General features: G+C 55.1%; 4 protein-coding genes across 4 annotated transcripts in view; 2 read left to right on the forward strand and 2 right to left on the reverse strand.

The window, feature by feature from the left end:
• Positions 1–789, reverse strand: part of LOC119090050 (uncharacterized) — a 4,062-nt gene extending 3,273 nt beyond the window's left edge. Inside the window, exons 1-2 of the mRNA XM_037212845.1 lie at positions 738–789; positions 117–147 (exon numbers count right to left, since the gene is read on the reverse strand). Of these exons, the coding sequence (XP_037068740.1) occupies positions 117–147; positions 738–789 (83 nt within the window). The remainder of the gene's footprint in view (positions 1–116; positions 148–737) is intronic.
• Positions 790–16,565: 15,776 nt separating this feature from the next.
• On the forward strand, positions 16,566–48,659 carry LOC119090052 (SRSF protein kinase 3). Its single transcript, XM_037212846.1, has 14 exons — positions 16,566–16,838; positions 26,360–26,474; positions 38,195–38,331; positions 40,755–40,863; positions 41,400–41,487; positions 42,210–42,404; positions 43,219–43,381; positions 43,658–44,182; positions 44,643–44,746; positions 45,373–45,436; positions 46,083–46,177; positions 46,487–46,864; positions 47,362–47,632; positions 48,004–48,659. The coding sequence occupies exons 1-14, from the start codon at positions 16,805–16,807 to the stop codon at positions 48,183–48,185; spliced, it is 2,460 nt and encodes an 819-aa protein (XP_037068741.1). The 5' UTR covers positions 16,566–16,804; the 3' UTR covers positions 48,186–48,659.
• A 3,408-nt stretch (positions 48,660–52,067) lies between these two features.
• On the forward strand, positions 52,068–56,884 carry LOC119090413 (dimethyladenosine transferase 2, mitochondrial-like). The gene is made up of 7 exons (XM_037213211.1): positions 52,068–52,194; positions 52,846–53,000; positions 53,332–53,479; positions 53,874–54,013; positions 55,178–55,316; positions 55,506–55,651; positions 56,795–56,884. Exons 1-6 carry the CDS (start codon positions 52,164–52,166, stop codon positions 55,649–55,651), a joined length of 759 nt encoding a protein of 252 aa, XP_037069106.1. The 5' UTR covers positions 52,068–52,163; the 3' UTR covers positions 56,795–56,884.
• Positions 56,885–64,317: 7,433 nt separating this feature from the next.
• LOC119090522 (splicing factor 3A subunit 3-like) overlaps positions 64,318–70,213 on the reverse strand; it is a 7,233-nt gene continuing 1,337 nt past the window's right edge. The window contains 5 exon segments of the mRNA XM_037213338.1: positions 64,318–64,934; positions 65,661–65,773; positions 66,265–66,462; positions 67,187–67,658; positions 67,660–67,916. Of these exon segments, the coding sequence (XP_037069233.1) occupies positions 64,410–64,934; positions 65,661–65,773; positions 66,265–66,462; positions 67,187–67,658; positions 67,660–67,854 (1,503 nt within the window). The 5' untranslated portion in view covers positions 67,855–67,916 and the 3' untranslated portion in view covers positions 64,318–64,409.

Below are 70,213 nucleotides of genomic sequence, written 5' to 3' on the forward strand. Positions count from 1 at the left end.
GCTTGCCGCGCCTGGGGCCGTCCTCCGCGGGCCGTTTGGTCGGCCGGCCCGCGCCGGGCTCGGGGCTGCCGGCCGCCGGCTGCCGCTCCGCGAGCGCCGGCTGCCGCTCCGCGCGCGCCAGCCGCTCCGTCGCCTCCTGCTTCAGCTCTGCGGACGCGAGGGGAGGGAGCGTCGGGGCTAGCGGGCCGGAGACGGGCGCGGCAGTACGGTCTGCCACACAATCACCGTCAAACACGGACAGCGGCGACGTGATACTCTTTCACCACGCACACCCAATAGAGGGACGGTAAGACAGGATAGTGGGAGGGGGAGAGGATGGAACGGAGAAGGGGCTTGCGGCGGAGAACGGAAAACTTAAGAACGAGAGGCAGGGTGCTGGTAAGGGAACGGAACGGAGCGGAACTCTGGGTACACAACGATGGAATGGTGTCAGAAATGGGAGGCCAAGCTCAAATGCAGGCCACAATGCCCGGAAAGGCAGGCACAACAAGAGATGCTGCCGGAAGTAATGGCAAACGGGAAAGCAGCCGGGAGCTCCAACAGCAAAAGCCAGGAAACTGACGTTATATGCTGTTGTGGTAGGCTCCAGACATAACACTTCCCACTGTCTACTTAATTTGCTGCGGAAACAAAACTTCTGCGGCCTGCTGGCATGTGGCTGCATCCACCCATTACTAATCGAGGTACCTCGCATGCTCGCATCGCACGATATCAGCAGGTAACATTGCAGAACTTGCCTTCATAGCGTCGAAGCGTTTTTACAAATATACTATCTTCTTCATCATCCATGTCACTGAGGTGCACAGATCCATCGCTGTCAACGTGGTCACCTTCATGACCGCCGCCGCGCTCCGCCTCTTCATTGTCCCCGGCGTCACGTTCACAACCGCGTGCCTGCGGTGCAGCACTCGGCGCCTGCTCAGCTACCACGACCTCTTCGTCTTCATCATCACTTATTTCGATGACACAGGTGGAATCCATGTTCTGTAGAACACGGAGTAAGACGTCAGGCCCGCCGTCTGAAGAAAATCATGTTATCACTCGCTGGGCCAGCAATAACTTCATGTGACATGAAAGACATCATGTTTGTGTGCGGACACAAGACAATGAAAAATTATAAACATTGAACACTGCATGGTGCAAACACATCTTGAAAGACGAATGTCATCTTTGCAGGCCATTACATCAACCCTATCCATAAAATGAGAACGGGTAGCTAGCACAACACACAACACCATTAATGCACCAAGATAGTCTGAAGCATACAACAAGCAATCTAAATTCTACTGAATTTCTGGTTCAAAAGTTCTTGCCACTAGTTACATGCGTATATCCACACACACACGCGCACGCGCACACACACACACACACACACACACGCACGCACGCACGCACGCACGCACACACACACACACACACACACACACACACACACACACACACACACACACACACACACACACACACACACACACACACACACACACCACACACACACACACACCACACACACACACACACCACACACACACACAACACACACCCACCCATACCCATACCCATACCCATACCCATACCCATACCCATACCCAACCCACCCCACACCCACACCCACACCCACACCCACACCCCACACCCATACCCATACCCACACCCACACATACACACGCTCGCGCGCGCACGCTGAATTACATGTTTTGATAGCTTTGGGTAAGTTTTAAATTTCAAAACGTTTTGAGATTTACTTTTGACATAGCCAAAGATGGATCAGACAGAACATATTCGTCTTGAAAGGTAGCTCACCAAGAGACATGGGTTCATCTTCTCATATATTCGTGGTTTGGCGTTCGGATACATCGTCCATTCTCTCCATTCTCAAAAGCAGTACGTGGCGCTTCATTTCATGCCGGCAGTTGATTCCTTAAAAATCAGAGCATAAAACATCAGCACACAAACAACGACGTATTTCTCATGAGGATAACGGCCAGTACCGTTTTGGCCCAGCAAAAACAGACCATCCTATAGCTGCGCAGAAGACATCATTAACATCACACACGGTGACCTACGCCATCAATATGACGAATCACAATGCTGCGTGCCGATGACCCAATCCCCATTTGGGTTCATCAGTGTCATATTTCTTGCCTGAATGATTTAATGGTGATGTTGCTCCAAAGAGATAATTTTCGAAGTTTGGTTCATTTGTCTGTTTAGTACTAGTGTGTGGTCATGAATGATTAATGTATCCAGAATGTTGCAGTTTCTTGCAACGTGTCCAGATGCTAAACTTTGCGTTTTGTGCGAGCATTTGACACGTGGGACGAGTATAACTGTGGTCGCGTTGCATGTGCTCTCTTGACGCCCCTTCCGTGACGGAGATCGTCAGGCGTTGGGACGATGTTGTTGTTACACCAATTCAGGGCACGGAACACAGCCTGCTACCTTCATTAGGACAAGACAATGCGTATGCTACATTGGCACGCTTCAATGTCTCTGTCTCGGTTGTCGTTTTTCATAAAGAGGTTTCTAGTTTTGCAACTTTTCAGATGTGGCTGCACTCTTAGCATATTTCCATCTACCACTGATAAGTTTTTGGGTGCTTAAGTTTTCAATAACTTCTAATCTCATATAGTTACTCATATAGTTACTCCCAACTCATATAGTTACAGTAGGTGTTGTGGATGGACTGGATTTCAGGTTTTTGATGATTCAAGTAATTACCAAGCATTATTTTTCTCAGTCCACTTAAACATTTATCTACCCATGTTCACTAGCATTTGTTTGAAACGATTGAGTTTGACGTCAGAAACCACACAACTCATGCTCATGCTCAACATGAGCATGAGCATGAGTTGTGTGGTTTCTGTGGTTGTTGGAGTTGTGTGAGTTGTGTGGGCATGTTTCTGTGGTTGTTGGAGTTGTTGGAGTTGTGTGGGCATGTGTATGTGTTGAGCTCAACAACACATACACATGCCCTACTTTCAAGTGCTTTGAAAACACTCTTTTTTAACAAGTCAATGAGCATGAGAGGGAGAGCATATACATTGAAGGCAATGACTAATGGTGCCACAGGCTAAGAAATATAGCACCCATTAAATGGCAATTCTGCAGCTTCAGTGGCCAAGTGGGGTCAGTAACAATTTTGGGGAGGTCTTTGTCTTTGCAACTGCTAATCAAGGCATGTGACATAAGTGAGAAATTGGAAACAAAATAGGTCACCCCGAGGGCAAAGCCCTATTTCCTGGCATTAACTCTGCTCACCTCATGTGAAATACAAAGGTGACCTGGAGCAAGCACAAAGTTTGGCAGCTGTCCAACCCTGAAAGTATAAAAGTGGCCTTTCTACACTGCAGGTGCCACCTAAAGTGGCACCTGTGGTGTTTAGAGCTCACAGGTTTCAGGGACACTCAGAGGCAGACCAATCACAATGACACTAGCAAATAATGGTTGAAAAACATCTATGGACATGTAACTGTCATAACACTTGAAATACAAAAAACTGCCCGTCTTTTTCAGATAAAACCTGAAGGTAATACAAACCTTATATTTTTACTAACAGTGCATGACAGCATAAACCCAAATAAATCTGAAAAGGTAGAGATAGGGATGGTAAATGTCATCTGCCAGGTTATATGTCCAGCATTTGCAGGCAAGCACCCAAGTTCTGTTATACAAGTGGGTCAGGGCCTTGAGGGCCTTAGCATGGAAAGACCTCACTCCATTCATACTGCTAGCCATTGCCAGTGCATACAATCTGTGTGTTTCTTAAAATTTTGCCCTGGGAGGTTAAGGCATAAACAAGTCATAATAAAAGAAAACTGCTACTTCAAAAGTGGAGCACTTCATGCAGTTTTTGCCCTATGTTTTGAATGTCCATATCCCTATTTACAATGATGTGGATATTCCTTGTTTATGCCACAAGCATGAGGAACAAACCACAAAGGAGCACTATAGATAATAAGTACCTTCTTAGGAATGCTTGAAAGCAATTGAGAAATCCTATGAATATGGCCAATTTGAATATAATATTGTGCACATTATGCCCAAAATGTGAAATTTAATGTGAACATAAAACAACAACATGAGATACATGCATCAGTTTGTAAATCAGTTGGAGGGGGTCAGCCCATAAGGTTGACCTAGCCTGCACCTGAAACACAGCCTCTTCCCTGACTTTAGCCACACACATTTGCATTCCTGATGTCAAAAATATTTGCAGAAGGGCTTCCCACTTCAAGCCTTGTGATCTTGAAGCTTTGTGAGAAGCCTAAAATTAACTTAAATTCACAGAAAACATCTCAGTAACATGGCCAATATGACCACTGGAAGGGTAATCCAAAGCACAAAAATGTCATTTCAAGCTGAATGGCATGGCCTGACACACAGACTAGAGCAGAGTGCACCTCATACATGTTCTGTGGAAACACTACAGAAAATGCATTATTTACTTCTAGTACATACCTTCAGACATCAGCACAACACCTTGTATTGGGTGTTGGGATGTGAATCTCAATAACCGGAAAGTTCATGATGCTAGTGTAACGATTTTGAGCTGTGATGTTCACAGTAACAGCTAAATGTGTATCTCATATCTTGAAACCAACATTATAGGTAAAAGCTGCTGTTGTTCCATCCATTTGTTTGTTGTTGTCCTACTCTCAGTAATACCAGGTTAAAAACCTGCCAATATTTGCATGATGGCCTAGCATATAAGGATTTGGAATGACAACCATATAGGATATGTACAGGTCCCCATCCAGCATTCTCAGTACGCAGTGCGCATACATACTCTTTCATCGAACGTATCACCAAGCGGCGCCACAGGCACTGCGGAAGACCACTTTAGCTTCAAAGCAAGGTCATGCACTTCAAAGCAACCCCGCTCGACGCAGTCAAAGCTGACAATTATTTTGAAAAACGTGACGCCAAGGCCCAGCGAAATCAAATCAACACAAGTGCGGAAAAATGCCAACTTTCTGCCAAGTATGGTCGACCTAGCCAGGTTTATTTAAAAGACCAGCCAAGGTTTTCTCCAACTGACGTCATGTTTAAGGTTTCCGGACAAACAGACGAATTGAAAAGACGAAAGAACAGAGCCGAACAATAAGTTGAGAGGGATAAGAATCGACAGAGAAAATGTTGATTTGGAAAAAAGACAGAGAACAAAAAGTCGACAGGGATAAACGTCGACGTAGTTTAAAGACAAAACATAAAATTCGACAAATGTAAGGAAGGAAAGGATATACGCCGAAAGACAGTACATCGTCGGGGATAATCTACTCTGATATGTAAAACAGCGGGAGTTAAAACGATTTCAAGCGGATGGGTAGTCGGGATTGTCGCCTTTTATAAGAACAGGATAAAACTGGTCACAAGGAGAAACGGATGGGACTGGAAGGGACTAGATGGCACGGAACAGGAGTGGGGAGGACCGTACGGGACCAGATCACACCGGAAGGTACTGGGCGAGACCAGACGAGATGGGACCGGATCGGATGGAACTGCACGAGACCACATGGGACGAGATGGACGGGACCTCGCCGAACCGGACGTCGGCAGACGGGACCACGGGTGGCTGCACACGATCGGGCAACAACGAGCGTCACCGGACGTGGTCGAAAGGGACCCGACGGGACAGGACGAAACCAGACAAAACCGGACGGAACCGCACGAGATCAGACGGAACTAAATGAGCATGGCGCTATTGGAAGGGGCAGGATGGGTTGAAACAATTTTTAAGCCAGCCTTTGTCGAAAGCTGCTACCTAAGGGCCTCCATGTCTGTTGTCTGTTGTCTGTTGTGCGACTGCGTCGGCCGTAGACCTGTGCGTGCGTTATTGAACCCTAGAAAAGCTCACATTGTGTGGAACGGTGCCGGACACAACATGTGATGACCATTATCATTTATGACCGCCTTAAGCTTCTAATTATTCGACCAAGGGCATAGTCTCGCAAAATGAGTAGGAGGAAGGGGTGGGCGGAGCAGGAGAAAATGATGCAACTAACCTTCAAAACGCCAATAAATGAATTTCCCCCGGATACAGACCACCTCCTTTCGAAAACTGGGTAGGGGGGGGGGGGCTATAGCCCTCCCATCCCAACTGAATAGGAAACTGCACCCTTGTGTTCGGCATTATCAGTTGAGATTTCCTATGCCGAGTTATCGACCTTCAGTATTCTATATATTCAATATCGACCTGTCATGGTAGTGACTTGCAAACTTCCTGTCGGAATTTGTTGCTTTGAACTTTTCGTCTTCTGGTTTTGGTTATCTATCCCGCTTAACTTTGACCCCTATCGACCTTTGCTTCTTAGATTTTCATCATTTCAGCTCTTACCAAGTTGAGTATTTCGTATCAGGCTTAAATCCCTGTCGACTTTTTGTCCATCGACTTTTTCGATCGACTTTTTCCACTCGACTTTTACCCGGACACCCATACGTAAACTATGCTACATAAGTACGTCATATGTGCAACGTCCAGGTAGAGCAAGCCTTGCTTGAACAGCGAGAAGATTTGTGCTTGACCTGCTCGACCGTGAATACCGTAGATATCTTTGCAAAGTTAAAAATCAGTTGAAATCAGAGGGCAGGACGGACCGTGCCAAGCATTGCGGCACGTAGAGCTTTTACCACTAAATTATTCCGCTAACCTGGAATTGTGCGATCGGATAGTGGTGGTCAAAGCTCACACAACAAGCATTTCTAAGCGTGAGCCCTGCTACTAGAATCCGTCCATTCAAAAGGCTCGGATTACATTGTTAAAAATCCATCGTGTGGGTTCATGTATTTCGAAGCAAAAAAGGTAGGCAGGAATGAAACAGTTGTGCTCTGTGGACTGTCGGGCACCGGCAGGCAAACCGCTGGGTCGGGCGGGCTTTTCCAGCAAAAATGCAACGACATCCCGATTCCACCTCCATATCCAAGTAATTCGGAAAATGCTTAATTTGCTATTGCAAAGGAGTACCTGATGCACATAAGCCGAGACCGCATTTAGATATCGACGACCCGACTGGCATTGATAGAAATTAATAGATCCTGACGGGGAAGAAAGCAAGTAACCTTATTACGACGCATGGGTCGATGCACCTAGGGTTACAGGGGTAGGAGCTGGGGTTCCTTCGGTGCCACAGTAGCCCAACTTCAAAAGAATATTGATCACTCATCCTGCGACGACGCATGCAAAGAATCTGCTTCAAAATTAGTATTGGCACCCTCACTGCCTGAGACGCTCCTCTTGCTCTGTACACAACTATGTAGAGAGGGCCACGTACCGTCATGCAGAAGCGACAAATCCGCCCATTTCGAGGCGATTTTAAGGATTGGTATCTCCGACGAAGACGGAAGACGGAAGAACCAAGACGGAAGAGCCAAGTATACGATATCGGAATAACCAAGCAGATGATATCTCTTGTAACGGTTGCCAAGGGATAGGCGCAGAGGCGTCACTTTATATACTTTCCGGGGGCCTGGGTCCCCTTCTCCCTCTTCTCCAAGGCTGACTTAACCCCGCCCAGTGCATATGAGCACAACGACAAAACTGGGTCAAAAGATTGCAAAAAAAAAATCGTGACTTTTCGTACACTAGGTACCTAGCCAGATCGCAATAAGGGACACTTTCAATTTGTACCTCATGGTATCACGTGCGTGCCTTCTGTTTTGTCATGTCAACTCCTTCATACATTAGGCCGGTTTGTAAATGTTTGTCATATTTTTCTCATGATCGCACATGGATTGGAATATAGCGCGATTTGCTGCAATATGCGGGTGTTTTTGGAAGTACAGGGTGGCCCGGAAAAAGTTAACACATGTTTCCCTCAACAAGGGCAAGTGTAGTTGTAGCAGTGCGCGAAGTAGCACCAGGGCCGCCCAGATGGGTATCAGAGCGGTAGCGATATGATGCTCTGAGGTGGCGTAGACGCGGTAAGATACCGCCCAGATGGGTATCAGAGCGGTAGCGATATGACGTTCTGAGGTGGTGTAGACACGATAAGATACCACCCAAATGGGTATCATAGCGGCAGCGATATGATACTCTGAGGTGGTGCAGACACGGTAAGATACCGCCCAGATGGGTATCAGAGCGGTAACGATAAGACGCTCTGAGGTGGTATAGACACGGTAAGATACCGCCCAGATGGGTATCAGAGCGGTAGCGATATGGCGCTCTGAGGTGTTGTAGACACGATAAGACACCGCCCAGATGGGTATCATCTGTAGCGATATGACGCTCTGAGGTGGTGTAGACGCGGTAAGATACGGCCCAGATGGGTATTAGAGCGGTAGCGATATGGCGCTCTGAGGTGTTGTAAACACGGTAGGATTCCGCCCAGATGGGTATCAGAGCGGTAACGATAAGACGCTCTGAGGTGGTATAGACACGGTAAGATACCGCCCAGATGGGTATCAGAGCGGTAGCGATATGGCGCTCTGAGGTGTTGTAGACACGATAAGATACCGCCCAGATGGGTATCATCTGTAGCGATATGACGCTCTGAGGTGTTGTAAACACGGTAGGATACCGCCCAGATGGGTATCAGAGCGGTAGCGATATGGCGCTCTGAGGTGTTGTAAACACGGTAGGATACCGCCCAGATGGGTATCAGAGCGGTAGCGATATGGCGCTCTGAGGTGTTGTAAACACGGTAGGATACCGCCCAGATGGGTATCAGAGCGGTAGCGGCATGGTGCTCTGAGGTGTTGTAAACACGGTAAGATACTCGTTCTCTTCCCCAAAGAGGCGTTTTCTGTGCAGTTATGGTTTGACGAATGTGAAAGCTGTGGTTGGAATTTTTTTTCTTGTCACAGTTTGCCATTGAATGGTCATTCGAACACCACCGCAGTCTTGATAGTGCGAAAAATACACACGCCACTATTTAGGTAAACATGGATTGCTTTTCCGAGGCCACCTGGCATGAGCGTCAGTTTCAAAAATACACCGCCCGTTTTACCTCACAACTTCACTACTTCTTTGTAAACTGAGTTTACCATTAAACCGAGATGGGGATGGGCAGATCTACACGCCGCTCTTCCAATTTGTGAGATCAAGACAGTTTTTTAGCGGTCAAGGGGCGTGCAAAATTGTAACGCAGTATCATAAAGCTACGATTAATTTTCATTCAGAGATTTCGTCCGAACCTTTTGATTGGATGTATTTCTGGGGTCAGCACCCACGCCAGTCAATGCTTGTTTAATGACCCCTGACACGATCGTAAAATCCTGCGTCAATTGCAGACATCTGCGGCGAAAGCTTAACATGCCGCAAAGTTTGACCCGGTACATCGGTCTGAGGTGGTGTATACTCTGACGTTCCCTGACCACTGAGGGCGTACCAAAGGTAGTGCGCCCGCTGCCACCGTCTGTGGGCTAGCCCGGTCGAAAACAAATAGCGAACACCTAAAGGGACTCGAACCCACATCGCTACAATCTGTGAATCGGAAGGCAGGCACCCCAACCAGCTGAGCTATCAAGGCGAACTAATGCGCGTTGCGGGACGGACGATTTAAAGTACAGTTTGATGGTGTATCTGCCGCCTGGTTACACTACAAAAGGGTGTCTGTTGCGTAGTTGTACCACAAAGGGTGTCGAGGAATGGAATCAACGCGTTTTGTGCTTGGAGTTCCAAAGTAAATGAAATTTTGGGGCGGCGTTGATCGACTTTTGAGAAGCAATCTCACCACGAGCATAGCTTTGAAACATCGGATTGCTCAATATAATCAGCGTTTTTTATAACGTCACTTAACCACTGCCTCCTGGAATACCTACTGAAGGTCGATCATTTTCGATATGAGAATTTATAATTATTAGCCCTGAAACATAAAATTCGAGGCCTTTTCGCTGATGTCAGCCTCGAACACCTGTCGAAGCGTTGGCAACACTATTTTTACGATGGCTTTTCTGGGCACCTATGCGGTCACCAGTCTTTACCCACTCTATCCTTCCTGTTATCAACTTGTCTGTTGATAATGGCGTGTCAGTTTGAGTTTACTTTGATATATATATATATATATATATATATATATATATATATATATATATATATATATGCATAATATCAGTGTACTCTTAAAATTGGGTAGGCTCTCCCGCTACGTGTCAGGTCAGGTCATTATATATAAAACCGTTTTTTGGGGTCTCGAACCACCTTCCATAAACGATGAACTATGCCTTTGTGCGCTGGTCACATGGTCTTGGATGGTTAAGATGCTTTTCTGTAAATTACACTACATTATGGGCTTTTGAGGAGAATGCAGCTTCACGTCGCCTTGAAAGGGCTACTTGTTGCTCCTCATGAAAACAACTATGGACTAGACGAAACATTATAATATTCTTTTTACACGGGGAAAAATTACAGCGGCCAAAACCCGGATTTTTGTTTGGGGTAGATTAGGCCAATCTTACCTGCTGAGCCCCCAAACCGAATTCATATAGTGATGCTACTGGATAGGTGTTTGGTGTCAAGAAACGAATTGTACGAAATTTGAGATACGCTTAATCAACACCTACGGAACGCACGCTAACGGAGAGCGTATGCACCATTAAACATGGCAGACAGACGAACTACAATGATGCCTAACGCAGCAAACATGCTTAAAAAAGATCACTTTCTATCACTTTCCTATTTATTTAGCGAAGCGTTGGATTTTGTTGAAAATGCATCAAATGGATAATTGTAGTACGATTACGCCGAATCTTACGTCTATTTTGCAATATTATGTGACCTTCTAGGTCAAATTAGTGGTAACGTGATAGTAAACACCACAGCACTCAAAGGTTAACGGCCAATTTCAGATTCTTACGCACCAGAATGTTCACCAGCGGATGAACCGGCGCCCGTCACGAAATTCTCTGAAATTGCAACAGTGTGAAATTCAGGTCCGAAGCACCACATGATCAAAATGTTGTAGCCGATTTAAGATCCTTAGAAATTATAACCCTAACCAGTGCATGATCTATCGTCCATCTAAAAGTCCTGGCACCTCAAGGTCACCCTTCAAGGTCAAATGACGAGGAACTCCATATCACAGAAAAAGGTGCTGGCTGATTGCAGATACGTAACCATCAGAATCAACTTCAGTGCATAAAATAGCGTCTGCCAGTGAGTCCTAATCTCTCAAGATCATCCCTCAAGATAGAATGAACTATTGACCTTAAGGTATAATTAACGCTCAAATGATTGGGAACCCATATAACCCAAAGCTTGCCGGCTGGTTTCAGATTTCTAAGCACCAAAACATCCACCAGCGCAAGCAATATGCAACAGCGTCCGTCAAAAACTCAATAATACATTCGAAGCAATTTCAAGCAATTCCAAGCAGCCATTCCAAGCGAAGAATTCGGGTTGTGATACATATGTGGTTTAAAGGCAAACACCATTTAGTCCTTCTTAGGACTGAAGGACACCTGACCGCGGTCGCAGAGCTAACTGGCCGAAACATTGTGCACATACACACTAGACTGGGACGATTGTCCGAATAAATGACTCCATTCGTGACTGCATTGACCTGATCAACACTATCTTCTCCGGGGGTGACCTTTTAAGAACCGATGAGAGAAAAGTAAATTAGTTATGAGCATAGGCGCACAAATTTTTGGGAGCAGATGCACCGCTGCCCGGCGTTGCAGTCTCCGTCTCGCCGCGCGGTGTCGGATGCTGCAGGTAACACGGGATGTCGGACGACCTCCTCACGAGAATGACGAATTATGTGTCAAGAAATATCTCTACCAAAGGATTTAATATATATTCGCACCGGTCGCATGTCAGACTCGGCATACTTTGCACCCGTGCAATCTTAAGGTTGATTCTCTGGACGCCTTGGCTGTTACAGCAACACCAATAACAGCCACTTCGCCATTACCTCAAGGGTTTGTCGTGCTATAAGTGAGCATCCGTTCCGAGCATCAGTCTGAAAATAGCACAGGTGAAGTCTGCGGCCCGAGCTATCTCAAGCACGTGCAAAACCCATCGTTAATGAGTTGCTGCTTGGACTTTTTGACGATTTGATTTGCATCGAAATTGTGTTAATTTTCATTCTCCTCTCACCACTTTTGCTATCTGGAGACTGATCAGCTAGATATGCTACAAAATGACGTTGATGGCTGCTCGAATGTCATGGCATATGTCTAGTAAAAATCCCAGAATAATCGAAGCGCAAGTACTTATCCACTGCGCATTTAGTACGTATGCGAATACGGGCGGCTAGCCTGTGACCTGGGGTCGTGATCGTAACGGTTTGCCAATTTTTTTAAAGGATTCAATCCCGATATTTTGATTGGATGAATTTCTGGGATCAGCTCTTACCTGAGACTGTGCTTGTTGCGTAAGTCCTGACTCCACCACCCAATCGTGAAATTCCCAATTAATGACATACTTAAACGGCGAACGCCCGACCAACGCTAGCCACTTTTCGTTGCTTAGCGTTGTCATGTGATGCGAGACGTAACGGAACGGAAAAGCTCATTAAGAAACCAAATTCACGCGCACCTTAGTGTGAAAATATCTGGTGTCGAACCTCATATAGTCACAACGGCAGACTGATGTTCCACAGTACTCCCTTGCTGGGAGCGGAAAAGTTTTCATCTGCCAAGAACGGCGCTCTCTCCCGTCTCGTACGTAGGCTGAGTGTGGATCGCGTTGTGGAATCTCATCGATTCCAATGTTTCGCTACTTAACGGTTCTGTTTCGTCTCGAATCGCAATGAAATAGAAACGGCCGCCGTGTTATGGTCCCGGGGCTACCGGCACTAGCCCATGCGGTTTGTGATGTGTATTGTGCGTGATTGCCGGTTTGAAGGAACAAGCAAGAAGGGAGAACGAACGGATGAGCGAGAATGAAAACGAGTTTAAGCAATGAACCAAGTCACATAAAAGGCGAAGAGTGACCGTCCTGGCTCCCTGCGAAAGTTGGGCCAGTGACCATTTTTGGTGCATGAGGTATGCAGCCGTCCTAAAAGCTGACAATTCCGGGGTAAACGTAGTGAAGCCTAACTGAACACTCTTTTAAACGTGATCTTCTCCCTATTTCCAACATTTTGTTTCTATGAGGAACACTTCAAGTTCTTCCAGCTTGGCCGTCTCGATGGCTTGGCCGTCGCGATGGTGAGTTCGAGTCGTTTTAGGCTCTCGCTATCTGCCCTTGACAGGCATAGGCTGTGGCCGGTGGCGGCCGCCGCGATAAAGGTCATATGACGTCAGAGAGCTGGGCGAACTGTACCGAACATTATGGCACGTCAAGCTTCCGCCACCAAATTCTTCCGTTGACATGAAATTACGCGATCGGGTGATACGGCGAGGGCTAACACAACAAACATTGCTTAGCGTGTGCTCTGATCCCAGAGATCCCTCCATTCAAAAGATTCGGATTAAATCTAAAAACTCGTACCAAAGCGTCGGTCACGCTATTCTAAGACGGTCACACTGTTCACCAGTCTTAAATCCTCTGTCCTTTCAACTATAGATATGTCTGTTGAAAGGCTGTTTCACTTTGCACTTCACACACTTCAATTGCACTTTTGAATAAGAGAAGTATCAATTTGCGTCAAATGACGTCCATAGCCTCTCGCACAGTGTCAGACCACGCCATTCAGAATAAAACCAACGGTTTACGTCCCGGGCCACAACCAATGAACGATAAATGAGACCCGTTTCGTCGATCGCATCAGGCCGTTTGACTTACACGTTTTATTGCAAAACAATGACCAAATGTAGTTACAAAATGCAATGTGTTGTATCACACGGAACAAAATGATTCCTAGATGAGCACAAGCATAAGCAATATTTCCTAAAAGAGGCTGAATTCCGTGAAAAATGTCCGGCTTTGGGGCAGGTTGTGCCAGCCTTGTCGGCTGAGCTACCCCAAACAATTTTAGAAAGTGACAACTTTGCCCGTATGCGATTAAATCCCACTAATAACATTTTTGTGCTCAAGGAGATGCCAAGGAGTTGCAAAATGTGCACGGCTGGTTTTGACTATAGCAAGTGGTACCAATGCAGAAATGAATCCCAATTCCCAGAAACATTTCAGAAGTGGTTACATCGATGAAAGGTCGATATAATTTGGCCAGTTCGGTAACCACTGAAGCAAGAAAAACCTGTGCGCCTTCGGTGCGTCAAAATGATCAACGAAAAACGAGTTGAGCTTTTGCTTGAAGAGGATGAGAGGGTCGGATAGATCCCATGGTTATTCGGTTGTGGCGAATTGGCGTAACGGCTACCTGATATGTAAACGCACACCAGGTTATTATTAAAACAACGCATGCTTAAGAGTAAATGAAACATCGCACACCTTCGGCTCGTCAAGAATGGTAGCAGGTTTCCAACAGCCACCGGACCTGCGCACCGGTTTTTCACAAAAGCACCACTTTCCTTGAAAAAGCAAGTTAAATGGACATCTCTCAAAATGAAGTAATCTAAAGCCGAGTTGTTCTAACAGCGTAAGTGCATGGCGTCTTTGTGCTGAACTGGGCTCCAATGACCCGGGGCCCGATGATCCTGGATCTAACCCCCGCTCCTCCACACACTTTCTGAGAACGATCTCGAGCCTTGACCGCCATGCAACGAAACATGGTCGGTACGGGGCGAGATTTAAAGGAATTGTTAAACCCTCGAAGATATTGAAGCAAATATCAAACACGATGAAATAAGCATACTAATAACTATAGGTGCACCCTTAAGTGGAAAAGACTGCACAGTTTTTGTCTAATAAATATGCTCCTCAATACGCCAGCGTTTGATTACGTCATCGTACCTGGCACAACATTGGTTGGGAGCCAATCGACAGCCGTTATATATGAAAATCGTGTTCACGAACGCTAGATATGATCGACTCCACACTTTTGTCCTGCTTTGCCTCGATCGCTGCATGGCCATTGGAATGACGCGAATTAAATGACATTATGGTGTCATGGATGCCTGGATGACTTTGAAATAGTCTCCCGGAAATAGTCTGCACATCTTCGTGGACGCGTAGCCGAGAAACAAGTAGGGCTCATGACTTAAGAGGGACAGAGCTGCGAACTGCAACGAATGATCTCTAAGATGGCTTTTTCGGTTCAAAACCCTCTACAAATGAGCAACACTCCCTTTGACGTGCCGGAATGCTCGGCACCGTCCGGCATACCCACTGATATCACCCAACGTTTGCGCGACCACTGCCACAAACATGCCATTCGAGAGCCAATGTAAACACCCAAAGCGACTTGAACCCACCCGCCATGGATGGATGAACTGGAACCATGCGTTTTATGCAACTCAGCCGCCGGGACGAACCACTGACATATAAGTAGGGTGCATGTAACTGTGTGCGGTGATATTATCAACATGAATTCACCTCAATACTCATTCGATTATATTGTGTAAGGGCTAGTCTCAAACATATTATTTTGGCCCGCATGTATGCCGATTGATTGCTTTAGTAGATGATCCAAGGTCAAACGACCGCACTCGGTCGAGCAGTGTCACTTTGTAAAAACGGGTGGGGGGGGGGGGGGGGGGGGGGGGGGGGGGGGAGGGGGGAGTGGGCTGAGCAAGTAAAGTTGAACTAGTCTGCGGTGAAATCCTGATCTCTCCCGGACTTGGGCCACATTGATTTGAGTCCATACTAAAATATAGCATTCCCTTTTTCTTGTTTTTCTCATGTTTGCATTCGAGGGGAGGGGCAGAAGAACATTGAGGAGGCTCAATTCAGCACTTGGAGAGGGCTAGACCCCCGCCCGAAAATGCAAAGTGACACCCCTGGCCCAGTGCATATCTGTGTGGGCTAAGCTTTTGGATCTGTATATTCCTTATTCTTATAAAAAGTACGACAACGTCCGCAGTTTTCTTTTCAGCCGTTTTCTGTCCAACGCATGCGGTTAACAATATGCTGTCATATGACCTGGGCAATCCCGAGATGAGCAAGAGCGCAACATATCTCATGTTGCTTTAGGGTGGTTCCGCCCATTGACCTATATGGTTCCGCCGGCGGATAATCTCGGAAAATTATCCGGAATGTTGGAAAATTTTCCGGAATGGCGTTCGGCTCTGCCGTTATGCAAAATTATCCCGGATAATTTTCCGTGACGAGGGAGAATCGCGGAGAATTTTCAGAGCATGTTCAAGACGGAGAATCTGTTTTTGCTATGCATAGCAAGACCGTTGGCTGTGGATAGCCCATGGGAGACTAATCTGGGGAAAATTTCCGGACCGTCCCAGTAAAAATGGAGAATCTCCGCGGATGATAAGCGAAGAGATAATTATTCGTTGGATCATTTTTCCTTGGCCGAACCCGCCCTTAATATGGCCTTCCACGCAACAGGTGACCAAAGCTTATAACGATGCTACGTTTCGGAAAATGATTCTGAGTTGTCAATGGTGCAAACTAAGGCAATGCAAGTATCCGATTGTCCTATCCGAGTCAATTGCGACCAACACCGTCGATAACGATGCTTTGTATCATCGGATGTACTATATAAGAAGCAGTTAGCCAAGCTTTGGCGCTTACTTGGCATAGTTGGATGACGTCATAGCACACTGCGACAACGAATCCGAACCTAATCGGGCCACCTTGAGACAGCGTTTCGCTCAAAGCTTGCGCCGTTGTTCGGTGCGTGGGGAAGGTGGGGATGGAATTTTTGTGGATTTCGTGATTTGTCGGAGAGGTTAGAGTGTGTGCATGTGGAATTTGAGGTGCCGGTGAAATGTGGAATGACAGCGGAACTTTGCGGTGTGGCGGTAAAGTTAGGGTTCAGTTGAATGTTCGGGTTTAATCCGAATTTTTGTGTTAGTTTGGTTTGAGGTTTTACCTGAGCGCAAAGACAAAGGAGGCGAAATGCCTGGGATGAATACGGCTGTGAATAGAAAAGGTAAGCTATGTTAACTACTTCTCGCATGAAAGGGGACGCTTGACAATCAGGTGGGTTGATTGCTTCCTGCTGATAAAGTTAAATGCAGTGTGAACTCAGTAATTTACTGCCACTTGAAAAGCATGGCCCCCAAATGGTTACTTATGTAGGACAAACAATTGAATGCTAAGTGTTCATGTGATCTGTGTGTTCATAAGCATTCAGGTTGTTGGTGTACCATGCTTTCAACCTGTGTGAACCTATAGAAGTTTGTGTTGAGTTTTGATGAGGCCTAGTATGTCCCCACATTCTAATTATTTATCTAGTCAGGTGGCTGTTGGATCACAGGAGGGCACTGGTCTGGCTGATTCTTGACTTGGTGGAGGATGCTGATGCTTACCCCTACATTAATTTTTCAAACTTGAAGATTCAGTTTCCCAGTTAAACACCTGAAAGTTTTCACCAGACTGTCAAACCTTTGCTGTTGCATACTGCTCAGTTCCAATCCCTAGTGGTTTTCTCTCTGGTGTGTTTTTAACACTTTATTTGCCTAAGTCTTTCTACAGATGTAGTGACTTTATCTTCCCAAAATCCTTACAGTCCTTTGTCTTGTAGGGCTTGACAGCCTGCACCAAATATCAATGTTAAGTCTGATATAAATGATATGCAATGCTTAAAAGTTTAGTGGAGATAGGTAATCAACAGGTATGTGAAGGATCTCAGTGCTAATTTAGTGCTGTTTGCTAATTTGTGAGAGATTCAAGCTGTCTGTTTTCCTCAAGTCCTTCATATACTTTGTAGGTACATATGCTACTGTTTGTTGACAATGTTGATTAAGATTAATGCATTTTGCTTGAATGGTTGCATGCATAATGTTTGAAACATGGTTTTTTGCAAAGATCCAAACCACTGGGCCATCTTATTGAGGCAGTAGTGTATCAATTTTAAAAAGTTTCAAACAAACAAATTTTAAAAAATCAGCTTACATGTACTGCATTATATAAGTAATCTGTGTAATGCAGCACTATATGTGCTATCTCAGTCATGGGTAAATATATATCTTAAAACAGCTCAAACCTACCCAACAGTAAGATACTTTATGCTGGAATAAGATAAAAAGAAATTATAATCACTTGAAATATGCATTTTTCTTACTGTGGCCAGATAAGTTACTGATACCTACCATGATCTGCTCTGGATTTGTGATGTGAATTGTTTGAAATAGTTATGGCATGACCTTTGCATTGTACAAGGGTTGCATTGCACTTGTATATGTACCTTATGCCAGCAGCACTGTAAAGTGTTTACCACTGGAAGGAGCTAAAGACAAATCAGCTGTGTTATGATTGTTGAGTGCTATTTGTGTGCTCTGTGCCATCTGGATTGTGCATGACCGTGGCAGTCAAATGTGCATGGAAAATCATGAAACCAACTTGGTTATACATTTTATAGTAATGCCTAAGTTGTGACATCTTGGGCGTGATCAGTTTGTGGCAGTGGCTTAAAGAAGTCTGAAATGACTGTGATCCAAAATTGTTGCCTTGAGGGAAAGTTGCAACATGCTGTTTGGGTTATCTAAAATGTTCCTTTTTTGATGTTATCTATTTACGTGATAATTAGGCACACTTATCTTGGAATGGGCTGTGAGGGAGGCAAGTACAATCAGTAGCATGTTCACTGGTGTTCCAGTTCATACCATTAGAAAAAAAGCACATGAGTGTGAGCTATTTACTGGTGTTCCAATTCATACCATTAGAAGAGAGCGCAGAAGTGGTAGTGTTCCCACTGTTCAGCGTTTTGGGGTGATGTGAAAAGCCACCATCAACATCTGCATTTTTTTATTATGCATTTTGCTGTCTCATATCATGGGTCCAATCCAGGTTTCCCCTGTTCAGAGAGTTTTGCTTCCATTGTTACTAAGTTGGGAAAGAATATGTTGTTGAGGTATCTCTCAGAGCATGTATTAATATCTTGAAACATCTGCCATCCATTTTGTAATGCAATACTCAGTATTACATATCCTCCAGATCAGCCCTAAAACAGGGCACCTTCTCATCACTGTGGCTTTGGGGAGGGTGAGGAGAGGGGCTCAGAACATTCCCCCCCCCACCTTAACTTGCAAAATCAAGTTCTGACCCAGCACAAAAAGCTGAGCTTTCCCCCAAGGGCCCTTAAGCTCTCAGCTAACTTTTGCTGCACTAGTCATGCAGACTTTTTGTGACCTTTGTGTGACCTTTGTGCTAACATGACATGATATTGCAGCTCTGAATATGTGATAGTTCTTCCATTTTGTTTCTTGCTGGTGTTTTGCAGTCAACTGATCATGATCCTCTGGATGATGTGTAATCACATTTAGTTCTAAGATATATTTTGCAATGCAGCCACCTGTGTGGTTTGCTGATTTTTTCAAGCAATTGCAATGAAGCACTGGATGTAAAATTAAATATGGAGCCTGGCCAATTCCACCCTGGATTTTTAGAATTTGATGAAAAACAAACATTTTTAGTTTCCGTTACATTACCATGATTTATGAATGATGCCTTCAGTACACATGTTACAGGGCTGGTGTTTTTGAAGTGTTGTGATGCTTTGAGGATGCACAGCTTTTGTATTGATCCCAGGCTACTCACACCTCCCATGTCTTTCATCAGCACAGTCTGTAATCCCATATGTTTGACATGGATGGTCTGCTGTGTTGGGCTGATTTTCACATTTTGGTGGTGGTATATTTTAAATAGTTTATTGAGATGGTGCAATGGGTGTTGAACAATTTGGTGATCTTTATGCTGTTGTTACTATGCAGTGTAAGGTTTTCCTTTGAGTTTGGAAGAACATTAAATTGACCTTATCGGCATGCCCTGCATTTACTCTCCCATGATATCAATGACTGGTGACCTTTGGCATCCAGTGGATTTAATAGAAAATCTAAGTTGGCATAATTTTTTGCCATTCTCCCATTAATGGTCTGTCTGTGTGCACATACACTGTTAGACTTTGGTAATACTGGCAAGAAGGTCATCAGGTCCTGGGATATGTTAGTACTATTGGCTCTTATGCTGATAATAACTGACCTTTGATAGGATATAAGGAAATCATGGTTACTGGATATATCAAGCAATCATCTGGATAGGTTATAAAAATATGCAATATGCCAGGCAGTATTCTCATAATGTATATCAATGAATGATTATCCTCTAAAATGTAAGTGGTGGAAGTATTCTCATCACATGCCCCTACAAATGAGCACTATATTTGTTTGACCAGTATCGGTTGCATTGGAGTTCTGGTATTTTCAGCAAAGGAACTCAACACATTTAAAATAGATGGGATTTCTTAACTGTTATACTTGAATTAAAGTCATAATGAGCATTTTGTGACGATTGTTGTAAAACAACATGCTACAAAAACTAGACACCCATCCATACCGACGTTTTATTGCTGTTACCATATAGAAGTCTGAGAACAAAGAACTGAGCAGAATAAAGCAATGGCATTTCACCCATGGAATCTGAGATCTTTCATCCGAACATTCCATTCATTTTTGTTTTGAAAGTTTCATTCCATCCGAGTATTTCCGAGGTCTTACAAGCAGCAGCAGAGTGCTGGAGAAAAGGTCTGACTTTCATGTCACTTACAGTGACCACGATTATCTTTGAGGTAAATAGTGAAATCAGTTGTGAATCGTAAACCATACTAGACTATGGCCTGGTCCATCTTGCAGGGTGCAGGTTCAATGAATCAGTTGGAAGCCCAGTTAGGCATAACAAGGCAAAACTTCCCTGGGAAATCTATCGCGAACCAGAATTTTGCCCTCAGTGGACATGCTCGACACTCCCAACTAGTCCAGAGGCCAGCTGTGAAATTGGGGTAAGGGAGCGGGATGAGCTGAGGTTGAGTTCGGAAGTTTGGACACCAGCCGTATAACGGACCACGTTTTTACCGTCCTGGTCATGTCAGGCCGTTGCTCACACTCGCGCCAGCGAAAACATGGACGAACTGCCGGGCCTGATTTAGAGACCGTCAAGCACCTGTCCAGCCACCATTGTTAAAAACTAATGGTAGTAGCAACTGGCATGCAGTATACCATGGTCGACTGCCGTATCTGGCCCAATGGCCCATCTCGCGCCCAGCCGAAGTGTTGAGGACAATTACTGTACGACCGTCTGTACAACTGGTGTAACCTGTTAGAAGTCTCCGTGGTATGTCAACAGACGATTATATTACTTTTTCAGCTAACGATGGAACAGTGAGTTCCATTATGATGTGCACAGTGCAGCGTGCAGATGTTTTCGTCTCATACAATGTGGCCTATAACCTAACCTAGTTTGCCTGTCTTCCATTGTAGTTGTTCGCCTGCGTGTGCAAATTGACCTGTACGCACAGGAGGTCTTTGACACTAGCGGTGACCATACTGCGCAGAGGAAATTCCCGGTTGTGTTCAAGTCAGTGTCCACAGAGTTGCTGTTTTTTTTTGGGGGGGGGGGGTGCGAAGGGGGTGGGAGATTTTATAGATTACGTCGAATGGTTTCGCTGACTGACTTGTTGCACAGTTCGTTTTTCGAGCCAAGCGTTTTGTGTGCCGTGAACTCAGGGCCCGCTTTGCGCCAGCTCATTGCGTCGGGGAAATTCTGGTCACCGTGAAAGGACGCGACGCGGCCACACTACGGGGCGGTGGAGGCTATTACTGGCATTGGCAGCGGTGTATTGTCTGTCAACCTCTGGACGCTTGCGCGAGGAGGGAAGCACCAGTCTGGAGTCACCGTGACCCAGTTGGAAGAGCTTCGGACACTGGCCAGCATAAAGCAGACATGTGGGCCCGCGTCCCGGAAACCACGCTTGCCATGACTCATCCGTCACTGACAGCGAGCTAGCAACTGGTCGGCCAGGTATGAATCATGGCGGCCTTGCCATGAGATGGTAGTGCGCGCCAGAATGCTCCCGCGGAAAATGTCCGTTGATCTTGAATTACGGCACTCCACAGTGCTCTGGGGTGGGAGGGTTGGGTTGCCTTGGTCTTGCTATGGTCTTGCCAAGCTCTCTTCGGTAGGTACTTTCATCCCAAGCCCTTTCTTGATATTGAAGAAATATAAAGGCGGAAATGTAAAAAGGACACGTGTCGGTGTATTGTAATGCAACGTCATGTGGCTAATGCAGGCATGTGGCTGGAGAGTGTAGAATAGTTCTGCTCCACCCGTTCCTTATTTAACCGCGTGTTCAGTCATGTTATGATGCGTGACTTCTAAGGTGACCTTTGCGGTCGGGGACCTCTCCCGTTGGTATTTGTACGAACACGCTGCAACTACTGCGCTTTACATCCGCTTCAACTGCTCAACGCAGCGTGTCTCTGAGAAGCTAACCGTTCCTGTCAGCTACTTGTGATGCCCACTCAAGTTTGCGGAATGGGTGCTGGGTAGCCCCCTAATGCAGCCTAAAACCCTGATATTCAAACTCCGCCCAACCGAATGAGACCGATTTAATGTGACATTTGATCAGCGACGCTGTTGACGTCAGCTGCAGGGTATCCGCGCCGGGGTTACACATGCTTTGCAGCGTATATGAATGCTGCACATTGCGACAAATCGGCTTTGAGTTATTCGGCCGTGCAAAAGTGCCGTTTTCATTTCAGTAGGCTCGGATACATTTCATTTGGTTTTCGTGTGTCATTTGGCTTTTTATGCGACGGCTTCAGCAGCTGGTCATTTGGTCTGCTTGCATCTGACGGGTGCCAGTCTGCTCGGTTTGTGATCGTGTGAAGGCGCCATCTGAGCGCACCGATTCCTTCCGCTATCCCGGCACCAGTGTTGCCGCGTAAGTCACTTGTCATCGAGGCGCGTGCTGCGGCAGCTGTGTATGGCAACACTTGCAGCCGAGCGGTGCGCTCTGTCGTGTCGATGAGCCCGGCTCGGCTCGTCAGGTGGACTCGATGTCGCTCCGCTGGCCGCCGCCCGTCGCCGCCCGTCGGTCGCCGGCCGCCGGTCCGTCCCCGGTCCCGCTGGGTGGACTCGACAGCGCTCTGTGCTGGCCGCCGCCCGTCGCCGGCCGCCGGCCGCCAGTCCGTCCCCGGTCCCGCTGGGTGGACTCGACAGCGCTTTGCGCTGGCCTCCGCCCGCCGCCGGCCGCCAGCCGCCAGTCCGTCCGCGGTCCCGCTGGGTGGACTCGACAGCGCTCTGCGCTGGCCGCCGCCCGCCGCCGGCCCGGCTCCGCCCCGCGCCGGCTAGCGGCCGGCCGGCCGACGCCCGCCGCCAGCTGTTGCGGTCGGCTGGTGCTCGGTCAGCTGGTGATGGGTCAGCTGGTGCCCGCTCAGCTGGTGATGGGTCGGCTGGTGCTCGGCGCAGGCATGGGTGCGAATTCAGGCTTTGAAGCCGGATCCAAAGCCAAAAAAATTACTCTAAGCCGAAGCCGAGGCCGGTGGCTTTGATGGTTGCAGCTGCGAAGCCAAACTCAGCGTGTGGCTTCTTATGCTTCAGACATGCATCCGAAACCGGAGTTTGTGTCGTCAGGTTCCAACCCGCGAATCCGGCTTAAAACCACGAGTGAAGTACGAAACGGAATCTAGTGTGCAACGCTGTTTTGCGGAACCTAAACGATTCTCCTTGTGCTGAAGCTGTTTGGGAGCAGACAGTCTCATAAGGGTTTTGTGGAGCGATTAAAGGCAGGTGTTTGGATGACGTATGTAAGAGTTGCAGGCCACCGTCCTTTTCATGTGTTATTGAGTATTGCGTGTTATTTTGGACAGCGTTTCGGACAGTGAGCTCTCCGACCGTCGTCAGGTGTCAAGTGGTTCGGAAAAGGACCGGCCGGTTTTGGCTGGCAGCCATTTGTGTATCGCAGTCTTGGGAAGATGTGTGGCATACTGAAATGACAGATGAACAAGGTTTTTTTTGTTGTGGTAAATTTGTGGTTTCAACCACACCTGCCGTGAAAAAAAACATGATGTAGCCGAAGCTAGCAGCTCAACATGGCATGAAGCCCAAACCGTAGGCGGTACTTAAAATTTTTCGAAACTGAAGCATGGCAAAAGCCGATGTTCAAGATGACACAAAGTTGAAGCCGAGAACGAACTTAACTGTTTGAAATGACATAAAAACGAAACCAGTCGCAGTGAAATCGCTCAAAGCTGATGCCGTAGCTGGCTTCGTCCCTATGCTTGACCGAGGTCCAGCTGGTGTCAGGTCAGCTTGAGCTAGGTCAGCTGGTGCCAGGTCAGCTGGTGCCGTGTCGGCCGTCCGTTGGTGCCCGGGGTCAGCTGGTGTCCTGTCAGCTGGTGCCACATCAGCTGGTGTGAGGTCAACTGGTGCCATGTCAGCTGTCCGGTCAGCTGGTGCCCTCCACCCGGTTGCTGGCTGGGAATGGCGCCAGTCCCCGGCGGGCCGCCAAACGCGTCACGCTTCGACCCGTCAACACCGGCCCCACGGACCGCGCGCTCGGGGCCGGGACGAGGCGACAGCGCCGCCGGCACACAAACAATGAGCAATGGCACGCCGTTACCTCCGCGTGTCTGAAACAGGGGCCGACCGACGCCGCCGGCGTGCCATGAGCAGTGGCACGCCGTACCCTCGGCGAAGCAGATGTCCGCCTGTCCGGTCCGCGCTGCGCCGTGGCTGCCAGCGGCCAACGCCGGAGTCGGCTCTGCCCGTGCGTGGCGGCGGCCGCCGTCGCGCCGGCCCCAGCCGGGCGGCGGGCGGGCCGGCGCCCGGTGCGCCGCCCGCCTGTGCGCGGCACGCGGCTGCCGGCTCTGTCGTCCGGCCTTGCCCGAAATAGTGCCGCCCCACGGCGCGCCCGGGCGGCCGCGGTCAGACAGGCAGGCGTCACCGCCCGCTGGACAGCAGGCGGGCGAGCGCTGGAGAGGGGCGAGCGCGTGCGAGGCGTGCAGGTGCGGCCGCGGATGTCGTGTGCGTGGTTGGACGCGGACGCGTCGGGCGCACTGGGCTGGGACAGCACACACACGTGATGGGGGTGCGGCACCACACGTAATCAACGACGCCGAGCGCGTAATCAGCCTGACGCCGAGCACATCACAGGACTGGGACTCCTATCACGCGTCGGACTTTTGTCACCGGCAGTCCTGCGCTGGTCTTGTCTTGCGAAGCGCGTAGCTTGGCTGGTCACCTGTAAACATTGCGGGGAGAGCGACTGAGCGGTGGTGTGGGGAAACGAATGGTAAACAAGGACTGAAAATATTGACAGACCGCACGAATCAGATTACTCAACGCAAAGTTAAGCTCTTGTTCTGTCCCTCTTGGCTTGTTATGGTAATGTTGCTGGTAGAAGTGAAGTGGGATCCAGACCTAGGTTTTCTCGCGGGCAGTCTATTAAACGTGATGATGTGGAAACACGTCAATTCGATGGGTTCAATCCATTGCTTAGAAAAGGCACCCGACTGACATTGGTGGCACCGTGGTGCCCTTTCCAGAGCGGGTGTCCTGTCGCGTCCGGGCAATGGCCTTCCACGATCATAAAAATACATATTTCGAGCGTCATAGCGGTGACGTTCTTCGGTATCAAGACCACCTGACCGCACGTGCCGTTTGCAGCGGCGTATGCTGTCACGCCAGCTCCCGCTTTTAAGCGCAGCGTGTTGGGCCCGGCGGTGTGGGCCAATGCAGGAGGACTGCTCATTGTCTCGTCTGTCCGGGTGTAACGTTGCAGCCGCGAGAGCGTGCTCCTGCTGCCGCGCAGGCTCGCGGCATGTCGACCCGAAGCGGGGGAGGACGGCCGGGCGGGGTGCACCGGTGGCGGGCGTCCGCCGTCCCGAGCGGCGTCACCGCCTGTGTCGGTCGTGTCACCGCCGTGTGGCAGCAGGTGACAGTGTGCCGACCCCGCGCTCGGGCGCGCGCCGGGGTGCAAAGGTCGGCTGTCGCCGCCGCCGCCGCCGCCGCCACCGCGCACGTGCACCAGCCGTGCTCTCCGGCGCGTGCAGCGGGGCGTGCCGCGGTGCGCGTGCATCGCGCGTGCATTGCGCGTGCACGGCGACACCCTTGGCCCGCTTCCGCTTGCGTGTCGCCGGGTCGGACGGTGATCCGGGCCGCCGCCGCGCCCCGGCTGTTTGCACCGCTCGCCCTCGGCCGGCCGCGCGCTCGGCGCGGCTGGCGCGGCTCAGTATCGCCGCCCGGACCTGCCGGCAGCTCGGGAACGGCTGGCCGGCGGCCGCTGCGCCCGTGACGTCAGCAGACGGCGGCCGCCCGGCCCGCCGCCGCCCGGCCCGCGTTCATTGTTTGGGGGATGGGCGTGGTCGCGCGGGCCGCGGCGGCCTCCGGGATCGGCAGGGCTCGTCGCCGTCGCCTCGCGGTGATGGACTGAGCTGGGGCGACGGGTGTGCAGTCCCACCACACGGCCGACACGCTGCCCCGCCTCCCGAAACGGACGGCGGCCGACGTGCGCGTGGACCGCTGGGGTGGATGGACCCTGGATCGCGTGATGTTTTTCGGTGGCAGGGTCCGGATCGTGGGTGCCATGTTTGCAAGTCAGACGCTTGTTTGGCGCTGCCCCCTCCCCTCCCCCCCCCCCGCCTGCTGCGCCTCTGACGTCACGTCCCGTTCCAGTGCGCGCCATCCAGGCGAAGAAGAAGCGACCGAAGCGGCCGACGGCCAAGCTCAAGCAGCAGATCCAGACGGCCAACGCCGACCGCAACCGCACCAAGACCGCTGAGCCGAACAGGTGCGTGCCGGGGCGGGGCTGCCGTGCCGTGCCGTGACGTCACGCTGGTCGCGCGCGCGTGCGGCTGGGCGCGGCGCGCCGCGGCGGCGGGCTCGATTACGCGGCGGCGGGCCGGCAGCGTGCGGCCAGCCCGCGCCGTCGAAACCTTGCATGGGCCGTGCACTGGCATGACGGGTCGCTGAGCTGGCGGTGGAGGCGGGGGGGGGGGGGGGAGGGGGGGGGGAGGCGGACGGACGGACGGACGGACGGACGGTACTGGCGGGCAGGGTCGGTCCGGCAAGTGGTGCTGGGCAGGCGCGGTCTCGCGTGCGAGATGCTCGCGAGATTGCTGCGGCGCTGAGAATACAGTCGATACGTCCCGGGGTATTGACAGAAGGTGATACTGAGTTGAGGGATTGACAAGTTAAATGCACGGGCCGCGTCAGCGTGGGCGATAGCTGGCAGCTCTTCGGCGATGTTTTGATGAACCCGTTTTGGTTGCCACACTTAACCATTCCACGTGAGGCTGCCTCTTGGGAGGCTCCGCTACGGGGGCGTTTGCACTAGCACGCATTGCATTATGCTATCGGCAATACGTTTGATCATATGTGGAGCTTCAAGGTCAGTACACCGGCCCCTCTGCATCGTCATTTGCATGAGCCCGGAAGGGATCGCGCCATTGGCCTGAGTGCAAGGAAGCCACGCTTCGGCTCCGCTGGAGAAGCTGCATCGTCATCGTAGCCGTATTGGGGGCTGAGTTGCGCCTCCGCCTCCTGCTCGCATCGGTCGCTATGCTGTGCTGTTCTCGAGGCACGATAAAACGCGGCGCCCGCCGTATCTTGGGAGGAAGCAGTCACCGGGGGGACGCTGTGTTGAGTCACACGCTGTTTTGTGCCGGTTGGAAGAAGCCCGGGTCGGGTGAAGCGCGGGTGACATCCACCTGAAGTGGTTCAGACGTGCACCATCGCTGCACATCGGAGCCCCGCCGCATCAGCCGGGAGAAAAACGTCTCGTCAACTGCGTAGCAGTAAATTGTCGCGGGTTGGCGGGCGCCGATGAAAGCGTCGCGCCGATTTCGCCCGAGCTCTCGCGCCCGGCGTCGCCGGGAAGATCGCGGGCGGATAGCCGAGTCGTGCGCCGCGTTAGCCGGAGAGCGGCGCCCGCCGCCCGCCGCGGACGGCCCTGGGCGTCGCGGGCCCGCCAGCCGCGCTCCCGCATCCGGCCGTGTGTGCTGGCCACTCGGCGACGCTTCAACCAGCACCGGCCATTAGAGCGGAGGCTGCGATCGGTCGCGGAGCTGGCGCCCACGCGGCGTGCGCGTGTCGGAGAACGGGCGCGGGCTGGGGGAGGCGCTCGCCACGCGGCCGCCGCTGCCGTCGCTCGGCGCTCCCACGCCCTGCGGGCTGTGCTCGCGCCGCGCCCCGTAAAACGCACGCGGATGCGGATGTCCTCGGCGCGTAGACGGCCGACCGCGGAAGGAGGTCACTGACCTCGGATCGGCTTCTCGGCGGTCGCGTGGCCGGGCCGATCTCTATCGGCCGGGCCCGGGCGGTCCCGGTCGGCCGGTGTGCATTGTCGGGCACGCCGCGGCATTCCGCCGACCAATTAGGCGAGCGTTGCAGGTGTGACACAGGAAAAGCCGCGCCGGACCGCCGCAGCGCGCCTGCCGGAATGCGATCCATTCGCCGAGCGGTGGTGACACGTCGAGCGGGGACGCGGCGGGCGGATGGCGCATCCAGGGCCGTCGTCGCGAGCTGGCCGCGCGGCGGTCGCCGCCGCCGTGGACTCGCTCACGACGGCCGCTCGTCGGCACGCCCGCCTCGAGCGCGCGTCCGAGGAGTGTTCGTCGGCTCGTGAGGGCCGCGCGGTGCGGAGCCGGCGCCAGCCGTCGAGCGGAACGAGCCGCCGACTCACGGATCACGGCGGCGGCGGCGGCGGCGGGCCGTTCGTTCGTTCGTCCGTCCCTCCGTCCGCCCGCCCGCCGGTGGACCGAGCCGGCGCGGAGCGGGGATCGGGCGCCGCTCACGCTCATGTCCTATGTCCTATGCTGGCGTCTGCTGCTGTTCTGCTGTCGCGGCGTCACCCCGCACGTCCGCTGCGGTACCGCGGAGCCGCCGGCCTGTCCGACTTGTGGCGGCGGCCGCGGTGTCCCAGGCGGCGGTGGCGACGGCACGCGCCGTGCCGCCGGCGGCAGCTGAGCGGCGACTCGTGCGCCGCGAAAGCGAGCGCCGGCCGGGCGGCGCCCAGCGCGCCCGTTTGCTCGGCGCCTCCTGACCTCCAGCAGCGGCTGCGGCTGCGGCCGGGCCGCAGCCGCCGACGGAATTGGCGCGACCCGAGAAAGCTCGGGAGTGACCCGGTCGGCGGTGGCGGTGGCGGGCGAGGGCGCGACGCGGCGCGGCGCCGCCCGGCGCCAGCTGCGAGCGCGGCCGGCGCGACCGGCGCGGTGGAGGTCCAGACCACCGCGTGCAGGTGTCGGTCGTCGTCGCTGGGCGGTTCTGGTGGGTCGTCTGACCTCCGACCTCTCAGCCGCCCGAGGAAGACCCAGATTGACGTCAGGTCGGCCCGCGCTAACCCGATCCGTCGAGCGACCCGTCTACTTGAGACTCGTGTGGTGCACGTGTGGACTCACGTGTACCGACGGCCGACGGGCTTCGCGGTGCACGTGCGACGCGTGCGCGTGCCTGTGGAGACGTGAGCTACGCGGCCTGACGCGTCCGCAGGCGACGCGCCGCGGCTGGTCGGACGGTTGGGGCCCGAGAGTTTGTTTGGTCGTGTTCGTTTGATGTCAAAACGATGCGGAACTGTTGGCCGGACGCACTCGGCAGCGCGCGGTGAATGAAAGCGAGCACTTTGTGTGAGAGACGGTTTACTCAGAAATAAATGTCTTTTGTAGGCTGTCTGTGAGGAGTGGAGTTTCGTTGAGATGATGTGCACTTCCCTGTCAGTCCTCACATTGCCCGCGAATGGAACTGTCACCATGACTTCAAATTATGACGCTAGCTGCCGGCATGATGTCCCGAATTAATGGCATTCCTAGGCTAACCATGGTAATTATCTTCTTAAGCCATGGTGCCGAGTCCCACTGATCGTCCAACCCGATGTGGTGCCCAGACGCAGGATACGATTATCCCGGTAGTGGATCAAAAAACATGACGCAATATTTAGTCAAGTAAAGTACAGGCCACACGGCCCTTGCCATAACAGCCAAACAGCCATAACAGCGGGCCTGGTCGGTCGCATCAGCCGGGTCGCGGCAGTCGGGTGATGCCTTGACGCCGTGGGAGAGACACCAGCTGTGCGCCACGTGATCGGGCAAGCTGTGCAGTCCTCGCTGCCCCGTACATGGCCTCCCGTGTCGCGTGTCGCGCAGGTGAAGCCCGCTCGGTGCGCTTTTTACCGTGGCCGCGTCACCGTCTCACCTTCGCCGCCCGTTCCAGTTTTTCGCCCGGTGGAACGCACACTTGGCGGTGTTATTCCAACCGCCCGCGGCGCGCCTCTCACCCGTGAACAAACACGTCTTAGGCGTCGCCTCCGGGGAACGGATGCTAGGCCGTGTTGCCAGCCCTTGCGCGCCGGCAGACGACAAAGGCGCCGTCGCCTGCGTCCGTGCCTGCGTGTCCCCGAGACGGGCGGTGGTCGCGGTCGATGGGAGGGTTCAGAGACGTTCGGTGAGGTCAATCACGTGGGCGGCGGTCGCACCCGCTCCGTGCTGCGCCGCTTCCCAGTATGGACGCTGTCCCGAGACGGTCGCGCTGACGGCCGAGCGGTGCTCTGTTGTGACCGTCGGCGTCCGCTCCCTGACAAAGTCGGCAGCCTCGCGGAGCCGCCGTATTTGGGCGTGGACGTGCGTCACTGACACGCTTGACGTGCGGCGACTGCTGTCTCGAGACTGCGCGATGTGCGTGTTCTCCGCTCCGAGCTGCGGCTATCCGGGGTGTTCTCCGCCCTGAGATGCCGCTATCTGGCGTGTTCTCCGCTCCGAGCTGCCGTTGTCTGGCGTGTTCTCCGCTCCGAGCTGCCGTTATCTGGGGTGTTTTCCGCTTTGAGATGCCGTCATTTGGCGTGTTCTCCGTTCTGCTCGAACGCCATATTTCCAAATAAATTTGCTTTCTAATGACTGAATAAAAATGAATTTACTTTTTAGTCATATTACGTATTTATATAGCATTAGTACAGGTCGTATTAATCCGACTTGCATTCGCATTAATTCAATCTATTTATATCATGGGTTTGTGCCGGAGTTTAATGAACAAATTGAGCTGTTTGAAACTAGGAAGTGTGTTTCTAGAAGTACGTCTTAACATGCGGCGGGAGACAAATGATGTGAGCAAGATGTCTGAACTTGTTTTATAAACCTGCGTTGGTGAGTGTTGACAGGCCGGTGCCTTTGGTCGGATGTGCTGTACCAAAATCATTATGTATTGTTGTAGGGCGGTCAGTCGAAAACACAGTCGTGCACTTGTCAAGTAGGTCGAAAGTGCAACATTTGGATAATTAGCTGAAGAATGATCGCTACCCTTGCCACCAAAACGTGGCTTTATCCAAAAACTGTGTAATTAGGCGACGGCCGCGCAATGAAATCTATGCAACGCGGCGGATGCTCACAAAACAGGCGCCTGGCGCGGCCCGATGTCCGTTTTGTCCAGTTTACAGCTCGTCCTCACGCCCCATTCTCCGGGCCTGCGAGGACACGGCCAACGGTCGCGCCCTTCGCCGACCACTCCCGGCTGGTCAGATGACCCCCGAGCCCTGTGACGAGCCCATCGATCCCAATCAATCTCACCAGCGCGCAGCTCGGGCCCGGCGGCCGCGGGAGGCGGCGTGGCGTTTGTGGCGCTTTTTGTCGCAGTCGTTTGAGGCGCGTGCGGGCGAGGCATTCGTGGAGGTCCGATTCTGTTCGCAAATGACGTATGTGCCCCCTCGTGATGAATGCGCTGTCTTTGTCGTGTGCGAGTTGCGGACCTGCAGATATTTGGCTGCCTCCTGCATTCAGAGCTCAGCCCCTCGGCGTTGAGATCCGTTTCGGTCCCGCCAGGTGCTGCGCGTTGCGGTCAGAGCACGCAACTGTAATGAATTACGGTCTGCCGGCCAGGAAACTAATTCTCTCGCATTTCTCACGTGTTTCCCATTCTCTGCCGTCGTTTATCGGCTGCCCGGTTCCATTGTTGCGCCATCGGGCTGCGCTGGCGTCCTGTGCGTTGCCCGGGAGACGCGTGACGCCGCTCTCGACGGGGCGCGGTGGCGGGCCACTCCCGAATGCCGCGGTGACGTCATTGGTGCCCTCGGGCTGCGGAGCCGCGCAGCGGTGAATCGGGGTGTGGTTCGCGACGGTCTGGAGGGGCCGGCGTCGCCACTGCCCTCTCCCGTCCGAAGCAATGCTCCGAGTTCGTCTTAGTTTGCTGTGTTTGCCGGCGGCGTCTCGTTATTCAGGCCGTTAACGTTCATGCGACGCAGTAATGTAGGTTTGTTGCTATAAAGCCATGTTTGTTTGCTTTCTCCTTGATTTTGAAATGATCCACTAGGATCCAAGACATGGAGAAGAAAGGCGTTTCAGTTAGAACACATGATGCAGTCGGCGCGCCCAAAAACCCCAATTAACAAGTTAGAGCACATACGGCCTCGTAGTTACGCTACGGCCTCTTGTCTGCCAGCCAGCTTCAATCTTGTTCGCCAACGCGTGTTCGGCTGCTGCTGCGTGGTCGGCCCGGCTTTGACCTCTGACTGCCGTCGACACTCCCGGGCCGCACCCGAGGCCCGAGGTCGGCTCGCCCTCTGGCGGAGCGCCGCCGGCCGCACCTGCGGCGTGAAAGCGGCCGCCGGCACTCGGCGTCTGCCGGCGCTCCAGGCACGCCGCGGCGATGGGCGAGGCGGGGGACGGCGGCCCGGACACCGGGACCGAGCCGCCGGCCGCGCGGCGCTCCGCGGCTGGCGCGCCTTCGCGCGGCGCGCCCGGAGGCGATGGCGCAGCCCCGTCGCGGGGGTGGTGCGTTGAGAGGCCAGGCGACGGAGCGACTGCTGAGGAGCGGGCGGGGAGCGGCGCCGCGGTGTGCGAGAAGCAGGACGGGCGCGCCGGTGTGTTTGTGGAGCAGCGGCAGGACGCCGAAATTCATTGTCACCCGGTGGGGAAGCCAAGCCGCTGTTGGCAGAGTGGCGGTGTTGCGACTGCAGGTGAGGAGGAGCGTCGGTGGCCGGGATCCGTGCAGGATGGCCGGGATCGGGCTTGTGGCGACGCGCCAGAGGAGCGCAAAGGACGTCGTCGTTACAGCCCCGGTCCCTTTGAGGAAGCCTCGTCGCCGTCAGGCCGTCCGTGGTGCGGCGCCGCGGTCATCCGGCAGGACGTGGACATCGAGTCGCGTTCGGTATCGCGCCGCTCGGGCTGCGGGCTGGGGCGCAGTCCAACGCCTGCATCCTCTGCCGGCCAACCAGACGGCGCTGTTTTTGTCGCCACCGACCGACCGACGACGGAGGTCGCAGTCAGCGAGAACGCCACCTCCATCGGCAAATGGACCGAAGACCCACTTTCTGGCGCAATACCCATTTCAGCGAGTGAAGAGACAACGCCCTGTGGCCCAGAAACCGAGGCAGCGTCTGAGCCGGACACGTGCCGGAAGGTAGCCGGGCTGAACCTGCAGGAAGCCGACCACTCCTTGGGGCGGCGCGTGGCAACCGCGGGCGGCGGCCGGCCGTGTTGGACGGCCGAGGGTCTCCCCGACGGCCGACGGGCGGCCGGCGAGGCACGGCCGGCCCCGCCGGGGCTCAACGGCCCGGGTGGGAGCGGCGCGGCGGGCAGGGGGAGCGGCGGAGGTGGCACCGGGAGTGCGGCCGCCGGAGACGGAGTGGGCCCCGGGTCGGGCTGCTGCGGCCGGGCCGCACGCCGCGGGCCGGTGCGGCGGCGGGGGAGAGCCGGCGACGCCCACCATCAGGTAGGTCTTCTCCTGGTGTGCTCCTCTCGTCTGGTCAGTCCCAGGTCTGCATCGCCACTGGGGCGGACCGAGCCGGGGTGCCCACCGGCGGAGGACAGACGCCGCGGGTCTATTGATCAGCCGGGCCGCGGTGGCGGCCGCCGGCTCTGCTGCCGTCCGACTGCCGGCTTTATGGGGTCGGTCGACGCCCGTTTCCGGGGACGTGAGCCCGCTCGCTCGTCGGGCGCGAGCGAGCGAGCGGGCGACCTCGCCCGGCGTCTCTCGTGGCCACACGGGAAGCGGCGGCAGACCTCACCTGCGCGGGCGGTACGCGGTGATGGCGGCGCCGCGCGGCGCTGTGGTTCGCCGCCGGCTGAGGGGCTCCGGGAGACGCCAGCTCATCGGGTGTCCAAACCCGACCCACCGGTGTGAACACCCAGCGGCGTGACGTGGCCTGTGACTGAGATGACGCCACCGGCCGGGCCATCGCCGCCCGGCCCCGTGCCGCCGTTTTATCGCCGGGCTCTGCTCTGACGGCCAACACTTGGGCCATGTGCCCACAAGCCGGCGCTCAGCTGGCTGAGATGGGCTGTTTTTGTATCGCCACTAACCCTCTCAATGAAGTCTGAGGCGTGCTTTGTGCAGCCGTAATTAACACGTTTGAATGGGGTGCGGCAGTTGTGGTGCTAGGCTTAAAGAAGCTCCACCATCGTCATGCATTATGTATCTGTCAACAGACATGGATGGTCGGATGAGTTACGGAGGAAGGGGGGGGGGGGGGGGGAGGCGGAGGCAGGGTGGGTCTAACGTAAAGTAATCAGAGATTGTGTAGCTTCAGCCTCCCAGCTCGCCATGTCGATCACGCTTTTGACGGGCTTCTATTTTCGCAGCCACGGTCATATTGGCAGCTAGCCCTCAGCAACATGTAGCACAGTTCTTTAGCCGTTGTGCGGTAACCTTATCAAGACATTTGAACACACAAGCTGATCAGGCAGGGTTTTCCCGCAATAGTGCAACATCACCATATTTTCACCTCTCCATTCGTTTACCGTGAAGAACATAAGACGTTTATATTGCGAAAAAGCTGCAAGGACATGTCGACAGCACGTTCAGATCTCGAACGATATATATATATATATATATATATATATATATATATATGTGTGTGCGTGTGTTTGTATATATGCATGTAGGTATATGTGCACACTCTGCTAGCGTCTCCATTATCTGGCTGCCATCGCCAAAAACTATGCCTGTCCTAGTCCCTCGATTTTGTCAAGTAAAGGAAGCAGGCCCCACGCCAGCGAATACAGATTCAAGCACAAACTCAAGCGACAAAATTTGTAAATTTGTGCGCAAGCACAGAGCATCACGGCACCTCCATCCGCGTAACATTCTCAAGTCACGTATTTCATTGCATTGGCAGATCTATTCGTTTGATGCTCTCAAGAAGATGACCGGCCACACTTGCATGCGTTTTGGTAGGATTTCCGTAATGGTGACGCTTTTGCCTGTCATCACTATGCTCATCTCTGGCTCGCCGCAGGTCTCTGGCCGGTGCCAGATTAGGTAGATACTGGTAATCGATTCAGGCTGCACTGAGCACCAAACCTTTGGTTGGAAATCTCGAAAAGTTTCCATCGCCGCTGCTCCTGCTGAGGCTGTGGCGTCCACGCCGCAGCCGGCTGACGCGTGTCTACAAATTGCCTTCATTAGTAACTGTAAGCGTGGCTGCTGGCGATAACAGGCCGCCCACCCGAATCGTGCCGTGCTGACGGCCGGCGCCGGCCCCGGCGCTGTTGCGCGGCCCGTCCGGCCCGGCGCCTTCAGTGGCCTGCCGGAACACAGCGCGGCCGGCTGCGGACGCGGGCGCGCCCGTGTCGGCGTCGGCCCGCCGGCGTCGGAGCTGCCCAGCTCCGAAACGGGCGGCTGACGTGTAAACGGAAGTCTGCAAACCCGCTGGCGGAGGGCGGCCTTGGCCTCGTGTTCGGTGGGGGAGAATTAACGCGAGCCTGGCGAATGCGATTTCAGGTGATTGATGACGGCGTGCTGCAGACGACCGCCGTGGTCGTCTAGTGTGATAGTGTCTAGTGTGGCAGTGCCGCACCAGATAGACGAAGTCGCTTGGGCCCGGACGCCGCCGCCGCCAAGTGTTACACTTGCCGAAATAGCGCTATGACCGGGGTAGTTCGCGAGTCCTAAAGCACAAAAGGTTATCGTCGTCATGAACTAGTGGTCTTGACCTAACCTGACGACCTGCTGATCGCACCCTAGCGCACCTTGGTTGAATATTTTCCGTCACACAACTGTCGTTGAGAGCGCATGCGCTTCTCTGCGTGTGATCCCGACGTCAGGGATAACACTTTCGTCAGTTGCCGGACACCACTCTGCCATGCTATCAGTACTTATGACCTGCGCGAGCTGATGCTAGTCCAGTATGAGTTTGCCATCTGCAGCTGCGGTGGCCCGTGTGGATTCTGGGTAACGCGACGTGGCGCAAGAGTGCACTCCGGCAGTGTGAGCGCGGCAACACTGCTATGAATCGGCCGTGTGTGACGCACGCCTGAATGATTCAAGCTTTCAGGTATCTTTTACGTGTCTGCGTCGCATTTGCTTGGCTTTTTGTGAATTCATCTCATCTGGGCGCCATACTCTGGCAGATGTGATGTTCGCGGTAGTCTTCGTCAGGAAGGCTGACATTTCAACTCGCGACATCTGCAATGGTTTCGGGGAGCTTTTCTTCCAGTTTTCCATGAACGCGGCATTTTTCTTCCCTTACCTCGGACCTCGATTCTTATATACATTCTGCGGCCTCAGACATGAACTCACAAAATGTTTCCTGCCGTCATGTCTCGTTGCGAAGCAATGCATTTCGAGGCTTTATATTGTTCTTTAGCCTACCTTTCATTCGCTTACGGTGAGTCAGATCGATACCCCAATAGATCAACCCCAATCGATTTGCATTTATGCCTTTGTCTTTCCATAATTGTTTGGACTTGGCTTATTTATACCTCACCATTTCCCCTTTACGGTGAATCTCGTGCTGACAACCGGCCGAAATCCCGCGCCATCCAAGACTGACCTCTCCGGTACGCGTCCACGTGGCGCCTGGCCCGATCTTCACCCAAGCGGCGGACACCATCGGCGCGCGGGCGTTCGCGCATCCCGGCGCGCACGCGCGTGTGTCCGTGCGCGTGTGGTGTCCAGAGCGGACGTGTCAACAGACGGCCGGGCGGGCGGCGGCCGCCTGTCTGCGGCCGCGGCCCGCCCCGGCCGGAGGGGCGCGCCGCCGGCCGGTCGAGGGCGGCATGTTCCGGCTGGTCGGCCGGGTAGCCCTGGCCCTCTGGCAGCCCGCCCACTTCGTGTGCCGGTGGGTGAGCGGCCGCCGTGGCGCGCGGCGGTGGCGTGGGACCCGCGGCGGCGGGGCGGGAGCTGGCGGCAGTGTGTTGTGTTCGGAGTGGTGGACGCGTCCCAGGAGTGAGGCGTGCAGTTGGCAGTGCAGTGCTCGAGATGCTTGTGGTGAAGTTCGTGAGTGACCCAGCTCTCCGAGGCATGCTGGTGCGCGCCCTTGGCTTCGGGACCGGGGGCCACCATCGGGTGGCACGAAAGCCGGGCTTTCGACCCTTCGAGAGCCCCGCCTCGCTCCGCCGCTGCAGCAGTGCCTGTTTGGCGGCTGCAGCTCTCCGCCGGCTCCACGTGGCGGCCCCCGCCCCGCCCCTCCCCGCGCCTTCCCCCGCCGCGCGGAGTCGCCCCCGGGCGCTGTGGCCGTCTCGTCCCCCGATTTCGGCCGGCACGCCGGCTGGCGGCGTTCCGTCACGCCGCGGGTTACCATGGTGTTTGCACGGCGCGGCGGCTGCCTGGTGCCGTGCTCGGGACGCTCGGCAGCCGACCCGGGCCCCGCCATGTGCTCAACACTAACAGCGAGGGGCGCCGGGCGCGCGCTGGTCGGCGCGCGCCCGGCGCTGATCGGGGCGCGCCCGGCGCTGATCGGAGCGTGCTCGCTCGCCGCCGGCCTGGTAAACACGGCGGCGTGCGCTGCCCGAAGGTGTGCGCGACGCTTAGACGCTTGGCGGGGGGGGGGGGGGGGGGGGCGTGTAGAGAGGCCCTCGGATTCACAGGCGATTGCGCTACGCCCCGGGCCGACAGTGTGCCTGGGAGATTGTCGTCATGTTCAATGGGAGATTGTCGTCATGCCGCTGTTGTTTGGGCTCTGTTCTGTTTCCACCGCCCGGGTTCACCTAGCACCGCGGGGAGTGCTGGTATGGTGTGTTTTGGGTTAAACCGACGGATATTGTCCGTGTGGGAGGCGAACGTTTCGCGACCTTCTAACGGCAAACGGTATCAGATTGGGCTTTGTCGTTGAAGCTGTCGTGAACGTGCTGGAGAGTCTAGGAAATGTGCGTGTACACTGGCTTTGCATGCTTAGTTATAAGGCGTCTTACGTGTGGAATGCGTCGGTTATTTTAGCGTGTATTCAACGTTATGCTAGTTCATCCCGTTGCTGTCTAGTCCACGCCGGTCGGTCGTATGGTACGTGTGGCGTCGTCCGCTCGCCTGGCGCTCGTCCCCGGCTCAGCGCCGCTGCCGCCCTCACCACACCCCCGCCGCCCCCCTCACCGCGCCGCCGCCGCTGCCGCCCTCACCACACCCCCGCCGCCCCCCTCACCGCGCCGCCGCCGCTGCCGCCCTCTCACCGCGCCGCCGCCGCCGCCTCCTTACCGCGCCGCCGCCGCCGCCGCCGCCGCATCCTCCTCCTTACCGCGCCGCCGCCGCCTCCTCCCGCGCCGCCGCCGCCGCCGCCGCCGCCGCCTTCTCATGCCACCGCCGCCGCTCTTCCAGGACCGAGTCATCCCGCACGGAGACGAGCGTCTCCGAGAAGGACAGCGTGCCCAGCGATGAGGAAGAGGAGGAGGAGGAGGAGGAGATCCTCGGCTCGGATGACGACGAACAGGAGGCGCCGTCCGACTACAAGCCCGGTGAGTGCGCGCGCTCGGCCGCGGCGCGGGGTGTAGCTGAGGGTCCTTGTTTCTCTGGTACCGATCGGGGACGTCGTGCCTGAGGGCTGTTCGCCCCGGACCAGGGCGGCTGGAGCGCACAGACCTGGTGACGGTCGTCTCCACCCTTGCCCCGTCGAGGTGCTTGTTTTTATTGGAACTAGTGCGTGCGTTTGTCAAGCCCGGCTCCTCGGACCAGAACGCCGCTCGCTGCACACGCACGTCCACTGGCAAGTGTCAAAGCGAAACTGCAACTGACACTGTGTTTGAATCGCAGCGCATTGCTTCATAAGCTGTAAACCACCACTTTGCCGAGGATTGTAAGCTTAAATCATTAATTGAAGGGGATGTTTCACATTTGAAGATATTGAAAAAAACATCAGAGTTGATGTAATAAGCTCACTTTTAGCTATGGGCGTACTTTAAAGGCGGAAAAACTGCTCTGGACAACAAAAATCGTGTATTTAGTAGATATGCCCTGCGATACGTCATTGTGTGATAGCAAAGTGACGTACACTTGAATTGGGAGCTCGCACTGTATTTGTACACGGGCTTTGAGGCACTGCCACCTATGGACTTGAAGCAGATTTGATTTTCCTTATTATCTGTCCTTTTCCTTGCATATCGTTGGACATTACTAACTCCTCGATAATGTATCAACATCTTGTAGTGGACATTCATTAAAAGCGATTGTAAAAGGAGAGTGGCTCATTAAGATGCATAGTTAATGGCCAAAGAGCGTGGGTTCGCACTTCATATGCTTTATTCAACGATCATCGCAAATTTTGACATAATTTGATTATCGCCACATATTTTGACCGTGCAGCCAGTCAAATTTTTATATTTGATAATATTTGACATATTGTAACAGGTTGGTCGCTAATGTCTCGATTGGACAGAAAACGCTGGGACTAAAATATTCCCACGTATTTGATATAATGGTTATTATGGATGCCTTTCTGCCGGGTTACGGCAGTTTCAGGCGGCAAAATCTGACATGATGCACCACTGGTAGATAAGATCGCAACATGCCTAGCAGATATGTGTCCATCGGATAGATGCAGTTAACTGATCTGGAGATGATAGACAAAGTATAACAGGTCATGCCGCAGCCGGGTGTCTGTTTCGAGTTTTGTGGAATATCCCGAAGCTCCCGTGCCTCATGCGTCAGTCTGGTATGTGACGGGCCATACCATAGCGGGATGTGTTTGCTCGGAGCCGCGAACGATATGCGGGAGCTGTGTCCGCCCGGGGAGACGATCTATCACGTGGCCGGCCGTTCAGCTGCCCGGCGTGACCCGCCGCGGCCGCTCTCTGTCGTGGCCGCGCGCACCACCCAAGATAGAAAATCGATGTCACCCCGCCGGGTTGGACACAGTCGGGATCGCTCCCGCTCCTGGTGGGAAGAGGTGTCGGATGAGGGGAGCCTGCCTAGAACTCATTGTTGGTGATGAGGATGGGGGAAGGTTGGGCGGCAGGAGACCGCTGATGGGGGGCGGTTATTGCGGAAATCGTCTCGCGACATTTTGTCTCTTCAGTGAAATCGTCTGCAGTCGTTTACTCTGAAGCTGTGCATTCATTCTGATGTGACCTGCTAAATGCAGCGCCGTAGTGTCTGTAATGAGATGCGTAGGTCTGGTTCGTCATGTTATTGCACTCCGCAAGTATTATATTAGATGACATCGCATGGCTTTACGTAGCCCTCAAAATGTGAATGGTTTGCTTTTTAATCTCAGATCGACAAATCTTACATTCCACCCCAAGACAGAGCCAAAGTGTCCAGTATTGGACGGCAGCCCTCGCTGGACGTGTGGCAGCGAGCCTGGTTTCCACTCAGGAGGCGCCATCCCGTGACCGTTTATACGCGCTGACTCATACCGTCCGTTGGCCGCTCAGGACTGCATGCTGACGGCAGTCCTCCGTCAGCTGTGTTTTGCAACCGTAATCAGAAGCCGGCATCGTCCCGCTCCCGGGCCGCGTCGCCTGGCCGGGACAGACCGTCCTCGCGGCGACCAGTGCCTGCGAGTGAGCAGCGGGGGGCGGCGCGGGGGCCACCGGTCCGCCGCCAGTGACCAGCGTCATCCGGCGCCGCGCGGACGCCGGGCGGGCCGGCCGCGCGGCTTCGCGCCCCATCCCCGAGCGGGCCGAATCCGCGCCGTCCGACCGACCGCTGCCCCGTCGCGCGGTGTTGGGCCGGCCGAGTCCAGCGACGGCGGCGCGTCCACGGCCGCCGATGGTCTCCCAGCCTCGGTGTGTGTGGTCGGCGGCCGGCCCGCCGCCGCTGAGCGTCTCCGCCGTCTCCGCCGCCGCCGCCGCCGCCGAGGCCGGCCCGCTGGACCCGGGCGCCGACTGGCCGGCGGCCGGCTGGGTGCGCGGCGAGCCTGACGCGCCGCGCCGCCCCGCAGGTGGCTACCACCCGGTGCAGATCGGCGACATGTTCCACGGCCGCTACCACGTCATCCGCAAGCTGGGCTGGGGACACTTCTCCACCGTCTGGCTCTGCTGGGACATCCGGTACGTGTGCTGGTGGGCCGCGACATCTGCCCTCCGTCTAGCGCGGCTCGGACGTGTCGTAGTTACGCGCGCTGCTTGTAGGAAACGCCTATTCTAGACCTCGTAGTGTCGCGGGGTCATGCGGTGTAACGCACTGTCACCGAGAGGTCTAGGCTTGATTTATGCCGAACGCACTCGTGACATAGCGGTACTTTCCCCAGAAGATATTCCGTCGATATCGTCGCATTACGCTGTCCGTGTCTTCAGAATCGTGTGTGGAATGCATAAGCTAACTCGTTCGCAACGTGTGCCTCCATGCGAGCAGCGATTTCAGTTCGCTATGGGCGCTCTACGAGATGATATCAGTTGAATTGGCCGGCTATGAAACGGGATGCTGGGAGGCTCTATGCTGCCTTTGTCTGCCACTGCGTCTCATTTCCCAACCCCTTCTGAAAGCGCCCCCCCCCCTCGCAGCCAAAGTCGACCAGCTGACCGGCGCATGACTCACCCGGTTTGTGATGCCATTTGTTGTGTTCCTGACGGCTTCTCTGCCGCAGGGACAAGCGATTCGTGGCGATGAAGGTGGTGAAGAGTGCCAGCCACTACACAGAGACAGCCCTGGACGAGATCAAACTGCTCAAATGCGTGAGTCCCTCCCCCCCTCCGCCGCCGGCTGACCGGCTACCAGCACCGCTGCCGTGTGAGCCTCTGGCCCCGGACTCTCGCCTCCTCGCTCTGGTGGGGCCGTTTGGCGCTGGACCAGCGGACGCGCCAGACAGGCCACGTGGTTGGCACGGTGTACGGCGCGCTTTGTTGTGTGTTCTGCGGTGGACCGTAGCGGGGTCCGCTGTTTCGATGGTGGGTTGTGATTGGATCCGCTCTTTCGGGGGTGGGCCGTGTCTGATGGGCTGTTTCGGTGGTGGGCCGTGTCTGATCGGCTGTTTCGGTGGTGGGCTGTGTTGTGTCCACTGTTTCGGCGCTGGGCCGTGGTGGGGTCCACCGTTTCGGTGGTGGACCGTGTTTGGGTCCGCCGTTCCGGTGGTGAGCCGTGTTGGGTCCGCTGACGCAGACTGGGACTGGGGCCTTGTGACGCTCCTCGTCTTGTCGGGCCTCGTTCACAATCGCAGGTGTGTGACTTAATGGCTGCCGATGTTGCCTCGTCTGGACTTCCATCCACCGAGCGGAAGATCCCAACTCGAGCACGTGTTACTCGGCTGCCAGTGAGCAGCGCGATGGTATTGTCCCGTCTCTGCTGGCGTCGTAGAGCCCACCTGCCTGGAGCAGGCAGGCCCTGGACCGTCCAGCTGCCGAGAGCGCGCCGTGCCCGGTGCAGCCGCCAATGCGACCGCGTCTCTCGCCGCCGCCAGGTCCGCGACAGCGACGAGGGCGACCCGTTCCGGGAGCGCACCGTCCAGCTGCTCGACGACTTCAAGATCAACGGCGTCAACGGCACGCATGTCTGCATGGTGTTCGAGGTGCTGGGCCACAACCTGCTGAAGCTCATCATCCGCAGCAACTACCAGGGCATTCCGCTGCCGAACGTCAAGTCCATCGTAAAGCAGGTGCGTGTGCCGGACGTGTGGTGGGACGCGAACGGTGGAAAATCATTTTTACGTTGGCCGTCTCACATTCCCAGTCTTCGTGAGGGGAAACTGTCTTCGAGGTATTCGCTGTCATGAGAGCGCTCATCTTGCAAGCAAACTCCCCGGGCGCAGTTTCTTCTCACGCGCGCAGCATGGCTGCACTGCCACATCTACACACGTGACCTTCGTGCAAATACTCTGCCCTGTGCTCATGAGCTCGGTAACGCGGTTGGCTAATGCGCGTGTCAGGCAGGTGGGGGGTCTCGCCTCCGGTCCAAGCCTGACCACGGCAGGCTTTTCCTCGACCTATCCCCGCCCGCTAGATGGCACCGACTGGAAAGGGGCCGACGCGATGCTATGCTAGGGGTGCTGGCGGCGTCAGTCAGGTCCCGCGCCACGGAGTCGTCGCGCGTGGTCTGCCTTTGAATGAGCCGTTGGGCTCGGTGACTGAGCCCGAGGCCGCGGCCTGACCCCCCCCCCCCCCCCCCCAGCCACCTGAGTGGTCGGCTGCTCACTAAGCACGCGGATTGGAGGGGACATATATGCATACATGTTACGGTGTGGATGCTGACAGCGAGCGAGTGATCGAGGCCGTGACGCAAGGACGCCGAGAACGAAACCCCCATACCGTTAAACCACTACGTTACATAAAATACCGACGGAGGGGGCGCTAGCTCCTCTGAACACTCCCCCCCCTTCCTTCCCACACACACTTTGAACGTACCGTCTCCATCTATTAGCTGTCCTTCGGCTCATCCTGCCGGTGGTGTGAGCTGTCGCTGTTTGGCCGCAGGTGCTGGAGGGACTCGACTACATGCACACCAAGTGCAAGATCATCCACACGGACATCAAGCCCGAGAACGTGCTGCTGTGTGTGGACGAGGCGCACGTGCGCCGGCTGGCCGCCGATGCCGCCCAGGTCCAGAAGATGGGACTCAAGCTGCCCGGCTCGTTCAGTGAGTGGCGACGGCCGGACGGCGCGTCCAGTGGCGCTTTCGGCGGCGGCGACGCAGGATTAGTGGCGGCTGGTCCGCTATCCCGACAGGTCCGGCAGCCGCGTTGGAGCTGGAGTGTGGAGCGCAGGGTCCTGTGCTTGCATTCGACGGCATCGCAGCCATGCATGGATGTGCCACTAACCTTGTCTCGTTTGTGATGTCACAGTCACCAGTGTCACCCATGGGCTGTCTTGCGCACCTTCGGCGGCTCTGTAACCGGAGTCGCTCTTTCCGCAGTGGCGACGGCGCCCAAACATCTGCAGCAGCCCGACCCGGCCACGCTGTCCAAGAACAAGAAGAAGAAGCTGAAGAAAAAGGCCAAACGGCAGGCAAAGCGCCTCGAGCAGATGGCCGAGCTCACCGAGCAGTGGGAGAAGGAGCAGGCGTCGGCGGCCGAGGGCGGCACAGTCTCCTCCGCCGCCGGCGAGACGCCGACCGCCGCCGCCGCCGCCGCCGCAGAGACGCCTGCGCAGGCGCCGACCGGGACGAACGGCACCCAGGAGAACGGAGACGCGTCGCAGAACGGCGACGACGACGGCTCTGAGACGCCGCGGGAGAACGGCGAGGAGACGCCGCGGGAGAACGGCACGGCGGAGACGCCGCCGGAGGAGACGCCGCGGCAGGAGACGCCACCGGAGGAGACGCCCCGGGAGGCGGCCGACGTGGGCGCCGCCGCCGAGAAGGTCGCCGAGCGGAAGCGCGACTCAGAGCCGAGCCGGGACCGTCAGAAGGGCGGCGCCAACGGCGAGGCCGCCAAACTAGGTGAGAGCGGCGGACGGCACTGCCGTGAGATCGCTCTCGCCAGCCGCTCACAGGGGACGCGAGAAGCGTGGGTGTGAGATCGTCGCGCGACGTGGAGTGGTGTGGGCGGTGGATGGCTGACTCGGGCTGACCCGCGGCCGGACGGGCCTCGTTCTGTTTTGCGCCGGTAACACGTTGTCGTGCGCTGTCTAGTGTTTTGTCCTCGCGAAACGCTGCGGTGAATGGATGTTTTGTCCGTTAATGTTGTTTTGCGCTTTTGACTTCATTCTTAATGTGAGCCAAGCTGTCCCATCTACCTCAGGCATTGCGGACAACATGCTTCTCCTAGCCGTGCTGCCATTGAGGCCATGGCTGCTGGCCGCGCCGTTGTATCCTAACTACCCTAACGCTGCGCACGAGCACCCTGTTTGCCTCCGGACCGTGCCACCTTTCCGTCGTGAGAGCCTCCCTCTGCTCGCAGCGAACCGCCAGAGCCTGGCCAACATGGAGGTGGCGCTGGTGGAGCACTCGGGTGTGGGCGAGACGGTGACGCTGCCGTACGACCTGGAGCCGGCGGCGACCGAGGCGTGCAACGGTCACGGCGGCGGCGCGGCGCCGGCCGAGGGCGAGGCGCCCGAGGAGGCGCCGGCTGCCGCCGTGGCCGGCCAGGCCACTGACGGTGAGGACGGGACCCGGCCGCGCGCCGGCCGGGTCCGGGCCGCTGCGGCTGGTGTGCGGGCTTGGTGTCGTCAGTCCTGCCCTGCCTTCCGGTGTCCTGTCTCAGTGCACTATCCCCTGCTCTGCCGCCGCGCTTCACTAACGCGGACGAACTGGCGGTGCTCCTGTGAGTCCCATTGGACCGCCCCTGTTTTCCGTCATGCCCGTGCATTTCTACAGCCCGCCAGTGTCGTGGACCTGTCCAGTACCAGTGTGATCCTGCCGAACCGTACCTGGCTCATGTCAAACCCGCCAGTGCGTTGCTCTGCATCCTACCACCCCGCCGCTTCGTCCCCACATGCCTCTGATCTGCCCCCATCCCAGCAGTTGGCCGTTCCGTCCCCGCGTCCCACCCGAGTCCTCTGACCTGTCCTGTGACCCGACCAGTGCCGGCGGCGTCGGCGGCGACGGCGCCCTCTCCGCCGGCGGCGGCGGGCGCCTCCCGCTCGGACTCGGCGCTGGCGCTGCTGGTGGCGCGGCCGCTCCAGCCGCAGGATACGTGCGGCGATGGTGCGCAGGTCGACGACGACGACGACGACTGGGTGGACGTGGACGAAGGTCGGACGTGCTCCCGTCGCGTTTGTCGTCCGCCCGGGGAGGGGAGGGGGGCGCGGGGGCAGCCTGCGGGTTGGAGTGAGGATAGACCCCTCCTGTGTAGGAGGGGCCGCAGAAGTGCGAGGGAGCAGCTGGCGTAGTGCTTTTCCGCTGGAGCCGATGGATGGCACTGGTGTCCCTCGACTCTGTTGTGAGCCGCACAGCTGCTGCTGCCACGGGCGGCAGCGTCGCAATTTGTCCTGCTGGCTGGAACCGGGCGCCTGATAACGGCGGCGCCAGTGCGTATCGAACTCACCAGTTCGAACCCTGAGGTAGCGTCGAAGCGTGGCGGGCTTGGGGGACGTCGGCGCACCGCGACTAACAGCGGACAGAGCTGCCGCCTGCGGTCGCGAGGCAGACGCATGGCTGGCCTCCGGGTGTGGACAGGGGCGGCGCTACCTAGCGGTGGGTACCGTCCGGGGCCCGGGCGGCCGGGATGCCCCTCTCGTGATGGAGCGGCGGGGGATGCGCCCGGCGCCGTGGCGGGGGACGGCACGCGACTCATCGTGTTGCTGAGTGCCTGCGACGCCCGCCGCCCGGTCCTCCGTATCCCGACGCGGTGCAGCGGCGGGCGGGGCGAGCGTGACGTGCAGCCGGCCCGTGTCCCCAGACGACGACAGTGACCTGGACCTCCCGTCCGTGCCCGTTCCCATGTCTCCGTCGTGCGGCCCGTGGGGCGGCCCGCCCGGCTCGCCCGGCGAAGTGGTCCTGGACCGAGGTACGGCCTTCTGGTGGCCGGCGGAAAGCTGGGTCGCCGCGGCCGTGCTCCTCACGAGCTACCTCTGCTGCTGGGCCGCGACCGACGCACCGCGCACGCCATAATCTTGGCAGAGGGAGTTTGTCGGTGATCCCTACGCGTTGTTGGTGATGCGACTCTCTGCGTGATGCGACTCTCTGCGTTGTGTTTCGCGACGCCATTGTTCTCACGGGCGGAATGATGGTTCTGCCATCCTCGTCTGCTGTATTAGTGTGTAGTGTACGAGCAATGACTAAGACAGCAGACGGGGAAGATAGTTCGAACAATTATCCCATCCCGAGATTGATGCATGGCCTCCATCCTTCCGTAATGCTGTGCCCGCTGTTCTGTGCTCGGCCGTGTCGGCAGTCTGTCCTGCGAGCCACTTGCATACAATTCCCGTCCGTCCTGTACGGACGAGAGCAGCCGTGTTGTGCTTGATGCCGTGCCGAACGGGTGGCGTGGCCGTCCGCTCGCTCCGGCCTCTCGCGAGCTCCCCCAGCCGGCACGCGAACCCCGCTGACCGCTGGTCGCCGTCCGCAGACGCCGCGCCGCCCAGCGCTGGCGGCACCGCGCCCGCCAAGAAGCCCGATCCCGTGCACGAGGTGTGCGAAATGAAGGTGAAGATCGCTGACCTGGGCAACGCCTGCTGGACGGTGAGTCGGGCGCTCACGATGGGCCCGCTCTGGGTGCTAGTCTTCAGTTTCGGTGTTTTCAGTTGGGTAACGTTGGTGGCGTGAATAACCCTGTCGCCAGTTTCAGCTCCAAACCATTCCCTTGGAAAACTTGTGTCGTCATAGTTTATTTTGTTGACCAGTAAGAAGGTGTTAATGTTTTCAGGCCGACGCGTTACGCTTGTGATAGGTCCAAGCTGGCTCTGGCCCTCTCCATCATGCTATTACACAATCGTGCCGCGCGCCGCAGCATCGGCCCGTGCCTACCGCCGTCTCCTCGGCGGCGAGGCCGACCGCCGCTTGTGCACAGTACCGGCGCCGCCCCGATCCGAGCTGGCTCGGGCCCTCCGTCATGTTATTACACAGTCGTGCCTGCCGCCGTCTCCTCGGCTGCGAGGGCGAGGGCGACCGCTGCTCGTGCACAGTACCGGCGCCGCTCCGACACTGCGCTGACCCGCCCGCCCCGCCTCTGCCGGCAGAACCACCACTTCACGGAGGACATCCAGACGCGCCAGTACCGCTGTCTGGAGGTGCTGCTGGGCGCCGGCTACGGGCCGCCGGCCGACATCTGGTCGACGGCCTGCATGGCGTTCGAGCTGGCCACCGGCGACTACCTGTTCGAGCCGCACACTGGCAACAACTACAGCCGCGATGAGGACCACATCGCGCACATCATCGAGCTCATGGGCGACATACCCAGGAAGATCATGTTCAATGGCAAATACTCGCGCGACTTCTTCAACAAGAAAGGTGGGTGCAGTGCGGTCGGTGGAGAACAGCGGTTGGTGCTCGTGCTGACGTGTGCCGTTTTTGAGTTTTTTTTCCCCGTTTCGGCGCGAGCACTTAAGACAGAAACAATTAAGTGTTGGTGATTTGACGTGAATATTATTCGTTGACTTGCACGCCTTTGTTGCCATGTAGTACTGCCTCTTCGGCCGTCTTGGTCTCACCTGTCCCAATTGGTTTGTTCGTGCGATCCGTAATTTCGTCTCCCCTCCTTCCTTGGCGCCGATCTTCTGACGCCTCGGTAACCTCCTTCGACTCCTGTTACCTCCGATCCCCCGCCGGCACCGGACCAGTGACCCGCCGTGACCCGCCGCTGATCCCACCCCGTCCGGCAGGCGAGCTGCGCCACATCACCAAGCTGAAGCCGTGGTCGCTGCACGAAGTGCTGCAGGAGAAGTACGAGTGGCCTGAGGCCGATGCGGTCGCCTTCGCCGACTTCCTGCTGCCGATGCTGCAGTTCGACCCGGAGCGGCGCGCCTCGGCGGCCACCTGCCTGCGCCATCCTTGGCTCTTGTGACCTGTGCGGCGCCAGACGGCCCACCGCCCGGACGGCCCATATTTTTTGTACGCCGAGCGGCCTCCGGGTGGGGCGCGCGGCCGCGGCGCGCCAGCGCGCGCGCGCGAGGGGCGCGACCACGTGCTGGGAGCGTGACGCGCGTCGCGAGGAGCGTGGCGTGACGTGACATGACGCGACGTGACGTGACGCGACGCCACACGACGCGACGCAACGCGGCGCAGCGAATGGGCGTGCAGGCCCAGGCTCGCCGCGGGAATTCAGTTGCATGAGTTCGATAATGGACGATCGGTCGCCGCACGGGCGGGGGCGACGCGGCACCTCATCCGGCGTTGAGCCACGCCGAGCTGTCCTCTGGGTACGTCGGTGTACACTTCGGTCGGCTGTTCTATCCTTCACGACTGGTTCACGTTCTGTTTAGTTGCCGCTTGATGGATCCGAATCAGTAGTTTAATATAAGTTTCGATTCCGAAGGAGGTGTTTGTGTTTGGAAGCAAGCTATTGGCACAACCAGCGACGGGAAACAGGTCATTTTCAGCGGAATTTCGCCGTACAGGGACAACGTAGCGTGGCTTGCGGCTTGGAGGGCTGGCCGCCCATAACTCATGGGTGCGAGCCTCGCACCGACCTGATGTTTCGTCGTTGGCCACGTCTGTGAGTGGTCATCAGAGAGATCGGTGGGTTATGTCGTTGATGAATGACAAAGAATAGTCGAATGCGTCGTTTAATTACCCAAAAGTAGCCGTTTGGGGGGAGGGGGGGGGGCGGAGCTGTAGCTCGGCGTCCGCGTGGGGCTGGCCTCAGAACTCTGGCCGGGGTTCCGAAGCTTAATATATACTCGACAGGTGTGGTCACAAGGATACGCCCGACATGCTTACTCGACATACATAGATAAGATACGCTCGACAAAGTTTGGCCGCCTAATAGTCCGGCCAGTGGTGTAACACCCAGCATGCGTTGTGCGCCTACTGGTTCGTGTTGATAATTTAGGGAAGATGAGACTAGCAACGCTTACACCACGGCATCAAAACCGTGCCATCTCTTACCTTATGTACGTGATGTCCACGTAGCGAAAGGTACGCCATTATCACAAGGATCAAAACCTTAGTGCCGGGTAACCCTGCATGCATGCCTCGGAAATAACATTTTGTAACAGATCCCAAATTTGGAAATGTGACATTCGGGGTGAAATATTCAGGCGCCGCGAAGCAGGCAAATGCCAACTTTTCCTCAATGGAAGGGCAAAAGCCATTTGTTTGAATTCCTGGCACTTGGAATGGAATTCCTGCGAAATTACTCTGTATCTCTAGCAAAAACATCGTGGCTCGTGTAGGCAATGGCTCTAGTCCCCCCCCCCCCCCCCCCCCGGTACGTCCGTCCCGTGAAGCGCGTGTGGAACCCACGCAGATATTTGGCAGCACTCTAAAAATGGCCGCCGCCAGCTGGTTTTTGCATGCCTTATCTATGCCACGCAGTAGCATCCATTCACTGCTGGATTGTTCCATAGTTTCTGACACAACCCCATCCCTCTCCCAATGTTAAAACGCTCATCCGTAGGTGAGGGGCCGGCCATTCCGGGTTTGCCCAAGATAATGTATTGGTATTCACAGCAAGACATATGTGAGGGTGGCACGCATCAGAACCTTTTCTTATATATCAAAATTTATAGTGCTTGTAGGTAAACGATACCAAAATGATTGAAACCATTGAGGGTGGAGATGTGGGTGGGGAGAACAAATCCCCTCAATTTTCAAAAAAGGGACATTTCAAACTTGCGTGTTTGCCAGGGGAACGCACACTTTCTACATTTTCCTGTTGAATTTTCAAGTCAGCTGCCCCCTCGATTCCAGTCTAACACCTGTAATGACGATTGATAACCTCCAATCTCAGATGCGGATACACTGTTGCACTGACTGCTTTGAATCCCCAGATAGCCAGATGTCCCGGGCCCGCAACCGCTGCGGAGAAAGATCGTTGAGAGAGCGGATTGCTGCATTTGGTAGGGTCGGTCCGATTTAGCTGCACGTGCTTTTCTATATCTGTCTCACACGCGCATGAATTGAGCATTGATGACAAAATAAGCGCGCAAGCACATAAGTTGCGCCCTGGACCGCGTATGTGGGGATAATGGCTCAAGCTCTTCGGCCTATTTTGGTTCACAGCGTTTTAACAAGCTCGGGGAATATGCGTCAATTACTCAAGAAGGTAACAACGAAATTTCCGTCTTTTCTCGTGTGCCTTTTGGTCGTGTACTAGTGCTTAAACATGGTAGACCTCCTGGATCCTGGGCCTCGTTTTGAAACCATCCAATAACTTCATGCCACATGTTGGTGCATGCTGAATCCGTCACCATAATTTTAGGCACGGTCTTAATTCTTGCAGTATTTTTTTTTAGAAAATGCTAGGGTGGAAACTGGTTCTTTCTGAACTTCTGATGCGCTGGATCATTTTGCATTAATTCTGGTTCCTGGCTGCTTCATGGTTCAAGAACTGGGCACCATCTCCAACAGATAGCTATTGGGAACTAAATTGAGGTGTGGAAAACGTGATACATCACTGGTCATGGGCATCTTTATTTTTGTTATTGTCATAGCAAAGGCTCATATGTGATCCAGCACCTGGCCTGAGAAGCTAAAAATGAGTTGGTGCAAATATAATGTGGTATGTTCATGGGCAAATTTTTGGCTGAATTCTGTGTATGAGCATTTAGTTTTAATGGATCACAAGCTCAGTCATGGGGGATCAATGGAAGATTCTAAACCATTTGCATGTGCATGCCATTTTCCACCTTGATCTGAAAGTTATGTTTTTCATTTGAAGCATCAAGTCTTCTTGATAGCACTTTGAATATCTTGTCTACTTGCCAGCATCTCCTGGAGCAGTGAGGACCAGAGACTGCTATAGTGTGCAGTGCTGTCATTGAAAACCCTAGGCTAATTTAATTTACCTTGAAATGGCCCATTTGGTACTGTGCAAGCTAAAAGAAAGAGTTGATGGAAGGTTATATCATATGTTTAATAGCTCTGTGATTCTCCTGACATTGCCATTAGTGTGCATTTGCAGCTCTGGCCTGTGGGTGCTGTGAAGTGCATAGTACTGCTCTATACATTCTTGTGATTTAATTTTTGTTTTTGTTTTGAATGGATGGATTGCTGAGGCTGGCTTGCAGCTGGATTGCTCACACTAGACAGTGCTTGTTATGCGCAACCCTGACCACTGCCATCCGATCATGAAATTTCAAATGAACAGCAGAGTTTGATAACAAAATTTTAATGTGCCACAATTCTGGGCACAGTCTGTCCTGCCCCCTGATGCCACTGGAACCATTTGCATGACCACTGCCACTGCCCTGAGGACATATCAGTCAAAGGCAGCTAACAAGTGCCCAAAGTGACTTGAACCCAGTCCACCACAGGTGGGTGGATTGGAAGGCAGGATGCTCTAAACCAACCAAGCTTTCAGGACAGATATATAGCATTGGCATGTCCTGAAGCTACCTAATACTTCCTGACAATACATGCAGTCCAGACAAAAATTAGTTTGCTTGTTACATTTGTTGTCAAGAATAAACAAAAAGTGCAGTTGAACTGACAATCTGTATTGACAGATGATGTTCTCTCACTCTCAGAAGCTGATGTGCCAAATGTTCAGCCATAATGCATACCCATCCAGGGTATCATACTGTGTCAGCCTTGTAATGAAAAGGGCATGCTCTACACAAGCTGCTGCTCCAGAGAAAGTTAAAAATGCTACTAAAGCATTTGAAAACCAAGAGGAAAAGTGTGATGAACAGCAACATTGTGATGAACATGATGGCTATGACAGTCCAGCCAAAGAAGATGGAAAAAAGGCAAAGCGGACTTATAAGAAGAAAACAAAAAAGAAATTCTAGCTGATCATGTCTCCCAAGAGCCAAGGGCTGTGCAAGATATATTGCATCAGTATAGTGATCAACTGAATTGCCGGAAGCAGGACCCAGGGATGATGTACATCATCAACAATGCCATAGCTGGTGAGCACTGTTTCTGGTAGTTTATGATTGTTATATTGTATTTGAAATTGTAAATATAATTACGATGACCAGCAAGCCGTGAGCAATGCACAGGTGGGGTGTGACAGGACTATCGGGCGGGATGAGATGCGATGAGAAGGTGAAGATTGGATAAAAAATTTTCAGGTGTAAGCCATCTTTGGATCATAAGTATGGGTGAAGGAATGTAGAGGACTGGGTCTAGTGAGATCGAGGCAGACGCCAAAGGTCATGTCTTCTTTGGGGCTGTCTGAGCATTGCATCTATGCCTGGTAAATGACACCTTACATCCAACTAGCATTCTGCCTGCTTAATGAAAGTGGTGAACCAGAAAAGTGATCACAGCTAAGGTGAAAAGCATCATAGTCATGTTGTTACTTTTTACATGTCAGGAAAAGGTCGTTTGCAAATTGTTGCGGCGTGGTTACGCGATCGTAATACTATGCTTGTGATTTAAATCGCTTTCCGTCGAATCCGATTTAGATGCTCAGTACTTCAGTCTCAACCTTCATGTACAATTGTTGCCTGTCGGGTCAGCGTGGCGTCCGTTTCCAACTCGAGTGGTCGTGAGCGCCGCCCGCCGTCGCGTCCGGCCGTGCCGCTGGTGACGCTGGTGCCGTGGTCCGTCCCCAGACCGGCTCGTGCAGAGCCTGGACCCGGGCGAGCACCATGTGCCGCACCTGGAGCTGGGCCCGGGCCCGGGCGTGCTGACCCGCCGCCTGCTGAGCGCCGGCGTGCGTCACATCACGTGCTTCGAGCCGGCCGCCGCCTTCCGCAGCAGCGTGCTGGTGGGTTATGTGCGGCTACTGGGACAGGCGCGCGGCGGGGATCTGAAGAGCCTGGAGGGGCCGGGATATCGAAGCGTTTCGTTAGGCGTGTGGTACACATTCAGTGTATGGTACCCAGTGGCAGGACTTTGGGTCCTGCCACCCCGAGGGTAGATCATATCACCAGTCATGTGTCTGCTGGCTGGTCTGAGACTTACGGTCGTCTCGCCTTGACGCGTGGAGGAGGCAGGGGGCGGTTGCAGTGACAACCTGCTACTGGCTGACACCGCAACTGGTCAACTGACAGCTGATAATGGTCAGTCAGCCGACGGCGACAACCCGGTGCCGGCAGGAGCTGCAGGAGGAGACGGGCGGCGCTGTCCGACTGACACCGCTCAACTTGCTCCAACTGCCCAAGATGTGGGGCGCGGCGACGCACGGCCAAGAGGCGCGGCTGCAGCAGGCACTGGATGGCCTAAGCTGGCGCCCCTGGCACCAGGGTCAGTGACGAGGGGGAGGGGGGAGGGGGGGGGAACTAGTCGTGGTCAGCCCTGGTGTCGTCGGGAAGGGTGGGAGAGGGCTTGTGTGAGATGGAGCGCGGACGAGATCGTCCGTCGGAGCTTGCAAGTCGAGTTATAGCTTGGTGGTCGAGTTTCTGATAGGTGTGGGGAGACAGTGAGGCAGCAAATATGCTTGGAAGACATGCAGTGCATTTGCTCACGTCTGTCCACAACCCTCACGACCTTTGTGTGTTCAAAGACGGCTCTATTCGACGTGCGATGGCTGGTCGCAGCAGCCGGCGAGGGTAGGTGAACATGAACTCGTCCCGGACCTGCTGCGTTGGAGCCATGACCCTCGATCCCCGCCCCGCTAACTGCCGGCCCGGTCCCATAGGGCCCTGCCTGCGCGTGGTGGGCGTGGCACACCGCAGCACGTTCTTCCGCTACCTGGTGCGCACGGTGGTGGAGCGAGAGCACCTGTTCCAGTTCGGCCGACCCGAACTGGTCGTGTATGTGCCCAGCTCCGAGGTCGAGGTGAGCCTTGTGGGGGGGGGGGGGGGGGGGGGATACCCGCCGTGAGGATGCCTTTGTCCGACTTTGTGTTGAAGGACCCGGGATCGAATCCCACGCGCTCCGGACATATTTCACTGACGCCGCCATGACCGGTGGCGCAGGAGGTGGCGGCGGCGTTGACGTAGCGGCGAATGCGTCGACAAGAACATGACTGGAAGAGCGCTCCTTCGATTCGTGTGTTAGAATGCAGCTGGTCACACCGTGGTACCAGCTGTAAATCGGACCTGTAGCCGCCGTCAGTGAGGCAAGCATGCCAGCAGTGGAGGAGGCGTCGCTCGGCTGCGTTTTGAACGTCGGTCACCGTGCAATACGGGAAGATGTCTGCCAAACGGTGCATAAGTGTTGGGGCTGGTCCCCGGCCCCACTGAAGTACGTTGGCAGCACAACCGCTCTGCGGCGTACTGTTACTACCAGTCGGTTGGGTTCGCGTGTAAAAGGCCGGTCACAGAGCTATTAATCGAGTTCTGTCCGGCCAGTTTCGATGAATCTGGCACCAAAGAAAGGTTGTTCAGTTGCTCTACGCCATTCCGTTGACTTTTTTTTGTCTGGAGACGCTAGGCTCTTACGACGTACCAGGTCAAATTTTTCGTGAACGGTGCTCCGTGAATTTTCCGACATTCGCGGTGAATACGATGTTTCCGTAGCTCAAACGGTAACGCGCTGGCTACTTGATCAGAAGGTCGTGTGTTCGAAGGTGGAGCGTTTCGGAGGTTTTCAACCTGTTTTCCATAGAATATGCTTATTTGTTAGCCATCAGCCAATACATGCTGTCAGTAAAATTTGGTGTGCAGGCTCCTTGAGGGCTTCTTGCAAAAGTCTGGGCACGACATTCATTCAGATTTGGGATACATTCAGTGTGGCACTTTCATGCTACCTTAAGTCACCGGCTGCCGAATAATTTAGTTTAAACTAGGAATCTAGTATACACCGCATATCTAGTGTATTTCTAGTTTGATACTGGAGTTTTTTTTTACTAACTTCGTTCTACCTGGTATTTATTACTTTGGCTGGTCCCGGCTTCTGTAGCTGATGTTAGAATTCCGTCGTCGCCCTTGTGGTGTTGGCAGCCTCAGTACCGCCGTGGTGTGCCAGCGCTGACTAATTGTGCGTCGTCTCTCTCAACAGAGGCTGACCTCGTCCCCTGACATGAGCGGCCGGGCGTACCGGCCGTACAGCATCCTCAGCCAGATTTTTTTTCGACCTGGAGCTGCTGCGCCGGGTCCCGGCCAAACACTTCTACCCCTGGATGATGGCGCGCAAGCGGGTCAGTACTGCGACGGCTGCGGCTGCGACTGCCGCAAGAGGTGTGCTGGCCTGACACGTCGCGTGCGCGCCGATGATTGGAGCCGGCCGCGTGGTCGCCGTGGCGATGCCCAGCCGCTCTCTGCCGCGTGGACTGACTGCCGCCCTGCCGCGTGCCGTCGCCGCCGTCTGACCGGCTGGTGGGCCTCAGGTGTCCTTCACCGACATGGACATGGTGCTGATCCGGTACACGCCCAAGGTGGACCCCGGCCTGCCGGACTCGGAGCTGCCCAACCTCGACTTCTTCATCCGCCACTGCACCGTCTCGAAGAGGAGGCGTATCGTCCCGCAGCTTGAGTGAGTGCCTGAGCAGTGCGGCTTGAGTCGGTGTGTGATGGGCGGGCGCCAGGTCACTGGAGACTTTCCAGGCGCCGTCGGCGAGTCTTTGTCATGCGCGACTGAAGCTCTAACCGACCTATGCATGAGCTATTCTATTAAGATGTGTTTATTTAGTGAAGTTAATTAGTGTCGTTCAATATTTACGACATTATGTAGAAGCAAGGGTTCTGGATTCGCACACGTATTCCAATGGAGTTCGGCTTTTGTGAGAGAAGTTAGATTCAGTCGTCTGAGTGCTTTGATCTCGGACAGGACGTTTGCCTGTCTAGAAGCCGGGGAGGAGCTGGAGCCGGACTGAATGAGGTTGTGATAGCGGCAGGAAGTTTACTGGCTGTCTGTGTAATGCATGCTCATGCTTGATTGAAATCGCATGTTTCTGCGTAAGTTCACGTGTTTTATGTTGTACTTGTTACGACATTGCATGCTGATGCGCTTCTCGGTTTAATCTCGGTTACGGATTCCGTTGTGGTTAACTGGTATGAGGCTGTATGCTTAGAGACTTCCCAACGTGATGTATACTCTGGGAAGTATTTACGTACCGTTTGTATGAGTGAGTCAGCCTGTTTTAGGCTCTATGTGTTCATGACTCCCGTCAATATGTTCTCCATGTGTTTCCAGTAATGATAGATATACGCGCTTCCACTTGTACCTGGTTGCCGCCCGCAATCTCCGTGATAACCCCGTCCGCTGCCAGTGAGGGATTGGCTGCCTGTGGTCCTTAGGGGAACATCTGCCCCTGGGAGAAAGGAGAACGTCTTTTGTTCACCTGAACTCCTTACAGGCAAAGGCGTGCACGGGGTCATCTGTACCCTTGAGAGGGAGTGTGTGTCCCCATCACCCGCCGCTCCCCTGCTGACGGCTTGTGTGTGTGTGTGTGGGTGTGGGTGTGGGTGTGGGTGGGTGTGGTATGTGTGCTTGTGTGTGTGTGCGTGCGTGCGTGCGTGCGTGCGTGTGTGGCGTGTGTGTGTGTGTGTTTTTTTTTGTGGTGCGTGCGTGCGTGCGTGCGTGCGTGTGTGCGTGCGTGCGTGCGTGCGTGCGTGCGTGTGCGCGCGTGTGTGCGTGCCCGTGCGTCCACATGACGCGTCCGCGCCCCGCTGTCAGGGAGTGGGTGCCCGGCTGCGGTCCGCGTCTGATCGCGCTCGGTCACGGCGTGTTCTCGCCGTTCCGGGACCTCACCCCGGCCGAGCTGCTACGCCTCTTCCTGGAGTTCGCCTCGTGGCCAGAGTACTCGGCCTGCTCGTTCCACAACGCCGTCCAGCAGGTGAGACAGTACTGCCGGCCGGCGGGCGGAGTGGCAGCGGAGGCGACGGAAACTCAAATTGTCGCACTGGGTTAGGTGTGACGTCAGTCACTGCGCGTGACGTCATCTCACCGGGCTGATCGCTGAACAATGCGCGGAGCACATGTTGTTGGGTCGCAGCGAGGTGGTCTCGTGCAGCTGTTGTTGGGTTGCCGCGAGGTGGTCTTGTGCAGCTGTTGTTGGGTTGCGGCGAGGTGGTCTTGTGCAGCTGTTGTTGGGTTACGGCGAGGTGGTCTTGTGCAGCTGTTGTTGGGTCGGGGCGAGGTGGTCTTGTGCAGCTGTTGTTGGGTCGGGGCGAGGTGGTCTTGTGCAGCTGTTGTTGGGTCGGGGCGGGGTGGTCTTGTGCAGCTGTTGTTGGGTCGGGGGCGAGGTGGTCTTGTGCAGCTGTTTGTTGGGTCGGGGCGGGGGTGGTCTTGTGCAGCTGTTGTTGGGTTACGGCGAGGTGGTCTTGTGGCAGCTGTTGTTGGGTCGGGGCGAGGTGGTCTTGTGCAGCTGCTGTTGGGTTGCGGCGGGGTGGTCTTGTGCAGCTGTTGTTGGGTCGGGGGCGAGGTGGTCTTGGTGCAGCTGCTGTTGGGTTGCGGCGGGGTGGTCTTGTGCAGCTGTTGTTGGGTCGCGACGAGGTGGTCTCGTGCAGCTGTTGTTGGGTTGCGGCGAGGTGGTCTTGTGCAGCTGTTGTTGGGTTACGGCGAGGTGGTCTTGTGCAGCTGTTGTTGGGTCGAGGCGAGGTGGTCTTGTGCAGCTGTTGTTGGGTCGGGGGCGGGGTGGTCTTGTGCAGCTGTTGTTGGGTCGCGGCGAGGGTGGTCTCGTGCAGCTGTTGTTGGGTTGCGGCGAGGTGGTCTTGTGCAGCTGTTGTTGGGGTCGGGGGCGAGGTGGTCTTGTGCAGCTGTTGTTGGGGTTGCGGCGGGGTGGTCTTGTGCAGCTGTTGTTGGGTCGGGGCGAGGTGGCCTTGTGCAGCTGTTGTTGGGTTGCGGCGGGGTGGTCTTGTGCAGGCTGTTGTTGGGTCGCGGCGGGGTGGTCTTGTGCAGCTGTTGTTGGGTTGCGGCGGGGTGGTCTTGTGCAGCTGTTGTTGGGGGTCGGGGGCGGGGTGGTCTTGTGCAGCTGTTGTTGGGTTACGGCGGGGTGGTCTTATGCAGCTGCGAGTTGTTCATATTGCTGCGGCTTCACCGCCTGTAACACCAATGCTGAGGGTTTTGCCTTTGTCAAGCCATTGCTTTCTGCTGGTGAATGACCTTGGCTGGCTTTGCTAAAACCTAGCTTGTCAACCGAAAATTTCAACCATTCTGTGGCATATCATCGGACTGTTTCATCAACATTGTATTGCTTCCTTTCCCAGTGTTGACGATTCCATGATGCTGAGTGATGCTGTGGTTGAAAATATAGTTGGGGCATATGAAGCACCGTTCGTGCATATCGGCTTTTCACCTGCTATGACTTCCCGCGGTATGGTTGCTCTCTGGAAAGCACAGTGCTAGTAGCGGTTATGGAGCTCGGTTAGTAGCATTACGACATGACTCAAGGGCTACGTATTGTTTTAAAGTTGCGAAAGTATTTTGGCCTACTCTCGCAGAAGTTGTTGTGCTTCAGTGCATCATTGGAGAATATGGGCTATATGCTTATTGTGCTTAGGCGTTATTTTGGTCTAGTAGTGATGTTTATTTAAGTGGTGTTCTTTCTAGCGAAAGTCGAATCAGGCAATTCTTGAAATCTCGCCGAAGAATCAGGCAATTCTTGAAATCTCGCCGAAGCGTCTGCCCATCTGCCCATCCTGCCCACCGTCTCGTCTGCCCATCACTTTCTCCATATACATGCAACGCCCATGGTCATCACGTGGATTCCCCACATCTGCCGCGTCTGTGCCGGCCCGAGGCGTGCTGGTAGACCTTGTGGGCTGCGTAGTCCCGCGAATGCTGGACATCCAACCACAGCACGGGAGGTGCGAGCCTTGTTATTTATCGGGGGCGACGGTGAGCGTGAGGGGAGACGCTGCTGATGTCAGCGACCGACCGGTCAAATTGCATTCTGGCTTCTCGATCACGGCTAAATTAAACCCCTTCACCAGCAACCTTCGTGCAAGAGCAGACTGCCTATAGGATGGCTGGTGAGTGCGCATTCGGAAATCTGGATGACGGCGGCGAGAGCAGTGGTGCCATCGCTGTGGTGGCTTGATGGGCTGGTCCTGACCCTGCCCTAACATCGCCCTGGGCGAGATGCTGACCCGTGTGTCTGTCGCCAGGACGCCCTGGGCGGGATGTCGGAGGAGCTGGATGATGAGGACCTGGCCGGCGAGGCTGGCGGGGACCTGGATGAGTTTGAGCCGGGTCGATGACCGACCGAAGGCCGTGTGAAGAACCAGCCGTGTTGGGGCGAGCATCCCGGCACTGGGAAAGCTCTCGTGGCGTGGCAAACGTGTGGGGCGAACCCGTAGTGGTGGGGCGAAGCTGCCATGGTGTGGCGAGCGGCTCGTGTCGGAGCGAGCGATGGCGCGAACCGGCCGTGGTGGCGCGAACCGGCCGTGGTGGTGCGAACCAGCCGTGATCGCGCGAACCAGCCACGATGGCGCGAACCAGCCGTGATGGCGCGAACCGGCCGTGATGGCGCGAACCAGCCGTGATGGCGCGAACCGGCCGTGATGGCGCGAACCAGCCGTGATGGCGCGAATCTGTCGGGAGTGGCGCTCTGAGTGAGATGCGACGCAGTGACAGTGTTCTAAGCTCCAAGGGGTGAGGCTGGGCGGGCCTGTGAACTCAGGTGGAGTGAGGAGCAGGGGTGGGAAGTGGATGTCCCGCTGCGACAAGGAGAGGTGTTTTAATGGATTCTACATTGGTCAGCGTACCGGGTCCAGTTTTGTGAATGCAGTTTCAGCCAGACCTTATCTGGTGCAGACAATTGCGCGGGCTTCGGCTGAGATGCAGGTATTGTGGTTCTAGAACATTCGGTAATATTAGGAGTTACGAGTGATCTGTGATAGGGCGTTTGTAAGGCATGCCCTGTGCCAGGAATGCGTGGCGTGCGTCGAAGGACCTCTCCACCGTAATATCATGACGCATAATACAGGCCAACAATATCTGCCCCTCAGGTTAAGCCGCACACCAGCTATGCTGGCAATTGGTTTGGGCGCTCGTTAATGACGGCATGCCAGTGTCATGCGATGGCTCACAGCGGAAGTGCCTTTCTTTTTGTCTCATGTAGTTTTTGTTTCTGTTTTTGTCTTCCGTCACACTGTAGTCCGTTGTTGCGGTGTTCGCATGGAAACGATTGGATGCTGTTGTTTCTACCGCGGACAGTTTTTTGGGGACTTATGGGGCAATAGGCCTTGACGCTGCAAATGTAAATTTGTATCAAAACAGTTCTGCGTTGGCATTCACTAGTTCCGCTCCCTGTGCGGCAGTACCATGGAACTCCCAACGGCGAAAGCCATGTTAATTTGTGTCCGAGTTTTTATTCGTCGTGATCGCAGCATTGGCTGTCCGGATTATCTCTGCGACGATAAACAGACAATAAAGATGTTATGCAGTAATCCGGCTCGTTCCAGCTCATGAGCGTTTTGTGACTGTCGGGGCAGTCACGCCAGATGCTACCGGCGGCACGTACATGTATGCGGTATGTTGTACTTACAGCAGAGCTGCCTGGGTAGATGCCAACAATCAGACGAGGAGCTTCGCCATGATTACCAGGCGGCGTCATATGCCTTATGTGTGGCCACGTAAGCGCGTGGCATGTGTGGCCATGTAAGCGCGCGGCATGTGTGGCCACGTAAGCGCGCGGCATGTGTGGCCATGAAGCGCGCGGAATGTGTGGCCATGTGGGCGCGCTACAACTGTGGCCACCACTGTGCTACGGCCGCCTATGCGCTGGCCGCGCCACACGCCGTCCCAACTCAGGCGCAGGCGGGGTCCGTGTTCGTGTTCGAGCATGGGACCTCTCCAGCCCCAGTCGTAGCCATAGTCGCGTACTACGGGAGTCGAGGAATCAAGCCATTGTTTTTTTTTTCAACCGCGAGTTGCATATCTTAAAAATGACAAGTTGTATTGCTTTTGTGTGTGAAAAAGCATGCAAATCTTGGCCACAACACAGGGAGTATTTTTCACTCGTGCAGTATGATAAATCCAGTATATTTTTGGTGTCTGAGATAGGTGGTAACTGTGCTTACGGTAACCTGTCTCACATCTGTGGCTTACTGACTGCGAAGGTCATAGACGTTCATATTGGGCTCGACGGTACTGCACGAGTGTCCAATTTGGGGCGGCACTTTCCATCCTGTTGCCACCAGAGGATTGAGACCGCTCGTGGAATGGCCCCGATCCCTGCACAGACCCGCGTCCCCAGATCCCGCACAGGAGTAGCGTCGACACCGACGTGCCATCACTTGAACTGCCAAACCACCTGCGTTCAAGCGCGGTGTGGTGCGGTTACAGGCACACAGCGTGACGCGTGGCAGCGTGGATATGAGTCACAGTATGTTGCCAACTCACCCGACGATGAAGGCCCATTTCATATTCGTCAGCACGCAAATTAAGGTGGAGACCGGTGGCGCTGGTCGTTAATAATAATTTCCCACATGTTTACGGGGTGGGCTGCAACGTCGCGATCACCGCCGTTCATGTACGCTCATTGTCAATGTTAGAGCGGCAGCTTAAGAGTCGGTACAGGCGAACAGCGGGATTAATCAGCAGCGGTGTGTGGCAGCGCAGCACGCGCGCCTCAGACCGCGGGCGACCGACGGCGGCGCCGGACGCGCTCCCCGCCATCCTGTGCTCAGACCCGCAGCGTCGGCGGCTCTCAGCTCGGCGCCGTTGACGGGGCGCCTCCGCAGCCCGGCACCAGAGGGGACGCGGTCGCCGCGGCCCTCCCCAGCCCAGCACCAGTGGAGGCCGCGCGGTCCCGATGTCGCCGCTGTCTGCCGTGCTGCTCGCCTGCGTGGTGGCCGTGGCGCGGCCGCGGCAGCCCGGCACGCTCTGCCTGCTCCGTCATGGTCGCGGGTTCGCCGCCTCCGCCGCCCGGCGGCCAGTCCTCTCGGCGCTCCAGTGCGCTGTGCTCTGCGCGCAGCGGCGCGACTGCGGCGGCGCCAACGTGCTGCGCCTGCCGGGCCACATCTCGTGCCAGCCGCTGGCCGAGGACCTGGTGCGCGTCGCGCCGCGGGTGGAGGCCGGCCCGGACGACCTGCTGATGGACATGACGCGGCCGCGCTCCTGCCAGGAGGCGCTGGACCGGGACCCGGGCGCCGCCAGCGGCCTCTACTGGCTGGCTGCGCCGCCGGCGCCGGCGCTCTGCGACATGACGCAGGACGGCGGCGGCTGGACGCTGCTGCTCGCGGCCACGCGTCAGGACGGCTGGAACGACAGCAGTCTGCTCGAGCGGAACGTGAACACGCCCAGCATCTCCAGCGACTACTCCATCCTGGGCTACGCCGACGCCATCAAGGCGCCGGCGGGGCAGCTGAACTTCCTGTACAGGTGAGGGGGTGTGCACTGCGCCCCAGCCGCGCCTCGCGCGGAAGAACGGAGGCTGGCGCGCGGCATCTGCGAGGTTGCATTGTCATGCGTATCTGCGAGGACTGCCTTGTCATGCATGCACTGCCTCCGCTCTCCGCATAAGTACGTTTTGTTCTACGAGTTAGGATCACGAGTGCGTACGAGCTCCTCTCGTTCTCGTACAACACGCGTCAGTCCCAATCCCAAGGTCGTTCCGTGCAGCACGCGCTGGCTGGGCGGCTCTGCCCCGAGCCGCCGGCTCGTGTTCAGCGTCCAATGCTTGTCCGGGACGCGCGGTCGCTGCTGCCGCCGCTCCGCTCATGTTGCGTGTTTCAGACTGGAGGCGCAGGCCCAGACCGGTCGCGGCCAGTACGGGGGCATCTGGAATGCCAGCACCAGCCTGACGGCCAACGAACCGCGCCCGTCCAAGCTCGTCACGCGCTTCGGCTCCTGGCAGACCTCCACGGTGACCCCGAGGACTTCGTCCCGTGGATCATCGAGTCAGACGACCGCTTTTCTGCTGACCACCAGCTCGGATGACGTGTATTGGGGCACACTCGTTACCCGAGACGAGGCGGAGACGAACTACCACCACAGCCCGTGGATCGACGACATGGACTCGGGCACTGTGCTGTACTGGGTTCGCTAAGTGCGGTAGCAGGACACCAGCTCACTCAGACGCGTCGGGCTCCGCTCCCGCCTTTCCGTGGCTTGATTGCACTCAGTGCTGGCGGATACGTGCGCGCGCGTGTGTTAGCAAACGCTTGGGAACTTTCAATTTATCCCGAATTGTACTACATTTTTAGTAAAAGACATTAGTAATAGCCTCATTCCTCGGAAAAAACGACAGAATGGAGATACAGATGCGTCGATATTTCGGCAGCATGCCTTTTTCGAAACAATAGCGAAGTGGATAGTGAGCAAGTTATGCGGCAGGCCCTGCCGCATAAATCGCTTGTGGCATATACTCGCATATACTCGCTAATGCGGCAGGCCCAATAGCAAGATCTCAAGTCATGCGGCTTTATTGCCCACGCGCCTCATGTGTTCACCCTGCCCCATGACTAGTTATAAGCACGAATTTCACTTGGGGTCACCCCTGCGAGTATGAAGTAAGAGCTTATCCCGGCTTCTCGCACGACTTAAACCTGTCTGAACTGTCGCAGAAGGCGTTGGGAACGCACGCACCTAGCAGCCGCCGGCGTAGCGGAGGCCATTTTCTTGGTCCGTGCCCAGTCGCTGGCCTATGGCAGGCCCAGATGACGAAAATCGACGTACGCCTCGCGTGACGCGCCGCGAGCGGCGCTGCAGTCACGGGACCGCGGCCGGCCCGCTCAAAACTTCGCTTGGTGTCCACTGCTTTCATCAGCGGGCCGGGGTGGGCTGGATGCGACTCTGGCCAGACCACGCAACGCACATCCTGAGGCCAGGCGTAGTCGTTCGGCGCCGTGCTGCACTTGTTTCGTTTGCAGCACTCAGCACCAATAAACGCTGGCACGGGTTCGCCATGTCACTGTATTTGCTTGATTATGAGTCGGACGCGGGTGGTCAGACACCGAAGCAGTTCCCCACCACAAGGCCGACACAGCGTCTCCATGGTGATGAAAAACATCGTACCACGCCACAGCAGCCGAAACCAATCAGGAACCGGCACGGATGAGCTCCGTGATTCTACCCCCCCCCCCCCTCTCCCCCGAGCTCCCCACCCGTGAGAGAACGAGCGGAAACGGGCGGCGTCGCAGTCAGCACGGCGCCCTCCCTCAGGATCGCTTACCGGCAGTAACGGAGCCGCTTCATACCGGAGGAGTCCGCCGGGCCAACACACAACACAGCTCACCACCGTCGAACCCCTATGAGACTTTGTATGACGGACACGGACGACGAAATGAGGCGGCTGCACCGGGGGCCCGCAGCCAACCGACACAGCGTGGACCCCGACGACGGCCTACAGCAGCCCCTGCCGTTTCAGGTCCTCGAACGTCTTGCGGTTGACCACGTTGCCCTGCGAATCCTCGTACTCCTCCTCGGCGTCGGCCTGCCACCTGCCGGAGGTCTTCTGCACCTTGAGCCGCTCCCAGAGCGCCAGAGCGTCCTCGATCTGCGTCACGTTGGCGAAGTGAGCCGTGTTCGGAATGCCCAGGCAGCGCATGCCGTTGGCGTGCCGCCACTCGGCGAAGTGACGCTGGAACGCCTTGGGCCCCTTGTAGACGAAGTTGCCGCATATCTCGCAGGTGTAGCTGATGTTCAGCCCGTGCAGCTTGTACAGCCAGTAGGGGATGGGCTTGCCGTCCCAGCCGAGCGGCAGGTTCTTGGGGTTGTAGGGCACGTCGTCTTCCTCGTCGTCGCTGTCGGGCTCGCTCGCCTCGGCGTCCGACTCGTCGCGCTCGCCGTCCGTGCGCGCCTGACGCCGCTCCACGTTCTCCTTGGTGGCGGCGCGCTGCTCCGAGAGCGACTCCACGAACCAGTACACCTGCGGCACGGCCGCACGCCGTCAGCGGCGCCGCAGTCGGTGCGACAGTACGGCACCCGCCAGGCGCTGACACACAATGAACGACACCGGCGATAATAATACCCCTTTGTTTTCTTGCTGAAGTCTTAGTTTTTACCGCAGTTCATGGCAAGTTGCCACATATTCGTCTCAAGATCTGAGCCGGGATACTGCATGGTTAGAAGGCAACCACACCTCTGAATATACCAAGAGCGCACAATTTTCGTATGTTTGGGTAACGTCGAGGATGCCGGGCAAAGAATATGCACATCTTGCCTTCCTACTCCGCACCATTCTACAAATTTTCCCTGCACACCAATCTAGTTTCGCGAAGCATGGGGGGGGGGAAGGGGGGAAGAGAGGCAGGAGACGAGACAGGGCACACTAGGGACGTGCCAACGGAGAAAGGACACACGAATAGGATGCAACAGCGGAACGGGCACGCCCCACTGGGAGCATGACGTATGGGGAGCTGGCGGGGAAGGCATTTTGGTGCCTCACTCAACTGCCCCACTACGTAACATAACGGTGGTCTCAGTCCAATATCCTGTTAAAACAATGAGCGAACTCAAAAACCTTCAGAATCCTACGATATTGCTGAAAATACAGTAACGTACGCATGCTGCCGCAAGTCTCCCACAACATAAACACTTTAGTGCTCGAAGTTCACATCCAACATTCCACACGACTATGCTAGCCTTCACTGACCTGGGCCTCGAGGAATGCCAGGTCGCGAGACTTCTCTGCCTCCTTGTTCTTGCCGGCGCGGAGGTTCTGCTTCTTGGCGAACAGCGACTGGTCCACGTCCTGTAGTCGCTTCCCTGAGAAACACGCCGACTAAATTAGCCGGATCGGTCCCAAACCATACTCCCCCGTGCGCAGAAGCAAGCGCACGCAGTTACCGCACCTTGTTCGAACGGAGGTCATTAAAACCGCGATGTGGGTCGTGCGAGTCAGGCGAGTCGAGAACGGTCGAGCCGTCTCACAGAATCAGTGGCGCACCAACCCCGAACTAGCAATGATGCTCAGAAGGAAGGTCCTCTGTTGGGAAAAGAAAATATTATGGACTGACACCCACCCGTCGACCCCGCCTTGAAATTTCACGCCCTAAACCAATCGCATCACTTCTGGTGCCAGATGCAGGGTTCGCACCGTCGATGAACAAATTCCACGTGGCGTCGGCACCTTCTATTGACAATAGCCCTTCCGCCAGGTACCTTTTGTAGACACTAAACACGCCACGGAGCCGGATCCTTCGACAGGAGACAAAGTCGGCCGGCAGCTGTCCCGCGCGCGGCCCACTGTGCCGTACCTTTCGTGGAGAAGAGCCGCTGGGCGCGCTCCTCGAGCGTGCCGCCGCACTTGAGGCCGAGCGCCATCAGCGCCGATTTGAGCCGGTCGAGGCCGAGCGAGGCGAGCTCCTCCCACGAGGAGAAGGCCGACAGGTCCAGGTGCGCGCCGCCGTGCGTCAGCGCGCCGCCCGTCTCCTTCGGCCAGCCGGGGAACGTTCCTGGGAAGACGGAGAGGAGCCTAGTCCGAGGCAGAGCGCGAGATCACACACGCGGCCTTGCATGTAAGGCCAAGCTCAGGGGTACGGGATGGGGGGAGCAGGTCAGTGACAGGGTCACACAGGACTTCGCAAGGCAGGGCACGCTCTGAGATGGAGAGGAACACATCAGACACTCGGGGATGTTCGTGTCATCGCGGTTGGTGGGAATGCCCCCAGCTGCGGCCACTTGACTTCACAGACGGTTGGGAGTGTCAGGGCCCTGGTCATAGTCTTGCAGGATGGGCCAAGTGTCAGGACTCTAAGACAAAGCGGACGGAAGGTCTTAACACCTCGCGGGGGTATTACGGAGAGCAAGAGGAGGGGAGCACTGGGGCTGGGGAGCGCTACGCGTCGCCTGACAAAGAAATAGGAAAGTTTTCCTGCGTGCTCGCGGCGAGAAAAGCGATGGAATGTCACTAAACATGTCCAGTGGATAGAAGGTCCAAACGAGAATCACGTACAATCCAGAGGCGCAAAGCCTACAGAGGATTGTGATTTACGTCACTTAGACGTGCTGACGTCAAGCTTAGCATACGATGAAGTGATTTAAAACGCGCCATGCAAGAAGTGAATGTCAAAAAGATAAATCCAGCCAAGTGGACAACATCATTAAGCAATATCATTGTAAACTTCCACTTTCCTAGCTGAGTCGCCTGGCACGGTAACATCCAGCCGCAGGCCTCACCTGCTTCCCACTTCTTGTTGAACTCCTCCAACACGGTCTTGATGCTCTCCTCGACGTCTGTCAGCGGCTTCACCCTGAGAAGGTAGTCGTGCAGGTAGTCGAGCAGCGTCTCCAGATAGGCGCGGTACTCGGAGTTCTTCCGGTCGCGCGGCACCTCGAACAGCTGGTCGAACACGCTGAGGTAGGTGACGTAGTCGACCTTCTCGACGCCCTTGAGGTTGACGTACTTGGTGTAGCACTCGTGCATGTCCAGGTACTTGCCGTAGCCCTCCTCGTCGGTGAACTCGGCCATCACCGTCTCGTCGTTGCTCTGCTCGCGAACCTTGTCCAGCTCGTCGAAGTCCATCGACATGGGCACGCTGATCTCATTGGGGTGGCGCTTGTGGAAGTCCTTGATGGTCTTCAGGCGGTTGTAGAACTCGGCGAACTCGTTGGGCCCGGAGAGCGCGGCCACCTCCTCCTTTCGCACGCCCGTCCTTGTCCTCATACAGGTCCTTGAGCATCTGGCTACAGTCGAGGTGGCGGTCCAGCATCAGCTTCAGCCTGTGGTCGGAGTTGATCCGGTCCCGGTTGGACGACTTCTTGTGCAGCATCTCCTTCTTCATGGCCTCGATCAGGCGCTCGCGTTCCTCATGCTTACTTCTTTGCTGCTCCAAGAGCGTTTCCATGACTGGAGTCTGACAGCACAAGCCTCAATGATCGCCGTTTGCCACACAGCGTAAATAGGTTCCTGCAAACATAACAGAGTGGGTTAAAACCAGGGCTTTGATACTGGCTGTTACAAAAATCCAACTCTGCAATGAAGGCACTCAACATGAATGACATGAATGACAATAGTTGTCACCATACACAACATCAGAAGTGTATCTGAGAAGAACTATATACCTGGCTCACCCAAAACATGCAACAATCAAATGTGAGTGTCATATAACAATGCCATGGACTTTAAACAAAGCACATTTTAAGTTGTATATCTTCACATGAAGTATATGTTGAAAAACCGTAGATGACCGAGGGAGTGTTTATGTTCCCCAGGTGGTAGTCATCATCACTGGGGCTATACAACACACTCAGCTGCTGGGGCTATATGGCCTTGCTACATCCCTCACCCCGCCATGTCTCGCCCATGCCACATCACACCAAAGCTCTTAAAAAGACAGGTGTCCAGAGACATGTGGTAATGGATTAAAACATACTTTGAGCAGTGAGAATTCATGAACATCTCCTCACAATTGTCATTTCTGGAGCACAGAGGGTAATGGGGAAAGAAAACATTCTGTTAAACACTATCATGCAAGGCAAAGCACAAAATGCCTGATGACATAATATGTGATGTTTTCTTATGCAAATGTTTCAAGTTGCATGATGGACAGAAAGCAAACAAATATTTGGAGGGCTGTGTCATTCATGCTCTAAAAACTTTTGCAAAAACATGATGTAGATTGATGACAGCATGATAACACCATGGTACAAATGATGCTAGAAGTGGTGATGGCATTTGATAGTCATTGACCCTGAGGGTACAATAATGGCAGCCACACCCGGGCAACTCAGGATATGGTATTGCTGTATGCACACTACAGTTCACTATAAATTTTACATTTCCCTTTCAAAAACACTTAATATCCATATGCTTATGCAAGGCCAGGAGCAAGGCCAGAATTGACTGCAGGGTATTAAAGGCATCATTGAATATTCTTAAGCCAGTGTGAGGGAATATTGCCATCAGTCTTTGGTCTTTGGCAGAGCAGTCTTTTGGGGGATTCAGTCTTTTGGAATCTAGTTAGCATGGTACTAGCTTTGTAGCAATGCAATCCTGCCAATGTGAGGTGGGTTCATTATGGTCAAAATTGGGAATATCATCTTCTGACATGTAAATTTCTTGTTGCTCTTGATGCACAATAATTTGTCTATGTTGTAGCAATGACACTGATGATCAGAAATGCTCAGTTTCAAGGGAGCTGACATTTGCAATTGTAATGAGCATGAATCTACCTATTTTGTGATTATTTACGATATGTCCGGTCAGGGTGTACTTTCCTACCTAATGTTAGAAAAAAATAATTGTACACCATTCGTCGTGTTTAAGGCGGCACATATCATAAATAATCTCAAAACAGGTAGAATCATGCTCCTACCTTCGAATTTCAATAACTACGATGGCGAGCTCTCGAGCGCCGCGCGCACCGCACCGCCTGGACCCCCAGCGCCGTTTCTGCGTTGCCGTTACCTAAATACAATATTTCTGCTTGCCAAGAACTCTATAAAATGTACAGGACCAAGGTAAACCATTCGTCGTGTTTAAGGCAGGACATATCGTAAATAATCACAAACAGGTAGATTCATGATCTTACCTTCAATTTTTTACAATTACGATGGCGAGCTCCGAGCGCCGCACACACACAGCACCCGCGAACCGGCGCCCATTACTGCGCGTGTCACAACATTACTGCGCATCAAGCAGCATCAGGAACCATAAAAATATACCGGGCCAAGGTACAAGAATCCATGAAATTTGATCCTCGACGCCAACGGGACCATGGGTTGCAGGGGGGATCGGGTGGGAAATGTAAAGCAAAATGAGAACATGGCAGCTAAATAAAAGCTCACTATATGGAACCTATATATGGCATGGAACATGGACGCCAATGGGATGCTGGGTTGAAGGGGATATAGGGTGGGGAGGTTAGGTTAGGTTAGGTTAGGTTAGTTAGGTTAGGTTTAGGTTAGGTTAGGTTAGGTTAGGTTAGGTTAGGTTAGGTTAGGTTAGGTTAGGTTAGTTAGGTTAGGTTAGGTTAAGTTAGGTTAGGTTAGGTTAGGTTAGGTTAGGTTAGGTTAGTTAGGTTAGGTTAGGTTAGGTTAGGTTAGGTTAGGTTAGGTTAGGTTAGGTTAGGTTAGGTTAGGTTAGGTTAGGTTAGTTAGGTTTAGGTTAGGTTAGGTTAGGTTAGGTTAGGTTAGGGTTAGGTTAGGTTAGGTAGGTAGGTTAGGGTAGGTTAGCTTAGCTAAGCTTAGGTTCTGGTCATTCTC

Source organism: Pollicipes pollicipes, unplaced genomic scaffold (genome assembly GCF_011947565.3).
Source record: "Pollicipes pollicipes isolate AB1234 unplaced genomic scaffold, Ppol_2.1 Scaffold_3087;HRSCAF=3621_pilon_pilon_pilon, whole genome shotgun sequence".
Classification (NCBI taxonomy): domain Eukaryota; kingdom Metazoa; phylum Arthropoda; class Thecostraca; order Pollicipedomorpha; family Pollicipedidae; genus Pollicipes; species Pollicipes pollicipes.

Coding starts and splice junctions, on each gene's coding strand:
- LOC119090052 (XM_037212846.1), top strand. CDS start 16,805: ATGCCTGGGATGAATACGGCTGTGAATAGAAAAG. Junction 44,747..45,372: donor TGGAGCCGGCGGCGACCGAG/GCGTGCAACGGT, acceptor CTCCAGCCGCAG/GATACGTGCGGCGATGGTGC. Junction 46,865..47,361: donor TGGGCAACGCCTGCTGGACG/GTGAGTCGGGCG, acceptor CTCTGCCGGCAG/AACCACCACTTCACGGAGGA.
- LOC119090413 (XM_037213211.1), top strand. CDS start 52,164: ATGATGTACATCATCAACAATGCCATAGCTG. Junction 53,001..53,331: donor CCTTCCGCAGCAGCGTGCTG/GTGGGTTATGTG, acceptor CGGTGCCGGCAG/GAGCTGCAGGAGGAGACGGG. Junction 54,014..55,177: donor TGCCCAGCTCCGAGGTCGAG/GTGAGCCTTGTG, acceptor CTCTCTCAACAG/AGGCTGACCTCGTCCCCTGA.